A 67,664-nucleotide genomic window follows, 5' to 3' on the forward strand; every position below is an offset into this window, starting at 1 on the left:
ATCTCCTCCCTCTTGCGTCTGTCTCCCTCCCGCCCTCCCTATCCCACCCCTCTAGGTGGACACAAAGCACCGAGCTGATCTCCCTGTGCTATGCGGCTGCTTCCCACTAGCTATCTGTTTTACATTCAGTGGTGTGTATATGTCCATGCCACTCTAAGGTCTAGCTCCACTCCTTGCTGCAACACAGGCTGGCAGGCAGCCTCTGCATTCCTGAACTGGGTCAGACCAGGAGAGAGGATTCCTGGATCCCGGCCCAGTGTTTAGTCCCACCCCTACCCCAAAGTCCTCTGAATATCCCCCGGAGCCCAGCACAGGATGGGAGGGTCAGTGGGGGAAGCCCCAGTGCCCGAGCCGCCTGGTTCCTTCTGGCGTGGGAACTGCCCTCCCCACCTCACCCCAGCCCCCAGTTCCTGGGGCCCCTGCCAGTGCTGACTCATAGGGGACCCACGGCTGTGACTCAGCAGCGGCCCTTCCTGAACCTCTCCCTGAGAGATTTCTCACCCTATGTCCCTACTGTCCCCTTGAGGGTCTCCTCAGGGACCCAGATGTAGGCTTGGTGGGTGTGTAAACCAGAAGGCCCTTCTCAGCTCCATCAATCCCTGAGCCCCAGTCCCCAAGGACCCCCAAGGCTGTGGCTATGGGTGGATATGCCTGGCTGTGGGGGTCTAGGGCAGTGCCCATGTGTGCCCAGATGTGTGCCCCAGGCAAGGCCCAGGCTGTGAGCGTGCCTTCCTCCACACTCCACTGGTGTCTGGGCAGAGGGTGCTCCAGGTCCATATGAGGCCCGGGCTGGGAGCTAGTTTACTCAACCACAGACCAGCTTCTCCAGCCATTTTCCCCCTCTCCGGAAATGGCAGCTCCATTCTTCTAGCTACTCAGGCCAAAGCATTTCTTAACAAATGCAACCCATTTACAAATTCAGTTGCTGTCCTTTCTAAAGGCACCTAGAATCTTACCCTCTCCAGAGCCCCCATGCAGGTCCAGCCCCCATCATCTCTCCCCTGGACCTATGCAGTTGCCACCTCCTTGCTCTCCCTGTCCCAACCTCCCACAGTCTGTTCCACTGCAGCCCAAGGGCACCTGTGCACACCTTAGTCCCTCTTCTGCTCAGAACCCTCCATGGCTCCCATTTCATTCATACCAAAAGCCCAAGTCCTCCCTGCGGCCCTGCACACTCTATCCCGTCCCCTCCCTCCCTCACCACCTCTACTCTGTCCCTTATTCCCTCTACTCCAGCCACATGGGCCTCCTCACTGTTCCTCAAACACACCAGGTATTGTCCGGCCTCAGGACCTTTGCACAGGCTGTTCCCCCTGCCAAGAACTCTCTTCCCCCAGATACCCACCCACGTGGCTGCCTCCCTCACCTCCTTCAGGTCTCTGCTTAAATATCATCTCCTCAGTGAGACCTTCCCTGACCCCCCCCCAATTTAAAATCACACCCCCTTGCTTTATCCTGCTCTATTTTTTCTTTCCCATTGGCCTATCACCTTTGAACACACTATATGTTTTACTGCATATTCTTGTTTCTTGTCTGACTCCTTTAGTCACATGTCAGCTCCCTCAGGGCAGGAAGCTTTGACTTGATCACTGTTGGAGCACTGAGAGCAGAGTCTCAGACTGTTGTGTGGACGTATTGATAATTACCATGTTCCTGGCATGTTGGGAAACAAAAAAGACATAGCACCCTCCTGCCACTGTCGGTTGGGGCAGATAGTCACGTAGCTAGCCGATTGCAGTGAAGAGTTTTCAGTGCTGAAAGCCAGAAGCACAAGGGAGTATAGGGGAGGCATGGGGCCAGCCTGGAGGATGAGGTGCAATCAGGGAAGGCTTCTGGAGGAGGTGAGTTGAGGCAGGGCCTTGAAAGCCAGTGAAGAGTTTGGATATAAGTATAAGGCTGGAAGATTTGGAAGGTTTTAATTTTTAGTTAGGTTTATTGAGGTATCATTTACATAGAGTAAAATTTAGCCCTTACACTATTCTGAGTTTTGCAAATGCATAGAGCTGTATAACCACTGCCTGAATCACAATATAGCAGATATAATAGGAGTATGAGGTCACGTGCACCAGGCCATGCACACAGCAATGGGGACACGGGTAGAAGCAGAGGGCCAGAGGGGAGACCAGTGTGGCTGGCTGTCCATTGGCCTGGATTAGGACAGAGCCCTGGGGGACAGGTGGGAATGGGAAGCTTCAGGAAATGGGGCGGACAGGTCTCAGAGGTGGACCAAGTGTGGAGGTTGAGGAGGAAGGGTGGGCAGGTTGAGTCAGAGGCACCTGTGGGCCCCCCGGGAGGAGATATTCAGAGAGGGAGGTCATCGATACGTGGTGGTGACCAAAGCTACACCTAGGTCGGAGAGCATTTGAGAGGCATTTCACAAAGACTGAGGAGGAGAAGGACGGGAAGAAGGTGGGAGAAGGGCCACCAGGAGAATGTAGTGTCCTGTGGCCAAGGAGGAAGTGGGCAAAGGTGACAGATTCTTTTTTTTCTTTTTTGGTCATGTGGTGTGGCATGCAGGATCTTAGTTCCCCCACCAGGGATCAAACCCATGCCCCCTGCGGTGGAAGCATGGAGTCTTAACCACTGGACAGCCAGGGAGTTCTCAAAAGATGACAGAGTCTATATAGAGGTCGAGGACAGTGATGACTGGGAAAATTGGCCTGACTCAGCAACTTGGTGTCAGTGGTGTGATCAGGCAACCCCTTGAGAAGGAAGGAAGGGAAGGAAACAGAGGCAGTGAGCCCAGCGCGGCACTCTCCAACACAAGTACTGTATACTGTAAGCCACAAACGCAATTACACATGTGAAATTTTAAAAAATTTTAGTAGCCCCTTTGCAAAAAAGTAAAAAGAAACAGGTGAAATGAATATTGATAATATATTCGATTTAACCTGATATACCCAAAATAGCATCGTTTCAACATGTAATCAAGATTTAAAAAACCCTCTCAATCAGATATTTCACATTCTTTAAAAAAGCTTGAGGGACTTCCCTGGTGGCGCAGTGGTTAAGACTCCGTGCTCCCAATGCAGGGGGTCCAGGTTCGATCCCTGGTCAGGGAACTAGACCCCACATGCATGCTGCAACCAATAGTTTGCGTGCGACAACTAAGGAGCCCGCCTGCTGCAACTAAGACTCGGTGCAACCAAATAAATAAATCAATAAACAAATATTTAAAAAAACAAAACTTTATATTTACAACATATCTCAATTTGGAATAGCCACATTTCAGGTGCCCAGTAGACAAGGGACAAGTGGCAATGTCACTGGTAAAGCACAGATCTAGACAGGACCCAGTTTTGCCCTTGCATGACTCACCTCACTCACATCTCCTTAATCCCCACCCTATCGGATCCTGTCTTTATTAGTTGATTTCCCCCACAAAAACTTGTACACAAATGTTCGTAGCAGCATTATTCATGTTAGCCAAAAAGTGAAAAATACCCAAATGTCCATTAACTGATGAATGGATTTAAAAAAAATGTGGCATATCCATACCACATATGATTTGGCAATCAAAAGGAATGAAGTTGTGATACATGCCACAACATGAATTCATCTTGAAAAGTGAATGAAGCCAGTCAGAAGTCACATTATATAAGTCCATTAATATAGAGAGACAGAAAGTAGTTTAGGGGTGCCAGGGGCTGGGGGAGGGGAGGGACTTGGGGAGTGACCACCTATGGGTGCTGGGTTTCTTTTGGGGGACAAAGAAAATGTTCTAAAATCGATTGTGGCAATGGTTACACAACTCTGTGAATATACTAAAAACATTGAATTATTTACTTTAAATAGGTCGATTGTACAGTATGTGAATTTTAGCTCAATAAAGCTGTTATAAAAAATATTTAATCTTAATTACTGAGTGTTTCTGTGCTCCCTTAAACTTTGCCTCCCAATGGAGTGCCTCTCTCTTCTCAACCTAGTCCAGGCCCTGCTATTCTTCCCACACCACGCTTAAGAGGGACAGATAAGGTAGAGAAAAGGCCCCAGGGCAGGTCCAAGGAGGGGAGGCCTGGCCAGGGAGATGTGGCCAGATGTGCCCCCAGCGCCCTTGTTTCCTACCAGAAGTCATGGGCTTCCCTGAGTTGCAGGCTCTCCGAGGTGGGAAGAATGATGCCTCCAAAGCCTGATTCCAAGGGTCCCGGCCTACCGGCGCAACCAGACAGCCTGACTCAGTTTGCCCGCTGTATGCGTGTGACCTTCCGCTGTCCCCCTAGTGACTCAGGCTGCTTGGAAGCCCCCTCCCTGGGGATGCTCGGCTGCCCACGATGACTTTTCACAGACATTGTGAAAGTGGCCTGGCGCCCGGGGTCCTGCGGGCAGCCCACCAGGGCCTTGTCCCCACAGCCTGTCTCCCCCAGAGGGCCTGGGTCTGGGGGAGGGAGGTGGGGAGCTCTTCTCAAAGGGCCTTTGTGGGAGCGGCTGGGACGCTGTGGGGGGGCTGCCGGGGGACCACGCCCTGCGTGACTCACTCTTCATTGCTGGGCAGTGACTCACGCCTAGGCCCCCCTCCTGCCCGCTTGCAGCAGGTGCTGCCAGCGCCAGTTTCGGGATGGGGGCCCCCCGAAGCCAGGTTCATGCCACCTTACAGCGGGCCTGTGATCTGCACTCATTTCCAGGGGTGCCCGCCCTGCCCTGCCCTCCTCGCCCTGCAGGGCTCAGACCACGGAGAAAACTTCCCACAGTCCCTCTTGTTCTTGGTGGGATGGGGCGGGGGGCACAGCCCTGGTACTGAGATGTGCCAGCTATTATCTCACGTATGATTCGTGGAATCCCCAAACCACCGGAGTGGTAGGGCGTTCTTGCTACCTCCTTTAACAGATGAGGAAACTGAGGCTTGGTGAGATTATGAAGTTTGCCCAAAGACCTAAGAAGCAGATCAAACCCAGAGTTGGGGCATATCAAAGTGATGCCCGAGTGTATATGGGTAATGATCCCAGCTGCCTTGTGCACCAGTAATGGGTTACTGCAGCCTGTAATGTTGCGTCCATTTTACTGATGAGCAAACTGAGGCAATGAACGCCTAAGCCACACCCGAGAGTGAGAGGCTGGGACGGGATTCGAACCGATATCTGCAGCCGGGGCTTGTTCCGACGCTTCGCAACCGGCCTTGAGCACCCACTTGGGGGCTGGGGCGCCCCAGCCGCCGGGCCCCTCCAGCCGCCGGGGCCAGCCGGGACCCGGCCGCCCGCCAGGCTGCCGGGCGCCGCGCCCGCCTGCATCACGCCGCTGTGAGTCACCGAGCGCGCCGGCCCCGCCCCCCGCGCCAACAAACAGCGCGTTGCCTGGCAACCGCCGCAGGTTCCCCGCCCGGGCCGCTCTCGAGGACCGGGGTTCGAGCCTCCAGCCCGGTGGAAGCTGTGAGAGGCTCCGCGAGCCGGTGGCTTAACTCAGATTAGGGACTTAGATCAGGCCTGCAGTCCTGGATAGCACGGAGATGAGGGCGAAAGACACAGCAGTGGTTCAACGGCAGGGGGGTGGGGGTGGCGCGGGGTTGGAGTGTGGGGGGAGAACAGAGGGTCCCTAAGCCAGACCTGCCCCTGGTTCTCAGGAGGCCGGTGCCAGGGTCAGGGGATGGCACTGGAGACTCGCTGTGGGGTGAGACGTGCCCTGAGGAGCTGGGCTAGAGCTGTGGTCAAGAAGCCATTGTCCTAGAGGGATCTTGGGGAGCCGACCTGGGGGTGGGGATCAGGAGGGCTGTGGTGGGAGCTTTTGGCTTTTCACCATCCCCCCACCCTCAAAGGCGCTAACACAACGAGCACGTTCTATGTTCCAAGCTCTGTTCTACACACGTGTGTACCTATGGACATTAATGTTCGCAACAGCTCTCTGACATTCCACTGGTATTATTCCCATTTGACACATGGGGAAACCGAGTCACAGAGAAGCAAAATCCTTTGCTAGAAGAGCATCAAGCTTGAAACCAGGCTCCTTTGCTCCTGTCAGTGGGTGCATGTCCCCTCTTGGGGGCCGTCATATCTGTGGGAGTCTCCAGCGTGGTTATGAGTGACAAGTCCACTTGGAGCTTGGGTGGGACATGTAAGGCTGTGATAGGGGCTGGGTGGGCTCCTTGGGGACTGTTGACACAAGGCTGTGTCCTCCAGAGGCTGTGCCAGGCCCCCTCCCAGGCTGCCAGGCTATTTGAGGGCAGGGAGAGAGTTCCCCAAGGGCCAGCATCACTTCACCCTAGGCTCCCCAGGACCCATACTAGCCACCACGGAGCTGCCCATGGGACCCCTAAGGGGGCTGCATGAGGGGTTTCCCAGGGCCCCAGACCCCGTGGGGTAGGGAAAAGAGTAGGTACCAATGCTGGAGCAGGGTGGGCAGGGACACGCCCCAACCCCACCCCTGGCTACCTTTGCGTCATTTAAGAAACGTTCATTTTACTTAAATGATTGATTAAATTACCCACATGTTTGAGTGAGGAGACAGAAGTGTACAGAGTCTCTGGAGAGTGTAAAGTCAGAGGGTCATGGTGGGAGGTGAGGAAGGCTTCCTGGAGGAGGTGATGGCCTAGGACCTGAAGGATGCTCATGAGTTGGCAGGTGGGTATGAAAGGCAGGTTGGAGAGAAGGTGGGGACCTGACAAGCAAGGTCTTGTAGGTGACAAGGGGGACCATGGAGGAACTTTTTGCAGCGGATGGTGGAAGGGAGATGTGACTGGATTTAATTGGCTCTCTCTGGAGAATGGATGGAAGGAGTAAGGCTGGAAGCAAGGAGACCAGGGAGACCTGACTGTTGGAGTGTTTTCAGGCCAGAGATGATTGTGGCTCAGAAATACAGTTGCCAGATTTAGCAAATAAAAATACAGGATACCTAGTTAAATTTGATATTCAGATATAGAGCAAGTAAAAACATTTTTTTTGGTAAAATATATCCCAACTATTGCATGGGACATACTGATACTAAATGATTCATTGTTTATCTGAAAATCAATTTTAACTGGGTGTCCTGTATTTTATCTGGCAAAAGGAACCCTGGGGATGGGGAAACGATAATATAACAACGATGGTGCAAATGCACTTTGAAGTGTGTACTACTATCATCCCCATTCTGCAGATAAGTAAACTGAGGCCCAGAGAATTTTTTTTTTTTTTTTTTGGTAACATGTCTCTACAGTTAGTAAGTAGGTGACCCCCGATTGGAACCTAGGCATGTTGATTACAGTTCACCAGCCGATTAGAGCTGGCATCACCCCTCCTCCCCGGGGGTGGGGTGGGGAATGGGACTTAGGCGACAGGGTTTCCTCGGTTTCTGGTGACCCAGGTAAGGGCCTTCTTAATGCAATAGGCTCCTCAGCCCCCTCTTCCAGCCAGGGATCTGTGCCACCTCCTCTGCGCCTCTCCTCTCAGGGTACTGAGGCAGTGGGAGGGACGGGAGTCGGCCTCAGGGGGGCTCCTCTCCCCGGCTGAGGCTTGTCCTCGGCCTCCTCCAAGCCGGGAGGATCCGCCGTCTGCGCCCGCCGGCAGGGGGAGGGGGAGGGTTATTTTTACCTCCCTCCAGGCAGCCGGGGCGACAGGAAGCGAGCGCGCAGCCCGCCAGATGTGGGGAGCCAGACAGCTGGGAGCAGCCACAGCTGGACTGGCGGCCGGCTGGGGGCGGGGGGAGGCAGGGTGTGCAGAGGGCGGATCCCAGGCTCAGGTCCCCTCTTTGTTCCCGGCCGCCCCAGCCTCCCCTCTGAGGTCCCCCCCTCACGCCCATCCCCCGCTGCTCATCTCAGGGGTGGCCTCGCTGTCCCCCATCTTTGCGCCAGTGTCCCCGGTGCTCATGGGCTCTCGGGACTCGGGCGGAGAGGGGACCCTGCTTCTAGCCCCCTGGTCCCAGCAGAGTGAGGAGTGGAAGGGGGAGACAGCCCCTCGCCGGCCCTGCCTGCCACCGCCATTGTTTACCCGTCGGCTGCCTCCTAGGAAACTTAACCCGCCCGCGGTAATTTTATTTGGGAACTTCGGCCAGTTGCCATAGCAACCCCCAGTGACGTCAGAGGGGCTGGGGCCCGAAATCCCCGGGAAAGGGGGGATGGGTTTAGGGGGGGAGACCCCCAGGAGGGACCCTCCTTAACCCTGCGCCTGCCGGGCCCCAGTCAGAGGGGAGATGGCAGCCAGATGCGACACCTCTTGGGCGCCCCCATTCTGGCCCGGTGCCAAGTTAGGGTGGCCGTCCAGGCCCTGATGTCATCCAGTGCTGGGTGGGTGGTGAGTCAGTTCTCGGGTGGGGGCTGGGCCAGGCCTGGGGGGCTCTTCCTATCTGACTCACCCCTCCCCCAGCACCCTGATGGACCCTGCCCTGGGGATTTCAGGCACCTGGCTGGGGGTCCCCATAGATCCCTGGGGCCTCTCTGCCACTCTGAACTGTAGGTGGGTAGGCAAGGGCTTTTCTGGTTCTCTCAACACCAGTTTGGTGGGGTTGAATGAAAGGGTTAGTGGCAGTGAACTGGGGCCACCACACAATGTCCTTCCCCGGATGCGGGGAGTGGCTGGTGTCCTAATGAGGGGGCAGGTGGTGGGATCCCAGCTCAGTCCATAACACAGCCTGTCACCAGGGTGACGGGAGGCAGGGGCCCTGACTGGCAAGGAGGAGCAGAGTGCCAGCCTGGGGCTGGGCTGGGAGGAGCCACCCTAACCACAGTGACGTGGGACTTCCTCGGCAGGGCCTGTTTGATGTCTCTGTGTGCAGCGTTGCCATGGGGCCAGGCAGGCGGCCCTGCGTATGAGCCGGGGTGACCTACAGAGTGACTGAGTCTGTCAGGGTCCTTTGACCCAGCTCCCCCAAGCCAGGTCTGCATGACTACATAAGCCTGGCGTACCTATGTGAACATGCTTATCCAGCTTTGACCCCGCCTCAGGCCCTGGACCAGGAAGGACATGGTGCAGCTCATCTCTGAATCTCATAACAACTGCAAAAGGCACATTTTCAGGCCCATTTTACAGATAAAGAAACTGAGGCTCAGAGAGGTGTGATTACTTGGCCAAAGACATCCAGCTTGAAGCTGGGGAGCAAAAATTGGAAACTCAGTTTTTTCACTCTGCTCCCCGCCCCCCACCATCGCACTGGTCTCCTCGCTGTTTCTCAAATACTCCAGGAACTTCCTGCCTCAGGGCCTTTGCACTGGCTGTTCCCTCTCTACCTGAAACTCTCTTCCTCCAGATGTCTGCATGGCTTTTCCCTTACCTCCTATAAATCTTTGTTCAAATGTCACCTCCTCCTCAGGGTAGCCTTTCCTGACCTGGCCCCCACCACCTCCCTCCTCATCTCCTTTGCCCCCTTCTATTCTCTCCCTAACACATACCACCCAACACACCATGTATCTTTATACCTGTCTATTTATTGTGTATTTCTCCATAGATGTGGACTCCATGAGGGCAGGGTTTTTTTTCTGGCTTGTTCTCTGCTGTGTTCCCAGTGCCCAGAACAGCACCTGGCACACAGCAGGCACTCAAGAATGTTTGAAGAATGAACAAATGGGCGTGTGTGTATGCCCTGTGCCACTTGACCGCTTGGCCTGGTCTCACCCTGGCCCTGTCCTCTCACCCCTCCCCGTCATTACAAAGGATCAGTTGGCCACTTTGGAGAGCTCCGATCCCTGTTGGCTGCTGTCCCTGGGTAAATTGGCCAGCTCGGGACCAGGGTGTGTGCGTGTGTGGGGGGCAAATGTCAGGAATCCAGATGGAGAGCTGAGGGCACCGGGAGGGCCCTCCAAACTTGGGCTGAGGGTTGCTGAGCTGTGGTGGTCCAAGCCACGTGCAGGGAAATGGCAGAATGGCTTACATGGATGGGCTCAGGGCCTTTGGCACGGGTATCCCTGGAGGCCATCGTGGAGGAGGCATTTCCCCTAAATGTGCACCCGATTGGACGAATAAGGAGAGGAGGATGGTTCTGGATGGGAGACCTTGCCCTGCGGTGTAAAGGTAGTGTTCTGGATGGGCGGCGTGGCGGGGGTGCCCCACTGTAATTTGGTCACTGTATGCTTCTGGAATGATGTGTGTGTGTGTGTGTGTGTGTGTGTGTGTGTGTGTCCACAGGAAGACTCTGGACCCTGGGAACTCCATTCCCCTGTTTGTAGCTGCTCAGGAAGCCATGTGGCGAGTGCCCCACCCCCTCTGGGCCCCACCCTGAGTCAGGGAATTCTGTGCCACCCCAAATCTCCCCCTGGGGCCCCACAGGCGGCTCTGCCCCCTCCTGCCCCAACCTGCCAGATCCTGCAGCCTGGGCCAGCCTGCCCCTTGGGCCCCAGAGAGAAGAAAGACCCAGGAGTCCCCAGGGCTGGGCCCCATGGGATAGTAGCTAGGTGTGGCTTCTGCCCCCCTCTCCGCAATCCCACCAAGATCCAAAGTAGGAGCCTGTTGAGCTGAACTGAGGAAACGAGGGACTCTGGAGGAATTCTGGGGTGCAAGGTGACCTAGAGGCACTCAACCAGCCCCTCCAGTCTTCTGCCTGGGTCTGCTGCTGGGTCGCCCCCTCCCCACCCCAGCTTTAGTCTTATTGCCTGGGAAGTGGGGTGGTGAAGAATCTGACCCCCAGCCCTAATTATATGACTTCGGAAATGTTGGAGCGGGGGTGGGTGGGAGAAAAACTGTCTCCCATAGCAATGCTCACACAGGTCTGGGAAGGGTCCTCTGGCTGCAGAACCTTGCTGTGGCATCATGGTGGTGGTGGTGGTCTGGAGGTCATTGGCCCCAGTCCCATCTTGGAGAGGGCAAAGTGGCATCCAGGCATGCCCAAGGAGGCTGGCTTGGCATCAGAGGGCACCCCGCCCCCCCTTTGCTGAGTTTTGTTCCCGGCCCCCCACCTGGGCACAGGGCCAGGCCCCAAGGCAGGGCCCCGTCCTGGGGAACAATGCCTCCGTGTTCCTCCTCCCAGTGGAGGGGAGGTCGGTAGAGGATGAGGTGGGACAGACACGCATGCAGAGAAGGAGGGAGGGATCCAGGGAGGGCCTCTCTCCCAGGGATACTCCAGGAGCTGGGGAGTTTCCCAGAGGCCCTGGGTGTGTGCCGGGAAGCCTGAGGGGGGAGGGGACCTAGACCAGGGACCACCTGGACTGGGGTCAGAAAGTCTTCAATGGCAGCAGGAGAGGGTTGGGTGGGATAAAAGGAGGGACTTCCCGAGGCTAAAGAATGGACTGTGGAACTGGAAAGAGTGGGGATTCGTGTTTGGCAGAATCCCAGAATACCCAGGCCCATGCCCTCCCAGGGAAGGGAGGGGTCTGCGGTGGCAGTGTGACACCCATGCCCCCTCCATCTCCCCTCCCCTTGTCTACGGCCTCCTGGGTTTCTCTCCCTGCCTAGGGCAGGACCTAGGCCAAGAGGAGTTTCGGAGGTGCGATGTGAATTAGGACCCCTGCTCCCGCCCTATCCCAGCAGGAAGAGCCTTCGCTGAAAAACTGGGGCTAGACCCCGAGTCCAGGACCCAGAGGGAGGAGTTGGGCTGAGTATGGGGCCCAGGAAGAGTTGGGACAAGGGAGGAGAAAGTTGGGGCTGAGTTGGGGACAGGACAGAGTTGGGGGACCGGAGAAAGAAAGTGGGGGCGGACCGGCTCCGGGGGCACATGACGGCGGCGCCCGCCCCGCCCCGCGCCCGCCCCCTGCCCGGCCGCGGGGGAGGAGACGGGGAGGTTTTAAAAGCGATTCGACCCCGCGGCGGGCCGGCCAGTGAGTGGGATGGAGCGCGGTCGGCGACCGCCCCCGGCTCGTTTCGGCCCCGCCGCCCGCCCGCCCGTGTCTCCGCCGGCCGGGCCGGGGCGGCGGCCGGAGCCCCGAGTGCCGGCTCCCCTCCCCCGTGGGTGAGTCGGGGAGGGAACCGGGAGGGAGGCGGCGGCGCCGTGGTGGCGGCGGCAACTTTTCCGCGCCGGACTCTGGGGCTGAGTGGGGGTGCGCCCGGCGGGTCCGCCGGCCCTTGGCGAGGGGGAGGGCGCCGCCCCGCGCCCCGCCGCCGGTGGCTGGGGGAGGACCGCCGGGCCCGTGTATCTGGTGGTGGCGGCGACGGAGTCCCGGGGCGCCCCCTACAGAGCGGGGGAAGGGCGGCCCACCTCTAACCCGTCCCCTGGAGCCCGCCGCGGCCCCCCATCCACTCCCCCCACCAGGAGACTCCTGCGAGTGTGGTGGGGAGGACGGGTCCCAACGCGACCGGCGCAGGTCGAGGTGGGCAGGAGTTGATCGCAGGGTGGGAGGGTATGTGCCTCGCTTGGGGTGCAGGGAATGGCCCCTGGGGGTGCATGTCTGGGCTTTGTGGGTCGGGGTCTCCCAGAGTTCTGTGGATGCGGGTGGGAGACAGTGGTTCAAGTTTTTGACATGTCAGCCAGTGAGTGAGGGGAAGGCCTTCCACAGAGGAGAGGGCTGGGGCCCAGCAGTACAGCCTGGGCTTAGGAGCACTTGGGGGACGCTCTCCTCCCTTCCCACTCCTTTTGGCCCAGTGGAGAAGGGCTCGTTCATAAGAAGGGGGCCAGGTTTGGGAGATTCCTGGAGGGCTGACTCCCCAGCCCTGTGTAGCTTGGGGTCCCCGTGCCCTCGGGAGGCAGGAAGAGGGTGAAAGGACCCAGACTGAACCCTGACCCCTTCATCCTAGCCCCAGACTGACCTCTGACCCCAGCACCGGACTTGACTGCTACCAAAGCCCCCAGCCGTACACTGACTGTCCTATGCAACCCAGCCAGGCCCAGACCCAGTGAGTGGCCTCCTGAATGCCTTGGAGGTGCAGTTGGCCCCCTGTCACCTGTCCCCTCTGCCCCAGCCCCAACCAGCTGCCTGTCCATGGCTGATGGTATATGAGGGTGAGGCTGGGATGTGTGGGACCCTTGGCATGAGGGGTGTCCTCTGGCAGCCCTGCCCATGCCAGCCCTAGCTGGAGGGCAGTACCCAACAGGTGCCCGGGCTTAGAGGCGAGGTGATGTAGGACACACCCTGTCCGCTCGCCCACGCACCCTGCCCGGGCCAGCCGGTGCGCATGTGTTCACATGCCACCGTCCTGGGAAGGCATGGGCCCTAGGGCCTGGTGCCAGCTCTGTCCTAGTGCCCAGGAGGCACCCATTGCCCTCTGTCCTTGCAGGATGTCCTCTGGGAGCTCCCTCAAGACCCCAACGGGCAAGTCTTGTCTGTGGGCCTGGAGGGGGCCCTAAAAGAGCTGCTAGCCTGGCTCGGGGCTGGCACGCGGAGCACATGCGTGACAGGGCGTGTCCAGGGGGGTCGGGCCTGTCTGTGCTGGCCCAGCCTCTGAGTCTCGCAGACCCTTGCTCACTGGAAAGAAACAGCAGAGGCGGATGCTCCAGGGGTCCTCCCCGGGACCCCTGTACCAACCCCTGCCTGTTGTAAGTGGAGGCCAGATGTTCTGTGCAGGCCGCAGCTGCGGGGCAAACCCCTGTCCCATTTGCAGTCACAGGGTCACTGGCCCCCTGGGTGCAGTGGGATGACCTGTTCTCTGGGGGCCCAGGTGATGCTTTGATACACCGTAAGGCATTTTTCAGAGTTTGCCCTTCACTTTGGGAGGCTGGGTGGGGGAGTCTGTTCGAAGTGAAGGACACCGCAAGGAACCCTGGGCGGTCTGAAGAAAACTCCTTCTGGCCCCTCTCTGGGCTGGCTGGCTGGCCCTTTCCCACTTTGGATACACTTTATGCCAGGATCAGGCCTGGCTTTTCCTTAGACTTCCCGCGTGACCTTGGGCCTGGTTCTGAATCCTCTGGGCCTCAGTTTCTCCATCTGTATATGGGAAGCATTGGGAAAAACGAGCGGAGAGAAGTGTGTGCTTCCCTTCCCTGTCCTGGGCCCTCACTTTCAGATCCCTTGGAGGGCACTCCGGCCACCTTCCCTCCTGCCACTGGGTATCCTGCGTGAACACGGAGGTGTGCCTGGGGGAAGGCCGGTCCCCCGGGAAGGACGTACTCGGAAGCCAGTGGGTGTGGGTGTGTGAGAATCCTTGGGCAGAGAAGGACACCGCCATGCTGGGCACAGCTGAGTCATGCTGCAGCGGCGCCTTGCCCCAGGGTGCTGGAGCTGGCGCCACCCTGGGTGTGGTCACTGAGCTGTGGCCCTGGGCAGAGCAGGCCTGGGTGGTCTGGGATGGGGTCCTGGATGGTGAGGGGCCAGGGAACTGACTTCTGAGATGCTAAGCCCCTTGGCCTCTCTCTGGTCTTGGTCAGGCGTCATCGTCCAGGACCATGGTCACCCACACCCTGAGAATACCTTGGGGAGCCAAGGAATCCTGACCTTTGGGCCTGGGAATTGTCGGGGTGCTATAGGAGGGGGACAGGGCCTGGAAGCCAGCAACTGCCTTCAAGGCCAGTGGCCCCCAAAAGGCAGGCCAGGAGGCCAGGACAAGGATAAGGCAGAGATGGACATGGCAGTAGGGTGTACCCCTCAGTAAAGGGCCCAAAAGTGTGGATATTAGGGGTCCCCTGGAAATTCTGTGACTGGTCTGAGGGGGATTAAAGTTGAAGGCAGGGGTTGGAGCGTGGCGTGGCTGGGCACCATGGGGGCTGGGATGTGACTTGCATGGTTCCCCTATTTATAACAAGTGATTCAGTCCTCACTTACTCACCCCTTCCTGAGCCTGCCCCCCTCCCCCGAGCCCTGGGTGGGCAGCAGGGCCCACCCACTTACCAGTGCCCTGCCTTCCTCCAGCCGGGCGCCAACCTCTGAGGTCTGCCCATTGGGCCGGTTGTTATGGTGGCCACGTTGGGCTGGGGGTGAGGGGTGGGGGGCGGGTGGTCAGGCGGCACTTGGCTGGGCAGCCCAGGTTAGCGGCTGGCTCGGGGCCTGGCCTAGGGAGCCTCTGCGGAGAGTCTGGGCCCATTAGGCAAAGCGTTAGTGACAGGCTGGGAGGGCGGGCAGCAGCAGCGGGCAGGGCGGGGCCTGCAGCCCTTGGTATTTTCCGATCCCAGCTGCTCTGAGAGGGTGGAAAGTATTTGGGGACCAGGCTTGGGGGCGGTGGTGGTGGCGCCCCCGGCGGAAGCTGCCCCTGATTCATTCTTGGAGCATGGGGTTGGGGGGGGCAGGCATTACAGAGTATGTCTCACGAGTCCACGCCCTGTCTGCAGAGCGTACTCAGACATCCATCCATCCATCCATCCATCCATCGGTGTGGCCTGGGGCCTGCTGTGCTCCCTGGGCCCAGGGCCCTTCCTCCCCACAATGCCTCCAGCTGCCAGGAGCTTGGCCCTCCTTGGACACCATCTCCCCAGAGCCTGAGAGACACGCCTATGGTAACGGGGCCCTGCTTCTGGGCACCTGCATGACGGTGCCCCCTCCACTCGAGAACCAGGCCTTTTGCGCCTGCGGGGATGGGGAGTGGCCTTGGCCCCGGCCCGGGGCTCTGTGCAGGGGAAACCCCACAGGAAACGGGCCTGGCCAAATGGCCGCCCTTCCCGTTCTCGTCCCTGGGACACGAATGTGCTGTCTCACTTCCGGAGGCGGCCCAGGGAGGCCGGCCGCCCTGCGGGGCCTTGTCTGCTCCTGGTTGGTGCCCCTAAACCTTGAGGGAACAGGGCTGGGCTAGGGCCTGACCGTAAAGCGGGTGGCCAGCGTGTATGTATGTGTGTATGGAGGGGTGGAGGCGCAGAGCACGACACCTCACTCCACCTGTCTCCCGGTGGTGGCCACCACCTACCAGATCTGGACGCTGGGGTCCTACCCATGTGCAGCGTCTTCAGTGCCATCATCCTTCCTGTTTGTGCCTGGTGAATGGTGTCAGAGTAGCCCCATCCTAATTATACACAGCACTCGTGGGATCCTTACCATGACATTATCCTTGCTTTGCCGACGGGGAGACGGAGGCCCAGAGAGACTGAGTGACTTGAGAGTCACCCAGCTGGGAAGCTGCAGAGCCAGGGTTCACATGCAGCTGGACTGGCTCCAGAGCTGGATCTCGTAGCCGCAGGGCTCTCGTCATACGGGAGGTCTCTGTTTACTGAACACAGGGCTGGCTTCATGGGCATGTGACCTGTGCCATTCACAGGGTCACCTGCCACTGAGAAGGACCTGGAGCTTGGGTTCATGCTCTGCTGTCGTCTTGAAATTCTTAATTTGTGGACAAGGGGCCCCAAGTTTTCATTTTGCACTGAGTCCCACAAATTCTATAGGTGGTCTTGGTGGCAGGTACTTGCTAGGCAGCACTCTTGGCAAAATCTCACCATGCTATGTGGTAGAGACTCTTGGCTCCATTTTACAGATGGGGAGACTGAGGCTTGGAGGGCATTTGGGAAACTGCCGAGCTGGGATTTGCACCTCGAGCCCGGGTCCGGTGCTCTGGGGGCGTGCGTGCCTCGGGGGAGACCTGGGCGCCCGCTGCCGGCATCCGCTCACTCTGGTGGGGCGCGGGCTGAGGCCTGACCACCAAGGAGACAGGGCTACGCGGGGTGGCCCTGGTGGTTTCCTCCTGCCCTTCAGGCTTCTAGGAAGTGGCGCCAGCTGGGGTGAGATCACTTCCTCACCCTCCTGCCCGCCACCCCCTCAGCTTCCTCTCCCCATGGCCTCAGTTAGCCTGCCCAGGGCTCAGTGGTGGGGGTGGTGAAGAAAGGGAGAGGGGACCTGGTTCTGGGAGCTCCTGCAGCCTCCTTGGCTGAAAGTGACCCTCTGGGTATCGCTACCTCTCTGGGCCTGGGAGGCATGGCTGGGGCTGGGGGTATCTAGCCTGGTGGTCTAGCTCTCTCTTTAGCTGCTGCTGCACGTGGGGAAAAAGGGCTTCCCTGCAAGACCTCAAAGGATGGCAGCAAGTGGGGAGCTGGAGGGCAGATGTCCTCAAATCTCATTACCTCCTTTTGTCTCTCCTAGGTGCCAGCTGCTGGCCCTGCCTGGTGCCCCCCCACCCCTGTGCCATGGCCGGCTGGGGTTCCTGGGGATGGGATTTGCTGCCTGTCACAAATCACATTGCCAGGGATTTCCAACCGACCCTGAGCCCTGCCTCTGGGGCCACCGCTGTCACTGCTTCCGCTGAGGACACTGACCCAGGGATGGGGATGGGGTGGCAGAGAGGCCTCCACCGCCTGCGTCTGGCCTGGGGAGCAGGGCTTAGCTGCTTGTGAGCAGGTCCACAGCAAGTCGTGTTCACAGTGGCTAAGTTCCGCCCCCCGGGGCCCCGCCTCCTCTGGCCCTGCCACCTCTCCCCTCCGCCTGCCTGTCCAACCTACGGGCCTCCCTGGGCTCTGCCTCCCGTGCCTACTGAGCTGAAACACAGTTGATTTGTGCAGACTGGCTCAGTTCAGCAGGAACAGGAGTCAAGCCCCCTTGGAGTCTTCGGCCCCTGCCTTCCTTGGGTGGGCCAGTCGCTGCCTGGGAGAAGAGATGAGGACCCTGCCCTGGCCCTGTGTCTGGAGGAGGAACCTGGGGATGAGTGGAGCCTGGGATGGGATGGGTGAACCCAGCTGTCTGCTGCAGGCCCCCTCCTCCAATTCTGCACTTGGGGACCCCCACACAGTCCCATCTCAGGCTGGGCTGTGTTCCCAGGCCGGATGGGTAGGCAGGCGGGTGGCCAGCCTTTCCATGAAAAAAGGAAGCCAGCTGTGTCCCCGCCTGGCCGACCCTTGGCCCCTCCTCTCCCAAGCCTGGTTGGGGGATGGCTGGCTCGCATCTTCCCAGCAGTCAGTTACCCAAGAGGAAGCTGCCTTGGGCCCCCAGACCGTTAAATGCCAACTCCGGGCTTCCGGAACCAGGCTGGCCTGACCTGAACCTGCCTGGCCCCTTCTCCCTGGGCCCTGCGGCTTCCTAACTTGGGGGGGAGGAGCCATGGCACCCTCCTGGCACGTGGGGCAGGGAATGAGGTCCCTGTGGGCCCAAAGGACACAAGCAGGCCCGCTCAGTCCTTGGGTGGTCCCAGGGCATGGACGCATTGAGACTTCGTCCATCATCAGATGGAATGGGGCTCTTTTGGGGGTGAGACTGGGGAGGCAGAGTGAAGCCCCCCCGAGTTGGCTCAGTGTACCCCTGTCCCACTGGGGCAGGGGCAGACAGCAGCTTGGGGAAGTCTATGCTGTGTGTCGAGCCTGTTGTCCAATTAAATAAAAGCTGCCCCCTGCCTCATTCCTGAAGGTCGGGTGGTTTGTGATTTATTCTGGCCTCCAACCCTGAAGTTTCTGGCTGTTTGGGGAGGGTTGATTGGTCTGAATTTACTGTTTGGCATCCTGGGCTCCTGACTTCACAGGATCCCCATCCCTGCCCCGCCTGCTCTGAGGAAGGTGATAATTTAGTCACGTGGGCGGAAAGGGTGCCCTTGTCATGGAACGGTGACCTTGAGGAGTGTCCTAGGGATGGGTGTTGACCCCGCGTGAAACCCTGGGCTGGAGGGACTGACTTTCAGGGTGGAGGGACTGACTTTCAGGGTTGGTGTGGTGACAGGGAGGACTGTCCTTAGAGGGACTTAGACGGGATCATGATGAGGCATGCCCCACATCCAGGGCCGGGCGTGGGAGAGAATGGGACCCAATCTAAGCTCGTGGCTGGGGGTGACCCTGAGGGAAACACTGGACATTGGGGGATAACTGGGACCTGAAGGTTTTGATCTAGTGACATCTGGGGATAACTTAGACATAAGGGACAACTTGGGCTGGGGGTAAGATTTGGGGTGTCTGGTATCTGAGAAGGCTGGCGGGGAACTTGGGCTTGAGGTGTGTATGTGGGCCCAAGGGGGACATCTGGCTGTGACTGGGACCTGAGTCGCGCCCTAGGTCTGTGGGGAACATCTGTAGATGACTTTGAGAGGTGAGGGGCACGGTAAGGGGCACCCCAGGTCTGAGGATGTTTGGAGGCATTTGGGACCACAAGGGCCAAAGCTGATGTGGAGTGCTCAGAACTGCCACTCCTACCCTCCCAGGCCTCCAGGCGGCACTAAGGAGAGTGCGGGTCAGCGGGGGGTCTCCCTGCACATACCTGCGGGAATGCGTGAGGCGGGGCAGGAGGTGGGACCGCCTCCAACTGGTTCCCTCCAGCGCAGGGAGGAGCCACGAGCCAATCGCCAGGCCCAGCGCCACCGAAGGCCCGCCCACTGCTGCGCGCGGACACTCGGCGCCCTCTAGCGGCCAGCTCCGCCCAGCCTCGCTCTGAGCCCCGCCCCTCTGGGAAGCCTCTGTCCTCGCCTGCCCCGGCCCTGACAGTGACCCAGACAGTCTGTCCCTCTGTCCGTCACTCTCTAAAGGCAGGAAGCTAGTAAAGGAAGGCAACCAAGGGCCTTCTTGCCGTCCACCAGATCCCTCACTCTATTTGGGGACTGGGAGCCTCATCCTTGGTAAAGAAGCCCAGACACGCCCCCCCCATTGACCTCGCCCATCAAGGCCTTGTCTAAGCCGAGTTCCCACCTTTGGGGGGGCGGGTCTTCCTCACCCAGCTGCACCCAGCACCTGACACGCACCACCGCCCCGTGCTCAGAAACTTGCAATTAACTCCAATAGCTAGTGCTGGAGCCAGGGCACCCCCTAGTGGCCATTCCCACCGCTGCATGGGTCATGCAGCCCGGGGTGAGCAATCAGTGGCCCTACCCCAGCAAGGTACTAAATCTAGCTCTGTCGCTTTCTAAAACCGAGTGCCCTTTCTTAAACTTTGGAGCCTCAGTTTTCTCCTCTGTAAAATAGGAATGCTAATCCTACCGACTCGTAGGGCTGTTATGACAGGTGTTATAACAGGTGACAGGTGTAAAGCACAGGTGTCAGCCCCCGGCTTGCTCATAGCTCTCTCTCCCTGTCTGCTATCATCCATACTGTTACCACTGGAGGAAACCAGCAGTGGCTCCCATTGTACCCCTCACTTGAAGCTGTACCCAGAGAAGAGGCTGGAGATTTTCTGTGGGGGGGAAAAGGAGGCCCTGGCAGGGGGCCACAATGGGGGTGGGGGCGCAGAACATGCCTTAGTCTCAAAATAAAATTAAAAAGAACAAGCTGTGTTCAACTTTAAAAAAAAAAAGGAAATACAATATATGGTTCAATAAATAGAAAAAAAGTTACAAAATGTGGTAATCTTTGTCCTTAATTACAAGAGAAAAGATAGAGGAGGGTGATTGGGGGGCGGGACACTCTCCTTCTCCCTGGGCCAAGGTGGGGGAAAGGGAGGCCAAAGAGAGACAGCAGCTGGGACTTGGGGATGCAAATAGAAAGACAGGCTAGATGGAGAGAAATATGGGAAGGGGGAGTAAGAGGAAGGGCAGAGCAGGGAGGCAGAGGATCAGAAAGGGAGAGACAGACAGAGGGCCCCAAAATGCTAAGATGTTGGCCTCTTTCCTTTCTAGATCAGGGGGCAGGGGGGGTTCCTGGCTTGCCTGCGCTTGTATCCCCCCCCACACACACCAGGTTTGGAGGACAGTGTGAGCCTGGCTCGGTTCCTGAGTTGTATGTCCAGTGACTAGCAGGTAGGGGGAGGGACAGTAATGAGCCCCCAGCCCACCCTGGGACCCTGGCACCCAAGGGAATGGGAGTCCTGGCGGGATGGGTGGTGAGGTATGTGGCCGAGGCCTGAAGCCTCTTCAAATCCTTCAGTGGGGGTGAGCCATTGGTCCCAGCTCTGTAGCCTGGAGGGGGCACAGGCCTGCAGGTGAGACCCCTGAGGCAGTGAGGGGAGGGTACAAAAGGAGTTTAGATGCCCTAACGCAAGCCCTCCGGGCACCCAGAGTTGGTTGCAGGGAGGGTCTGCTACATTGACTTTGAGAGCCAGTTGCTGGAAAGTCCTGTCTCCCAGCTCCTCCACCCCAGCCCAAGGGAGACCTGTGGGTTTGGGGAGGGAGAACTTGCCTATTGCTTTTGGGGTGCTCAAGGTGAGGTCATACCGGCTGCACAAGCACACACCCCCTTCCAGGCCTCTGGGTGGTGGTATGGCTTCTGATCCTTGCGTCTTGCACACTCGCTAGGCACGCATGTGCCCTAGGCACGCATGTGGCAGGATGCGACCCCCTGCTTCCCACCTCTTTCTGGGCTTGGAGGGGATGGCAGGCAAGACCACCCAGCTCCAGCTGGGCTCCTTCCCTGACTTAATACTGAAATGCCACATAGGCCTCCAGCGTTGAGGCCCGTGATGGAGGGCGGGTGCCACAGAATCAGGGGCGAAGGCGGATGTCCCCACCGCCTGCCTGCTGCCCCTCAGCCGAAACGCTCCCGCACCAGGAGCATGAGCTTCTTCTTGCCCTTGTAGGTCTGTTTGAGGTTCTCCAGGAACTGGGCGAACTGCAGGTGCCCATCAGGCGCCAGCAGGAAGGTCTCGCGGGCCTTGCCCAGGAACTCGATGAAGTCGCCGTAGTGCCGCGGGCTGATGTGCGTCAAGCGGGAGTGGCTGGTGGTGATGTAGGCGGCCACCGCCGCATCCAGCAGCTGGCACAGCGGTGCCCGGTCGGCGCCCAGCGGCTTGGCAGCCCGGCGAGCCCCGAGGGGCCCCAGGCCGGGCGCTGAGAGGGTCCAGCGGCGCAGGATATCGGAGAGCATGGGGGCGCAGTGGATGCTGCGGATGATGAGGGGAACGATGGCAGAGAGCTCGTGCCGGCCCAGCGAGTGGCTGAGCGAGCAGGCCCAGAGCACGTCATTGACGGCCGGGTGGCTGTCCTGGTTGAAGGCGATGCTGAGCTGCGCCAGGGCCAGCGTCGCCAGCTTGTAGGCCCGCAGCGGCAGGCCACGGTGCTCCATGTAGCGGGCCACGGTGAAGAGGTGGGCGTGGCCCAGGCCTCCGGCTGCGGCATCCAGCACGATCTGGTAGGCCGCCTCGAAGGCCGCGTGGTTCTTCTCGCACAGGGTGAGGGCGGGCAGGGCGCAGTTCTGCGGGTCCTTCATGGCGCACTGCAAGGCCAGGGTGCGGGCGCATGCCCAGAGCTCCTCCCGCCGGGGCGCATCCAGCTGCAGCCGCAACAGCGTGGCATGGGTGGTGCCCGTCACTGCCACGATGGTGGCTGCCTCCACCGGTGTGAATAAGGAGTACCAGTTTTGCATGATGTTCATCAGGGCTTGCAGGCCTGTGGGAGATGACAGGGTGACACTGGTCAGGAATGGGACAGGGGTTTACCGTGTGTGCATGGGTTTACCCTGACCTACTATCCCCACCAGCCAAGGCTAAAGCTGCACCCCCTCTACCGCTACTCTTGGCTTGACAGAAACTTCACTTTACTTTTCCAAGGGAGGAGAGGGCAGCTGGGCTGGGTGGGATCTGGTGGGGTGGGGGCTAAGCACTGGATGGATTGTCCCTTCTCCAAGCCACTTTAGCCTAGCCAGCCTCCAGGTCTTTGTCCAGCTCGGTCCCCCCTCCCAACATTCCCTCTTGGCCTAGCCCTGAGCACAGGCTGGAGTCGGGGAAATGGCTCTGCTTCTCCCTCATGCCTGCCCAGTTCCACAGGGAGGTGGGTGGCGGGTCCCCTTGGGGACTCTCACCGACTTCCGTGGCACAGCTGACCAGCCAGCGCACCATCTCCCTCCGACGCCAGGTCATGGTGTTCAGGGTCATCTGCATCACCTGCAGCATGGGATGGGGAGGGGTAGAGAAGGGGGTCACCCAAACCAGGGCTGGCGTGTGGAAGGGGGGCGGGGGATCCTTAAGGGCCCCGGGAAACTTGGAAGTTAAGGGCTGAATCAATGAGCCATACAATCTGGGCAAGGGGCTTCACCTCTCTGGACCTCAGCTTCCCCATCTGTAAAATGGAGATACAAATAGTATCTACCTCATCGAGCTGTGAGAATTCAGTGGAAGTCTGTTGGTAAACTCTTTGCACGGTGCCTACTTCTTCCAAGTGCTCAGCTGATGCCAGCCATTACTGTTAGTGTTGGTGTCATTCTGAGGCCCCGTGGACCCTACCTGGGATGACAAACCAACCTGTCCCTTCTCTCTGGAAAGTTCCATGCTTCCTGTCAACAGATTTCCCCCTGCAGCCCCAAACAAAGCACCTGCCCTACAGGCCCCACCTTCTTCAGGTCCCACCCCCAATAAGCACCTTCCTTGCTGGCCTCTCTTCTGAGGCCCCATCCCCAGGCCCTGTCTGGAAGCTTCTAAATAGTGGGTCACCTGCCTAAAGCACCACCCTTATCTCAACTACCACATATCCCCCACAATGGCTCCACCCCCCTCAGGGGGTTGTTCAGAGGCCAATTCTGCCTCCTGCCAGCCCTTTGCTGGCCAGTTCTACCTGGGAAGGTATCACCCGAATCTGTACCTTATTCTGTTATTTTACTTTGGCCACCGTCTGAGGCCCCGCCCCCATGAGCCCCATACCTGTCTATCCCTTCAGGCTGCAACCATGACTCTGCCTTGCCCTTACAGCACTGTCCCTTGTCCGGCCCCTGAGGATGGCCTGGACACTCACCTGCAGGCCCCGCCTCCATGACTTTTAAGCACAGACCCCACCCTCCGGGGGTGGCTCTTCACTCACAGGACTCTCCCCAAGCCCTTCCCCTCAGTGGTGACCCCTCCTTCTAGGCTGCAGTCCCCTACAGGCCCTTTCCCAAGAAAGCTCCTTGCAGGCAGGTTCTGCCCCTTCAGTTTCAGCTCCGCCCACCTGTGGTTCTTATGGCCCACCAGCCCCAGGCCCCACTCCCAAGGCCAGCACCCTTAGGTTCTGCTCTCTCTTGTGGCCAGTCCACTCACCTGCATGCTCCGTGACCCCTTTCCTTGTCCTCAGCCACATCCCCAGAAGTAGATTCTCACCTTCAGGCTCTGCTACCGAGTCACTCATTCATAGGCCCCACCCTCACTGGTGACTCCATTCCCTCACTCTCAGGACTCTTACTCACCGACCCTGCTCCCCTGTAGACCTGCCCAAGAGGTGCTGCTCACATCCAGGCCCTGCCCCCAGGGGCGATGCTTACCCTCAGGCCCCGCCCCTACAGGCAGACCTCACACTCAGGTCCCACCCCCAAGTGGCCCTCACCTGGCCAGCCCTCAGGCAGCAGCCCCCTGCCCCCATCCTCCCTGCGGCCAGTCACCTGCAGGCCAAGCTCCAGCGCAATGCCCAGCAGTGTGGTGTCTGGTGGTGCACTGGCCGGCGTGGCAGTCTTGCAGGCGTCCTGCGCCAGCTTGAAGAGCAAGGCTGGAGAGTGGATGTTCTGCTGGATGGAGCCCAGTACTGCGTGCAGCCACTTGGGGTCTCCTGGGGTGGGGGGAGGGACAGAGGATATTGTGGGCATACCCAGCACCAGCCCCTGCTGCTGCCTGACCTGCTCACACTGGTTCCTCTACAAACGTGCAAATGTGTGAATGTGGACAGTGAGGCACCTGGCAACGGTTCTATGAAGACCTAGACCACTCTTGGCACTCCCCTTTTTCTCTCCTCTGCCCCTCCCTTTCCAGTGGGAGGAAGCCACCCAGGGGCCCACTGGACCCCTAAATGTCAAGGGCACCAATTCTGGACCCAGATGCCTGGGTTCAAATCCCTGCCACTCACAAGCTGTGTGACCTTGAGCAAGTCGCTTCACCTCTCTGTGCCTTGGCTGCCCCATCTGTACAAAGGGTAATACTAATGCAATGGTACGTGTCTCACAGGGCTGCAGTGAGCCTATACTTGTAAAGGCCTTAACATGGCAAGAGTTACACAAACGTGAGCTTTTATTACTATTATTATCATTGGCCCAGATCCTACAATCCTGTTACTCTGCTCCAGCCACATCAGCCTCCTCTCTGTTCCTCAAACATAACCAGGCACAGTCCAGCATCAGGGTCTTTGCACTGGCTGTTCCCTCTGCCTGGAATGCTCTTCCCAGATGCTATGGACTGAACTGTGTCCTCCCCAAAATTCATATATTGAAGCTCTAACCCTCCAGCGTGATAGTACCTTTGGGAGGCAATTTTGTTTAGATGAGGCCATGTGGCTAGGACCCCCAGGATGGGATTAGTGTCCTTATAAGTAGAGGAGAAGACCAGAGCTCTCCCTTTCTCTGCCATGTGAGGACGCAGTGAGAAGGCAGCTGTCTGTAAGCCAGGAAGAGAGCCCTCACCAGGAACTGACCATGCTGGCACCCTGATCTTGAACTTCCAGTCTCTAGAACTGTGAGAAAATAAATTCCTGTTGTTTAAACTACCAAGTCTATGGTATTTTGTTACGGCAGCTGAGCTAAGACACCAGATACTGGCATGACTCCACCTTCACCTTCATGTCTTGGCTTAAGTGTCAACCTGCTTTATTCCCTTCCTTACCACTTATTACCTCTCACTACATAACTATCTTCTTTACCTTATTTATTGTCTGTCTGCCCTCACTAGAATTAACACTACAGAGCACAGGATTTGGGACGGTTTTGTTCTCTGCTGCAAGCTCAGCACCTGGGACAGTGCCTGGTACATATAGAAAGTGCTCAAGGAGGGACTTCCCTGGCAGTCCACGGTTAAGACTCCACGCTTCCACTGCAGGGGGTGCGGGTTTGATCCCTGGTTGGGGAACTAAGATCCCGCATGTTGTGTGGGGTGGCCAAAAAAAGAATGCACTTAAGGAAAACTGTGGGTGGGATATGGTAAAAGGATAAAAAGTAGGCAGGAAGGAATGAGGGAAAGGAGGGAGGGGAGTAAGGTAAAGGAGGACAGGGGGACGGGGGTGGGGGGCAGTCGCTGTCCTCACCCTTGGCGGCAGTCAGCATGGCGGAGGCCAGTTCACACTGGCGGGTCTCTAGGTGGCCGAGGATGAACCAGCGGGGGAAGCGGTTGCTCACGATGGAATCCAGTGGGTTGCCATGAGGTTCTCCAGCTGGAAACGCTGTCTCCAGTATGGGCAGCCTGGGGTGAGAAGAGAAGCAGCCCTGCCCTGAGACAAGGCTGGAGTCTCCATCCTCTCTAGGAAAGAAAGGCCTCCTGCCTCAGCCAGAGCCTACCCTCCTAGGCCAGCAAATCTCTGGGCATCCAAAAAGATGGAGGATGTATGTTCAAGATGTTCACTGCATATATAAAACAGATAAATGAGGACCTGCCATATAGCACAGGGAACTCTACTCAGTACTCTGTAATGACCTATATGGGAAAAGAATCTAAAAAAGAGTGGATATATGTATAACTGATTCACTTTGCTGTACACCTGAAACTAACACAACATTGTAAATCAACTATATTCCAAAAAAAAAAAAAAAAAAAAGATGTTCATTGCAGTGCTGTTTATACCCATCACTGTGGGGTCGATTAAATAAATGATGCTCTGTTCACGCACCAAGGGCTGATAAAGAGGTAAGGGGATTATTTGTGTCCTGATGTGGTCCCACTCCCCTTGCTCACTCTGCTCCAGTCACTGTTCCCCTTGACATCCCTCACATACCACCAGGCACAGCCCTACCTCAGGGCTTTTGCACTAACTGTTCCCCCTGCCTGGAATACTCTCCCCTAGACATCCTTGTGACTCCCCCTCACCTCTTTCAGGTCTTTGCTCAAATATTTTTCAGTAAGCTCTTCCCTGACATGCCCAACACATGGGAGAGTGCAGCTTCCTACTCCCAACTCCTTCCACCCCTTTCTTGCATGTCACTATCTGACATACAACATAGTTTACCTATAAATTTATTTACTGTCTCTCCCTAACTACAAGGTCAGCTCCATGAGGGCAGGAATTTTTGACTATTTGGTTCACTGACACTGCCTCTCCAGCACTAGGACAATGCCTGACACACAACAGGTAAACAACAAATTGTTTGTTGAATGACTCAACGTCCCCCCTAAGATATTTTGCTCAGCAGCTCACTGTTTACATGCATTCTGTGCTAAGAAAGCTTTTCAAAGCTGTTAAATGTAATCAATAGCATAGAATAGGAGTCAAGACTGTCCTGATTCCAAATATCTAAATGAGTTTGCTACATAATTCGGGACACACCTTAAGCCTGTTTATGTGTAAAATGGGGGTAAACATACTTATTTCACCATGTGAGTCACAGATTTAGATCGGGGGGTCAGCACCTTTTTCTGCACAGGGCTGGACAGCCAATATTTTCAGCTTTGTGGGCCATTTGGTCTCTGTCACAATTGTCACTGTTGTGTAAAAGCAGCCACAGACAATAAGGAAATGAGTGAATGGTGCTCTGTGCCTATAAAACTTTATTTCTGGATGCTGAAATTTGAGTTTCACATACTTTTCATGTGTCACAGAATATTGTTTTGATTTTTTTCCAACCATCTAAAAATACAAAAACCATTCTTATCTCATGGGCTGTACAAAAACAGGCAGCGGGCCAAATTTGGCCCGTGGGCTGTAATTTGCTGGCACTGCCTTAGAAAAAAGTCCAGCACGTGAAAGAGTGTTCTCTAAATCATGGCTCTTAACAGATTATTCTTTCCAAATATTCTGGGAAAATGCACTCCAAATTGTTAATAGGTGCCTCTGGAGAATAGGATCAGAGGATGGGGGACAGATTTCACTTTATTTGTTGGACATGGTTCACTATAGACAGGGCCTTTTAAAATTCTGCTTCTATGATTTGCTGTTGCACATGGGAAATAACCCGGTTATTCATTGCAACATCTTTTTGGAAACAGTGTAAATGTCTATCAGCTCCAGATTGGTTTATTCCTGGTGTATCCCTACAGTGGTTCACATGCTATGTGACAGGATATAGCTTTTTTTTTTTTTTTTTTTTTTTTGCTGTACGCGGGCCTCTCACTGTTGTGGCCTCTCCCGTTGCGGAGCACAGGCTCCGGACGCACAGGCTCAGCGGCCATGGCTCACGGGCCCAGCCGCTCCGCGGCATGTGGGATCCTCCCAGACCGGGGCACGAACCCGTGTCCCCTGCATCGGCAGGCGGACTCTCAACCACTGCGCCACCAGGGAAGCCCCAGGATATAGCTTTTAAGATGCAAATGTTCAGTGAAAACAAGGTGCAAAGAATAGGTGCAGGATGTGTCATGGCATAAAGGAGAACCAACTTTTAATTTTCAGATTATGGGTTCGCAGAAATATGGACTCTTGCAGTATAGATAAGAAAGTGGTACCACTGCTTGCCTCCAGAGAGCTTTGGGTAAGTTGGGACAAACCTGCCTAGAAAAGGACTCTGAATTCTGTGTCATGTGGATGTTTCTCAAATTCAAAATAATATGACATTTCTAATGTGTAATCAAGAGCACCGGGCAGTCTGGAATGGCCGGATGAGAGAGGCTGAATGAACCAAGCTGTGAGTTCAGGCAGAAGGATGGGGCTCCCAGTAGCCTCCCATCCCCCAATCCTGCCCGGCCCAGTGGGAGTCCCCAGCTGCCTCTCCTCACCTCATGGCTCGCAGCGCGAGGCGGTAGGCCAGGTCGGGGTCGTGGGGCAGCAGTGCAGTAAACAGGTAGCGGGCACAGGTGTGCATGGGCACGCTCTCCCGGAAAAGCACTTCTCCAAAGCCGCTGAAAGGACCCCCTGCAGGGGCAGCCTGAGCTCAGCCTCTGGGTGTGGGCTTGCATGGCCCCTCCCCAGGTCTCCCCACACCCCAGGCTCTGAGTGTGGGATGGGCGGACTCAGGATAGAGTGGCTGGGGCTAGAGAGGTCCCGGGGGGTGGGAGCACAGGGCTAAGACTGAGACAAGCACTGGAAAATCCACAGAAAAGAGACGCTGGGCACCCCTGGATAGGGGTCAGGACTCAGATGCAGGGTGGGGCCAGAGGGTGGAGGTGGGGCTGCACCTGCTCCAGTGGTGTCGCCAAGCCAGCTTCCCTTTGCAGTAGGGGAGGGGCCTCACAAGGTAGGACCGTGGGCAGAGCCAATCAAAGTCTAGCTGGGCATCAGCGACTAGGCTCATTGGCTCCAAAGTGGGAAGGGGGTGGGGCCTCATCACTCGAAGCCATTATTGGCTGCCAGCACTGCTGGGGGCGGGGCCAAGGTCTGGTGCTCATCTTTTAGGAACTGCCAAGGTATGCAAAGGCAGTAAGGACAAGGAGGTGGAGTTAGGGGCGGGGTCTCCCGATCCAGCAACAACCAGGCCACTACAGTAGAGAGGCAGGACCCTATCTTTCAGGAACGGCCAGGCTAGCAGTGGGGCCTCACCTTCCAGCAGCTGTCCCGCCTGCTTGCGTAGCACCTGCACCAGCCGTTCGTCCAGCTCCACCTCCTCCAACAGGGCCAGCAGCTGCTCCTCGTTGCGTACCACCTTGTCCTGGGCATACAGCCCCTCGGGCAGGGCCCGCTGCTGTCCCAGGCCCAGCAGTGCCACCTCTAGCGCCATTGCCAAGTAGGACTCCCCAGGGCTCCCGGGCACCGGGACGTGCTGGTAGGCCACCTTCCGCCTCTCAGGGCCTGAGTCTGTGGGAGAAGGACACCAGGGCGGCTAGAGGGGAACCCCTTTTCCTGGGACTCCAGTGGTCCTTGACCTTAAATATGGACACTGTGTGTGGGGTTGGGGGGAGGTTTAGGGAGAGCCCAGCTGCTTCCGCACCCACCAGGGGGTGGCGCCCACCTTCCAACAGCAGATAGGCCTACGGTGGCCTCACTTTCAGGAGAAGCTAAGCCTCTTGGCACCTGGCACTGGCCGAAGGGTGTGGCCAAGTGTAAGGGCGTGGCCTCACTTTCTAGGGGTACTGGGCAAGAGGGCATGGCCAAGAGGTGGTGATTTCCCCACCTCCTCAAGGGGTCCCCAGTGTGGGTACCTGGGTAAATGGCAAGGGTCTCCTCCTCTAGGTGACAGGCCTCCAAGAGTGCCCTGCAGAGGCAGCCAATGGGGTCCAGGGGGTGGCCCACCCATCCTTCCATGTTGGTGATGCAGGTGGAGCCTTTCTGCAGTAGCTCTGCAGGTAGGAAGAGAGGGTTCAATGCCCAGCCCCCCTCCACCAAGCCCCCGGGGGGGGGCTTCCTCTCCCTGAACCCCAAGCCCAACCTCCCAGTGCCCACTCACCATCTGCCCACCCAGCACCCTTTTCTCTGCCCCTTGAGCTCTGCAGCAGCTCTCACCTCCACGGCCCTGGCCTCCTGTCCCACACCCAGACCCAGGCCTGGCTAAACTGGGTGCTTTCTAAAACATCCAACCAGTGTCATTCCCCTCCTTATAACCCTTGATCCTTCCCACCTCTCTCAGGCCCAGCCTGCTTTCAGGGCTCCCAAGGACGGATATGAAAGTTTCCCTGAGGTGGTCACCCACCCCACCTGGAAGCCCATCCTCCAATCTCCTCCCACAAGCCGTGCTCTCCCTTGCCTCTGGGCTCCTGCCCATGCTGTTCCTTCTAACTGGAACACTGTTGCTCCCTCCCCTTCTCCTGGGAAACTCCTAAACATCCTTAAGATCTCAGCTTAGCTCTCACCTCCTCTGGGGGGCTAACCCTACACCTTGAGAATAGGTCAGGGGTCTGCTCAGATCCCAATGCCCCCATTTCTCCCCCATTACACCCTGTATTCAATTTCCTGGTAACTGACCCATCAACTCAACTCCATCACCCAGAGAACACAACTGGTAGCCTCTCTCCTGTCCCCCCATATCTAGTCCACAGATGTGTCCTTTTTTGGGCCAACACAGTGTAAGTTTCTGTTTTTCCTAATACAATTTTCAAATTGTTGCCCATATTGAAAAAAATCAGTAAATTCCACATTAGATAATCTGGACTTCTGGCTTCTCTTGAAAAATCAGAAGATCTGGCCACACAGGGTCCACGTTCCTGAAAGGCACGTGGCTAGATCTATAGAAACTACATTTCCCAGGCTTTTTCGTGTGAGGTGTGGAAGGTGGGAGAGAATGAGGCCATTACTCTCTTGCAGTGGCTGTGAGCAGGTGTGTAGCTGTCTACAGGGCACAGACATGAGGTTTGCCAGCAGGTTCTGGGTTGTCCTCTTGGGAACTGCCCTGCCCCCATGTGAGGGCTACAGCCTGCTGAACCTCCTGTGCTTCTGAAGTTCAAGTGTGTGAAGCCAAGCAGGGGCTTCCCTGACATTCAATCCTGCGGCCCTTCCAGTGGTTTTGTGAATCCTCAATCCCCTGCATTAAATTCTTTTCTGCTCAAGACACCTAGAGTGGTCTCTTTTCCTGTTGTACCCACAGACTCTCCAGGTTGCCACAGCCCCCAGCTGTTGGCATTTGTGTCTGCAGCCCCAGGACATGATGATAATATTGGTGCCCACCTTTTTTCTGCTGCTTGTAGGTCTCAAGCTGATGTCGCCGCTGCAGCCGGAGTGTGTTGACTATAGCGCCTGCCAGTCGCAGGGCCTGGCGGGGGTATCCGTGGGCCCTCAGGGTGTCCACACGGGCACAGGCAGTGGGGAAGGGCTCGCCCAGCCAGAGTGGGCGGCCCTGGGGGTCAAAGGTTGGCTTGTCACCACTCCCATTGCTTGTGAGGCTGGGGCCGTAGGAGTCGCTGGCCAGGATCCTCTGCAGGTGGGCGTCACTCCAGTGCAGCGACCCAGCCTGCAGGGCGCGGCCAAACACGGTGTGGCGGGAACCTGCAGCCTCCACCTCCTCCTCCTCCTCCTCCTCCTCTGGGCCTGTGGGAGAGGCGCCCAAATGCAGCCCCATGAGGGGGGCCCTAGCAGTCAGGCGCTGGTCAGCTCTGCCCCACTGAGTGCCAGCTTGGTGCTAGGCTCTGGGTGCAGCGATGAGTGTGTGTTATCTCCCCAAATCCTTCCAGCAGCCTTTTAAAGGGGTGTGTGTGTGTGTGTGTGTGTGTGTGTGTGTGTGTGTGAGTGCAGATATTCCTTCATATGAATGGACAACTGATCTTGAACAACTGTGACTGTCTGTCCATCTTTCTCCCTCCACACTCCATTTATTCCTCTCCTTCTCTATCTTTCCCTCTCCCTCTCTCCCTCCATCTCTGCCTCTCTTTACTTGTCTCTCTCTTCTCAATACCTGTTTCCTTTTCTATCTGTTTCCCCTACCCCCTGCCCAATTCCTGCCTCCATGGCCAGAAGGAGACTGAGTCAGGAGACCAGCCCAGAACTATAGGCATCTTAAGTATTTCACATCACTGTCCCTCGGGCTGCCTGCTGCCCCTGCCCTGGGTACTCCCTCCTGGCTGGGAGGCAGGCAAGGGCTGGTCCCCCCTGCCTTGCCTCCATTTTCCCCCAGAGTGCCATGATGGGGTGGCTGGGCCACAGGCAGTAGTGATGGTTTGTTGGGGGGAGTGGCGGGGACCCCTCTCCTACCTGGGCTGAGGGCTACGGTGGGCTGCAGGCTGGGCCCATCAAAAGAGTAGTTGCCTTCTTCCAGCGGGCACACGTCCAGCTTGTCCCACTTGCTAAGCAGCTGGAGCCAGCTCGTCCGCTCCTCTGGTTTGCAGTGGGGGCTCAGGACGATGCACACCCACAGGGCCCCTGGGGAGAGAGGGCAGCAAATGTGGGCACGGGGGAGGCTCAACCTTCGTGCAACAGGCGCAGCACGCACTTATGGAGTGCCCGCTGTGTGCTGGGCACTGGTCTCTGCTCAACCCTCACCTCTGGCCTCTGAGGGTGCAATTCATCATCTCTTCACTTTACAGTCCAGAGAGGTAAAATCACTTGCTCAAAGTCACACAGCTGGGAAGCCAGAAGTTAGGACTCAAACCCAGACTACTGGACTCCTTTTGCAAAAAAATTTTTTTTCTATAGCATTTATCACCATCTGTCACAGGGGTCAGCAAACTACCACCCGTGGAGAAAATCAAACCCGCTGCATGTTTTTGAATGGCCCGTAAGCTAAGATTTATTTTTACACTTTTAAATGGTGGAGGGGGTGGGGAATAAATAAAAAGAACATTTTGTGAAAATGATATGAAATTCAAATAAATAAATAGTGTCTGTAAATACAGTTTTATTGGAATGCTACCACACCCACTTTGTTATGTGTGTCTGTGGCTGCTTTTCTGCTACAACAGATAAAATCGAGTAACAGTGACAAAATCCAAATGGCCTGAAAAGCCAAAACTATTAACTATCTGGCCCTATGGAAAACGTGTTGACCCCTGGTCTAATGGGCTTTTGGGATTTTCTTGTCCGTCTGCCCTACTACGTGTCAGCTCTCTGAGGACTGGTATTTAATCTCTCTTATTTCTTGCTGTAGTCCCAGCGCTCAGTACAGTGCCTCGTACATTGGCGGTGCTAATGAATGAGGAAGGATTCACGGGCAAGACCCTAATCTCAGGTGGGAAAGCCTGGGTGCCTGCCGCACTCCGGGGTCTGGGACTTACCCAGCTCATCCCACAGCTGGCGGCACTTGTCCGTCATGCCGGCGCCCTGTTGCCGCCACAGGGCCAGGCGCGGATCCTGCAGGAATTGCTCGGTCATGAGGATCAGCATGCGTGCGCCATTGGAGTCCCGCATTCGCAGCATCTCCCGCACCTGCGCCGCACCAAACGGTGAGGAGGGGCGGGGCTCCGGCACCCGGCCGTCTAGTCCCGCCCCCCTGTACCCGCCCAGCCAGCACCTTGCAGAACATGGAGCGCAGCTGCTGGCTGGCGCCATAATAGCCGCCGTTGGAAAGCAGCTGCTTCACCTGCTCCTGGATCTGCTCCTCGTCCAGGTGCCAGCAGTTGGCGTCCTCGATGCCCGCACCCGCCGTGGGGTCTGGGGCACCTGTGGGTAGGGAGGGAAAGCTGAGGCTGGGGCTGGGGGGAGGGGGTGTCTGTCATCCAGTCCTTCAAATCACCCAACCCATCCCAGAATTCCATCCATCCCACCTGAAAACCCATCCATCCATCCATCCATCCATCCACCCATCATCTTACCCCAAACATCACCTACCCATCCATTTAAACCACTCAACCATCTGTCCACACCCCCATGCCATGCCATACATCTTTCCATCCACACATCATAACCCTTAGCACACCTACCTACCCCATTAGTCCATTATCCACCCTGCCCATAACTCCCACCTACTCACATCTATATACCCATCCCACCAGTCCATCCATCCACCTACCCACCCCTATTTGTCTTTCCAACTCATCTGTACTAACCATTCAAAATACCCACTGACCTATTCATCCACTGACCTACACAACTCTGCTATCCATCCATCCAATTGACCCAAACTGTCCATCTGTTCTTGCCCCACCAACCACCCTTCATATGTATCTCCCCAAACACCCACCAGCCCATTGGTCCATCCATACATCCTACACAAAACACCCACCTACTCGATCCATCCACCATGTTAGTCCGCACATAAGAACATTCATGCACGCATCAACTCACCCTCAATCCATGCACCCCTTGGTCCTTCCAGTCTTCCACCAACCCCATCTGTCCACTACCTCAAACTCTCCAATCAAAGCCCATCCCATCCAACCCTACCACCAATTACCACCAACTCCCTATTCACCTACCATCCTAGTAAATCACCCATCCACTCATTCCATCCATTTTTCCACACCAACAGTTCACCCCAACACCCGATCATGAACACCTTCTATATCCACCCATCGCCACCCTCAAATACCCGTTCATGCCTCCACCCACTATGCATCCGTTTACTCACCCACCATCCTACTCCATCCTTCCGTCATTATAGTTAAACAACACTTGTAGCTCCAAACCACCCCAGAACTCATAACACCTCCTGGTCTATCTCCTACCCTATCCCACCTCTGACACCCACTAATGTCCACACATACTCCTTATGACCTCCACACACCCATACTCAGGCCTGCTCCTGTGATCTTGAGACACCCCCATCCTGGGGCTGGATCTTCCCACTGGCTGATTTCTTGACCATTCATCTGCCCAGGGCCAGATCAAATCCAGGATCTGCCACTTACTGAGGTGTGTGATCCTTTTTTTTTTTTTTTTTATAACACCTTTATTGGAGTATAAGTGCTGAGGTGTGTGATCTTGACCTCATTAAGTAGTGCTCCCCTACCCCTGCTCATGGATCAAGGGTATCTTTGGTTTCTTTTTTGGCCACACCACGTGGCTTAGGGGATCTTAGTTCCCCAACCAGGGATTGAACCTGGGCCGCAGCAGTGAAAGCACTGAGTGCTAACCACTGGACCACAAGGGAATTCCACGGTCAGGGGTACGTTTGGATGCTGTGACAAATGCCTGAGGCACAGAAAGCGAGATGGCTGTGAGCTGGGGCCTCGCTGCCCCATCAGACCTTGCGGCGCCCTTACCATGCACCAGGTTGATCTCGGAGCCCAGGAGGAGGATCTCGTCCGCCAAGCGCTGAGCAGTGGGCAGCACCTCAGTGTGGTGGGCACTGATGAGGTACTGCACGAACTTCTGCAGCTGATCCCGGTTCATCTGGGAGAGTGTCTCGGAGATGGGTAGCCGCAGCTCCACCTGGCGGGCATGCCGAATGCGATACAGCGACAGGGCCACCACATGAGCACAGTAGAAGAGGTCTCGGTTGTCGCAGCCGCAGCTCACGGATGTGATCTTGCAGCGGTCAAAGCTGATGGAGACATGGTAAAGGCGCTCGGGCTCTCCAGGGCCCCCTGGCTCCCGGATATTTCCGCTCAGGTGGAACCCTAAGACCAAAACCAAATTGTCACTGCTGTGTCACCCCAGAGATGGGTAGTCTTTTCCACGGTGCACAGCAAGACCAGGTGCAAATCCCAGCTGAGTAACCTAGCACAAGTCACTTAACCTTGCTGTGCCTCAGTGTCCACATCTGTGAAATGGGAACAAAGAGTAACATCCTCCTCATGCGTTTGTAATGAGGATGAAATGAGTTAATATTGGCAAGTGCTTAGAACACTGTTGGTAGAATAGTAGGTGCTAAATAAATGTTTGTTCTTCTAATTCTGAATAATATTATTACAGCAATGCTGTTGAAGATGATTTTCTTAGCCCTTGGGTAATCATGGATACAGCCCAGGCTCCAGGCGCCCTGTCACTTCCTGCAAAGATACCAAAGATAATTGGGGGGCGAGGGATTGATGTGGGCGGCTAGGGGCCAGGTCACCCCATCACCCCCCAACCCCTCCCTGGCCCCTGGGGAGCCCAGATGCCAGGCTCATCCGACTGGTTGGGCAGCTCAGGCCCCAGCTGGCCCTGGCTGCGTCATGCAGGGAGACAGCGGCTTCCTCATACCGGCTGGAGGTGGCCGAGCCTATGGCCAGCTGGGTCATGTCCAGGCAAGGGGGCCCCCAGGCTGACAGGGTTCAGAGAGGGTCATCTTGGCTGAGCCCCTGCCTCCAGCTGGGAGACATGACCTGCCCCCGTGGGAGGTATGGCATTCCAGGGCTTACCTGCCTTCTGACTCAACCTCTACTGGTTCCCTTCTGAGCCCTGCTGCCTGAGGTCTAGAATCATCTTTCATCGCTAACTCTAAACTTCCACCCCTTCCCCTCACCTGGATCCTGCTGCCTGGGGTTTAAGACCACTCCTCACAGATGATCCCCAGCTTCCACCCTAGACCCCAAGGAGGCCTCGTTGCCTTAGGTCTGAGACCGTTCCTAAACCTCTGAACCCGACCTCCACCTGAGTCTTTCTGCCTGACGTCCAAGACCGTCGCTCATCACTGGCTCTAAAACTTTGCCACTCTCACCGAGGACGCTGCAGCCTGAGGTCTAGGATCATTCTTACCTCTGGCTCTAAACCGTGGGCCCAGAGCATCCCTGGGTCCCTCTGTCTGAGGTCTGGAACCTCCTCTCACTTCTGGTTTACAATCACTCCTCAAAACCACTGCCTCGGCCCTGCCTTCTTCCCTGCTCTCCCCCCTATCCTACCACCTCTACCTCTATGCCCCAACTAAGCTGACTGAGGTCGAGGCAGATCTCTGATCTTGAGCTCATAATATCTTGTACAACCCTCCCTGGGCATCAAAGCCTGACATTTGGAACCTCCCCCAGCCCTCCACGTCTGCTTTGGACCCCCTGGCCTCCCTGGCAGGGGTAGGGGGCAGGCACTCACCCACTTGCAGCACACGATCTACGGCCCCGCTCTGTAGCAGGTGCAGTCCACGGGTGAAGGGCACCCGGGCATCGTGCTCGCCCTCCGGGGGCTGGTAGCCCAGAGATGAGTACATGCATATCTCCCGCTCACTGCGTGGAAACGACCAGAACACGATGCGCTTCTGGACCGGCTCTGGCACCCGGGAGAACCGCTCCTCAACCTGTGGGAAGGCCCGGTGTGTTAGAAACCCTGGCGCTTGAATCCTGGCTTTGCTGCTTACAAGTAGTATGACCTTGGGCAAGTCACTTTGCCTCTCTGAGCTTCGGTTTTTCTCAAGTGTAAGAAGATGTTAAGAGCACCCGCCTTCTGGGTGTCATGAGTATTACATATGCACTAATATATGTACAGCGCTTACAATAACATCTGGCCTATTGTTAGTGTTCTGGAACTTTCTGCTGCTTCCCTCCTGGATGTCTGGTCTCAGGGTCCTAATGTAAGGTAGTCTCACCTCTCAGGCTTTGAGGGGTGACGAGGAAGGAAGACAAAAGTGATAAGAAGACCAGTGATCAGGCCTACATGTTCTTAGCCTACATTGTGCTAAATGCTTTATGTGTGCGATTTCCCTTAATTCTCATAGCAACAACCCAGTATTTTTGCAGCCTGGGGAATCTGAGGCTCAGAGGCAGAGTGAATTCACTTGTTCAGGATCCCACAGCTGGTGAGCTCCAGCTCCCAGGACAGGCTCTCTGTTCCAGCTGCTAAGGGCTCTCAGGAAGGGAGGGGTGTCCTGCCCACCCCTGGGGGCTCTGGGCAATGAACTGATCTGGTTGAGCCTGCGTTCCAATCCAGGCTTGCTACTCACTGGCTGAGTGTCCTTGGGCAAGTTTCTCAACCTCTCTGTGCCCCAGTTTCCTCAAAGGAGAACAACTCCCAAAAGGCTGCAGAGGATTCCATGAGTTTCTGCGGGGCAAGAGCTTTCCTAGGGCCAGACCTGCCCAGGGCAGGTACATGGGAGCCCTGGAGAAGGCTTTAGGATTACTCTGTGGGGGTCTCACACACAATGAAGGGGCAGGGACCTTTCAGAGCCCCCAGTCCTAGGTTTCAAAGGGAAGTGGGAGGACCAGTGACTGGCCCAGGCCTCGGGGACAGTTGGCAGATGACTAAGGAGGGATTTTCCAGGCCATGAATCAGAGCCCGCCCCATCCACACTTGGCCCAGACCCATCAGTCGCAGCAGACTCACTCTGGAGAGGCCAGGGAGCAAAGAAAGCCCCCCAGAGCCAAACAGAGGACAGAGCCTGTGGGGGCTAAGGAAGGCTTGCTTAGGTCCTGGCCACAACCCAGCTCCCTGGGGACCCACACTGAGGCTGGGAAAGGGGACTTTGCCCAGCCCTGGGGCATCCTGGCAGGGTCCCTCAGAAGTTATAGGGGCAGGATTCCAGGTGCACCTGTCCAGGTACCGAAACCCAGGCCCCACACCTGCTGCCAAACTCTGGAAGGACTGAGATGGCTGGGGGGCAAGGGGAGAGTGAACATGGGGTAATGGGGAGGAGGGACTCCGACGATGGAGTAATCTCTGCAGCCAGCCAGGAGGGGCTGGGCAGCCCCAGGTGGGAGGTAGTCCCAGAATTACTGAGGGGTGTGTGAGTGTTAGTGCCTGAGGGAAGGATATGCAGGAGAAGAAGGGGGTCCCCATGGGACAGGTAGCTTCTGGAGGCTGGAGGCAGGGATTGGAGACAGAAAGGGGTGTCTTGGGGCTGGGATCTATATAAGTGGGGGAGTCCTCTACTGGGGGTGTAGGACAGAGATCTGGAGTCTCTAGGTGCTGAGATCTGCTCTGTTCCCAAGTGGGGGCGGGTTGTAGGAGCTGGAGAGAGGAGTGAGGATTGAATGGGGTGCCCTAATTGGGGGATGAGGATAAGGTGGGAAAAGAGAGGTACCCAGGGTTGTGAGAGGACCATGGGGCAGGAGGAGAAAAAGTGTCCCGAGTTGGGATCTGGGGCACTGAGGGAACCCCTGGGTCTTGTGGGCTGAAGGGCAGAGCTGCTGGGGAAGGGATGGGGGTGGGTCATAGGGTTTGAAGGAGTGAAATGGGAGGATGAAGGGATGTCTCGGGCAGGGTTAAGGATCTTGGAGGAGATCCCTGGGGGTGTCTCCGATGGAGGCACGTCCGGAGGCTGGAATCTGGACAGGGGGAGAAGGTGTGTCGGGGACGGGGCTGGGAGTGGGTCCCTCCCCACCGCACTCCTCGGTCACCTGCTCGAAGGCCCAGCTCTCGGCTACTCGCTTGGCGCTGAGGTCCAGCAGCGCTTCGGGTCGGCCCCGGCCGCGCACTGCCCCGGCCCCGGCGTCCCGCTCCTCCGGTCCCGCGGGGCAGTCCCGGCTCCGCTTGGCCGCGGGGGGGTCCATCCGGCCGGGCCGGGGCCGGGGCGGGGCCTGTGTGTAGGTGGGGGGGTCAGTCCGACGCCTACTCCGCTTCACCGGCTCCCGCGATCCCTGCCCGGCTTCCTGTCCTTCGTTCGCGCTCGGCCGCCCCGGGACTCGCTCCGCACCCACCCCCGGGCCGGCGGGGTGATGCGGCCCCTTTAAGACCCTTCACAACAATGAAGCTGCCTCGGCCTCCGCTTTATCCTCCGCCGTCGTCCCGCCCCCACCGCCCGTCCCCATTGGCCCCCCTTCGGCCTCCGAGGCCCTCCTCCGCCATTGGCTGCACCGCCAGATCCGTCTCCAAGTCGCCGCTGTTCATTCGTTGTGTGCACTGCCTGTCTTTCCGGGACTACTCAGTCAGGGCGCTCAGCGAGCAGCGCTGTCAATCACGGGACGCCGGAGACCAATCACAGTGGGAGGAAACCCCCGGTGCCGGCCTTAAGCGGAGTTTCGGGGCGGGTCCTGGGTTCATTCACAACATTCCTCCCCCGCCCCACTAGGGCTGGACAGCGCTCCCCGGGCAGCTGGGGCTGCGCCCACACAAGGCTTTGTTTACTGAGGGTCGCTTCCGGGCGCCGCGAGGGGACAATCAACACGGCTCGGCCCGGGAGCGAGACAGAGCGGCGGGATCCCCGGGCAGCCCCTCAGCCCCTCCTCCCTCTGGGCTGTGTGACGAGAAATTCAGCCTCTTTGGGCGGCGGGTCAAGTTTTGATGCTTTGCGGGATGAAGGGATCACAGGTCCCTTGGTAGAGTTTATGGGGGCTGCGGACACCCTCGCTAGAAATAGAGCCCAATCCAAGCCCATTCTTGAGCCCCAAACTAAGAATCTCCAATCCATTCTATGCCCTATATATTACGTTAAGTCCTATGAAATTACTGATTTTCAACAATTTTTGATACACTAAATGGCAATTTCATAAGGTTCAACGTAACAGATGTCAAATCCGACCACCTCTGATTATTTTTTCTGGTTCAGCTTGTCTAGGTTACATCTCTTGATGTGACCTTGAAGCAGGCGGTGGTCCTCATCTCCGGTCCCCGACGCCACCACCCCTGCCATCTCCATGTTGCTAGAGAACCCTGCATTTCCCCCTCGCCACACTTCTCTCCGTTATCATTACGTTTCTTTATCTATTTCAGCAGTTGTTTAATTTCTGTCTCTCCCTGCTCCATGGTGAGCTCCAAGGGGCAGTCTAATTGTCTAACTGAGGCACTGCTTTACCGCCAGCATCTGAACACCTCTGGACATACAGCAGTCACTCAATCTATATATAACTTGTTGAATGAACCAGCTCATTGGTTTGCTCCCATTCCACTGAAATGATCTACAGAGCAGGAAAACCGAAGCTGGCCCCTAAGTGGCCTGATTGCTGCCCCCTGCCTCTCCCCACATGGAAACTCTGCCTTTTTCCTTCCAGGAATTTCCAGTTTCACAGCTGCATTTTCTGGCCAGTCCCCAACCCACCCTTCAGAAAACTCCCCCCGACCTGCACTGTCCAGTATGGTCACCACTGGCCACAAGTGGCCTTTGAGTCCTTGAAATGGGACCAAGCTGAACTGGGCTGTGCTGTCAATGTAAAACACATTGGATTTTGGAGACTTAATAGGAAAAAAAAAAGGCAAAATATGTCACTAAGAATTTTTTATATTGATTACATGTTGAAATAATACTATTTTAGATGTTTGTGTTAAGTAAAATACATTATTAAAATTAATTCCACCTGTTTCATTGTGTATCTATTTTATTTTATTCTATGCGGTATCAGGGCGTTTAAAGTTACATATGCAATTTGGATTGTAATTTCTATGGGACAGCAGTGGTCTTGAGAAACCACAGCTGACCACAATGACAACAACGAAACAACAACAATAATAATGTACTGATTGCTTATGTGGTGCTCTAGCTGTTCAGACACATTATCAAATGTAAGCCTTCCAACAGTGCTGCAAAATGGGGATGTCATCTCCATTTCTCATATGAGGAAACTGAGGCTTAGAGAGGTGGAGTTCTTGCCTGACGAGGAAGCCTTAGACTTATTAGAGCATGCGTTTCTTGCAAGGATTTGAGGCAAAGATAGACTTATGGGGAAGGAGAAATGGGTGGGGAGAAAAGCAGGGAGAACCTCAGTGAAACAAGTCTTTCAGGTGCTCCTCTAGCAAACAGGACCCAGGGTCCAGCTTTTCCAAGCAGCCCTCTTCAGCATTTAGTATGTGGCTGGCCCTTGTCCCTGAGGATGCTTCAGTGGATGTCCTGAGATGCTGAATCAGAAAAGGCACTCCAGGCCAGTGGAACAGGATGTATAGGAGGAATAGAGAATGGGACATCACAGGGTGAGGATGTTTTATTTTATTCTCTCACAAGAGATACTAATATTTTCATCATCCCCATCTCATGGATGAGAAAACTGAGGCACAGAAAGGTCAGGTGACTTAACCTAGGTCCACAGCAGGAAAGGGTAGGGCCAGCATGCAAGCCCTGGCAGGTGGGCTGGTCTTGTCACATTGGCTGGGGATCAAATGCACAGTTTGGGAAACACCAACATTCCATTCCATTCCTCTCATTTTACAGATGAGGGCAATGAGGCCCAGAGAGGGTCAGAAAGTTGCCCAAGGCCACACAGCAATCCCTGGAGAATGTGAGAAGTCAGAAGGGCCCTTGGGAAAATGGGGGTTGCCTCCAGGATGAAGTCTCCAAGACTGTTTCGCGCCTACCCTCTTCCTAGCAACACTTTTAGGAAAGGCGACGTTGCAAAGGGTGTTCTAGTTACCCGCAAGTCCTCCCTCCTCAGTGTAGCCAGCGAGTTTGGGCCTCAGGAAAATGGAACCACATTTATCCCGCCTGCTGCTGTGAGCTCACTGTCTAGGCATCCACAGCTCCTGACCCCAAACCCACATGTGTACTGACATCAAGACCCATGAGAAACAGGGTGACTCTGAAGGCTCGGATGAGGGGGGCCATGGACCCCCCACCCCCCAGCTCTGTGCCACCCCATCCTAACATTCTGAGGGTCCCTCCCTCTGCCAACCCCCCTGCAGCACCCCAATGCCCCTGTTGACTCAGGCCGGAAACCAGCCAGGGCAGTTTTACTTCCTGGTCCCAATGCAGCCCCTCTGGGCTGCCCAGCTGGCAAGATTTGCTTCTTACATTTCTTCTCTTCCCTTTTGGAACACAAGTTCATGGGCAGAGAGTCAGGGCCCTGCCAGGAAAAATGGGCATTCCAGGCAGAGGGGGAAGGTGGAGGCAGGAGAGGAAAAGGCTTGAACAGGAATAATTGTCTGAAAAGCAACATTTAATGACTGCCCTGGCCCTGGGGAGTGGGGAGGGGCAGGGGAAAAGGCAGGGAGTAGACAGGCTGGAACTGGGCTTCCCTCCCCGTCCAGGACACAAAGGCAGCTGTCACAGTCTTCAGGCTCCCCACATTTCCACACTCTGGGAGGGGTGTTAGGGTCTCCATTTAACAGATGAAGAAACTGAGGCTCAGAAAGGGACTTGCTGAAGAGAGCAAGAGGTGTAGGGATTTCCCAAAGTCTGGGGCTCTTGGCTGCGACACTAATGGGGGATTTGTGGGCTGGAACCACATGCTAGGAAGGACCTAGCATGGGAGGGAAAAGTCACCCAGGTCAGCGATGGGGTGGAGGGCGGGGGTGGTGGGAAAGTGAGGCTGTTTGGGGAGGCCGAGGGAGTGGGGTGAAGAGGGAACAGGTGGGTTGACATTCCAGATCCGAAACCTGTCACACCCGAATGCCTTTTCTCACCCCTGGGGTCCCCCTCAAAGGGGCTGGCGTCAGAGGGACAAAGGGAGCCAGTTTACAGGAGTCCTTGGCCAGCCCGGGCGCCGCCAGCGGCAGTGGGCTTGGCCCGGGTTGGAGGCGCCTCCTGGTGGCTGAGGGAAGCACCAGATGGCACCCAGAGCCCAGCCGGTCCCACCCCTCACCCTTTCGAGATTCCAGAAAGGTTAAAAGATAATTTTCAAACGCGGGTGCAATCAAGGCTCTCACCGACAAATAAAGACGAACACGTGTTAAGATTTTTTTTTTTATTGAACCCCTGTGGGAACCAGGCAGATGTTATACGAGGTTCAAAAGAGAGTCCGGAAAACGGACACTTTTACAACAGATCAGACTATTTGAGTAAATAAATGTGCGAATGGAGGCAAATTGGTTTTTCCACAAGGGAGGAGAGCTGTCAATGGAACCTCAGCTGCATGAGCCAGAATGAGCAGATAAGAGTGGTTCTGTATTGCTATCAGCTGCTTATAATTCATGGATGGAGCTGTGAAATAGTTCAAAGACGCTGTTATGAACCAGCTAACCCGGAAGGGAAGGGCGTGTTGTATAGAGATGGTGCTTTGAATGGTCAGAACTGATTTACTGAGACGCAAAATGTTCCTTGCAGAAAGAAACAATTCCTTCCTTCCTTCACTCAACAAACACCTGTTCGTGGAGCAACTATTGTGTGCTGTTCCAGGTGCTGGAGACACAACAAAGATGCAAAGTAGAAAACGGATGAGAGTGGCACAGAGTGACCCCTTCCAGGAGCAGGGGACAGAGAACGATTCTCTGAGGTGACACCTGGGAGGGGGAAGGAACAGGAGGTGCAAAAGGCCAGGGGGTGGGACTGGGTGGAGGCGGGGGTCTGGAGGGGGCGGCCTGGGGCTTCCTTGTTTTCTGTTCTCCCCACTAGAATGTCAGTTCTCAGCTCGACCTAGCCCAGAGGTTGGCATGCAGTAGGCGCACAATAAATACCCAACGTGCAAAGCGACTCCATATCAAAGGGCAGAAGTCACTCGCTGTCTGCTTAGGGGAGAGACTGCTGTGAGGTGGGCAGATGGCAGGAGGGTCCAGGTCCCGTAGGTGGGGCTCAAGGAACGGTATACTCTGGGCATCACAGAGCCAAGCGGCAGCCCTGCCCTCCAGTCCCGGGTCTGGGCCCCATCCCCTGCCCCTCTCCTCCCCCTAACAGAAACCCTGAGCCCCGGGCCCCAGACAACTCCAAACTGTGAAGTCTCGCCATCAAGTTAGGGCTCTGCTGCCACAATTCCTGTGTTTTTGAGATGTAAATCAGGACTTTTTTTTTTTTTTTTTTTGCATGTGAAATTACCCTTCCTGCCTCTTCCGGGGATTAAAACTCACATGGAAAATTCACCATTTAGAAGGGTGTAATTCAGTGGCATTTAGCACATTCACATTTGCAACCAACTTTATCTAGTTTCAAAACCTCATCACCTCCCAAAGATGACCCCATACCCATTTGCTGTCACTCCCCATTGCCCCTTCCCCCAGTCCCTGGCACCCCATAGAGAACCACCGTCGCTATGGATTTGCCTCTTCCGGACATTTCACATGAATGGAATCACACATTATGTGGCCTTTTGTGTCTGGCTTCTTTCAGAATGTTTTCCAAGTTCACCCATGGTGAACTGTGTCCTTCTGTTTTATGGCTGAATAATATTCCATCCTGTGGATAAACTACACTTTGCTTATCCAGTCATCTGTTGGCAGCATTTGGGTTGCTACCACCTTTGAGTGACCGTGACTGGTGCTGCTGTGAACGTATGTGTATGAGATGCTGAGTCTGTGTTCGATCCTTGGGGTGTGTGCCTGGTGGGCAACGGCTGGGTCACGTGGTAACTCCAGCCTGAACTTACTGAGGAGCCACCAAACTGTTTTCCACAGTGGTTGTCCCTTGCTTTTTAAAAAACGTTGGGAGTTCAGTCACCCACCTCGGGGGAACAGCCACCGCACTCCCACCTCCCTCCAAAGACAGCGACTCAGCACCACCCAGACTGTTGCCTGCCTGGTCCCTGAGCTGGAACCTGCTCCCCACCCCCCATCAGAGGGAGGGAGGAAGGACCTCAGACCAGAGCTCCTGGCCGACCCCACAGGCACAGCTGATGTTTTAGGGGAGGATGGAACAGAACAGAAACTTTGTCTGTTAAGAGAGGCAGCAGATGGGCAGCTGAGAGCACGTACTGGGGCTCCGCCAGTGCCGGGTTCAAGTCCCTGTTCTGGAATGTTAACGTGACCTGACCTGGGCATCATGAGGACTGAGGTGATGTGTAGAAAGCAACAGAGCAGCGCCTGGGCCACAGGCAGTGCTTCATACTTGCTGTTATGACTTATGACTTTTTTTAAAGATCGAGGTGGCACTGAGAAGTTTATAAGCACATTCTGGTTTAATCGGCATTTTGACTCTACAAGGTGGTGTCAGTACCTGTCCTGCAGGTGGGAAAGTGACTCCCTAGGCTGCCTGGCCGGTCCCCGGCAGAGGGGGTGACACAGGCATGTCCGTGGAGGGTATGTAGGTGAGTCACCCAAGGCAGGAGGAAAGAACTCTCTCCCCTGGTTCCCAGGCTGGAGGTGCAGAAGCCCATTCGTCCTTCCCTGGCATGTGGCTAGTCTCCTGTGGAAACTGCTGGGGATGACCTGGTCGGGGCACCGGGCCCCAGGCCCCAGCACGTCCCGCTCACAGAAGCATGTGACCGTGGGAGGAATGACAAAGTCAGGTTTATTGCTCCGGGTTAAACCAGTGGAGACAGGATGTGGGGAGGGGGGAGGGGGACACAGGAAGTTGGTGAAGGCATCCTCCTGGCCTTGGCCTGCGCTTGGCCTGGCCATGGCACCCTGGGAAGCCAGCCAGTGCACTTCTGACCTGATCACGTGCTCACGGGCCAGGCCCCCAGTAAAGTTTGAGGCGCAACCCAAGGCTCTGGGGAGCACGGCCTCTCCTCCCTGCACAGGTCTGAGCACAGACAGGGTTGCGGTGATGGCCTCTGCTGGGGTGCATCCTTAGGAAGGCGTCTTGGTGGAGGAGGGGGCTGCTGCCTTCTTTTTGGTGGGGGCCTTCAACAGTGCCAGCTTCTTGGGCAGACTGGTGCTGGCTTTCATCAGCACATCATGTTCGATCTTCTTCCGGATCCCGACCTCCAGGTTCTGAGGGAGCAACCGTGGCACAATCAGACTGGGACCTGAGGCGGGAGGGAGGGCCTGGTCTGCTGCCCTTTCTCCTGTGAGCTCACAAGGGGCTGGATCAGCAACTCCCCCCGAAACACCACCTGAGAGTCTGGTGGCTGGGGGTTAAGTCCTGCTTCTGCCCCATACTCTGGGAGCACTGCACACCGAAAAACCCCTTCTCATCTCTTGATCTCAGCTTCTGAACCTCCGCCAAATTCCATTTTACAGCTGGGGAAACTGAGGCACATGCAGTGAGGAGGCACTTGCCCAGGATTCCCAAATCATGGGAGTGATGGGAGATTGGAAGCCAGCATGCCCAGAGTCTCCAGCCTCAGCCTCCAGGCGGGCAGCCTCCCCTTGTCTCTGCTTTGCTAATGGTGAACTGGGGCTCTCAGAAATAGGGGTGCAGGCAAGTAAAGGCACAGGAATCAGAACCCAAGTGTTTGGGTCCGAAACTGGTAGTTTAATCATATTACCTAAACTGCTCCCTTGCCCTATGAGTTCCAATGACCATGACAACCATGACCGTCACCACACGCCTGGGCACAAGGGAAACAACAGTAAAGACACAGAAAAACCTCTGCCCTCATGAAGCTGACATTCAGAGCGTGTGGACAACACAGCTGTCAGTGACAAACTCTGGTAAACAGTTTTTTTTTTTTTTTTGCCACGCCCAGTGGCATGTGGGATCTTCGTTCCCCAACCAGGGATCAAACTGGACCCGGCGCCCCCTGCAGTGGAAGTGCAGAGTCTTAACCACTGGACTGCCAATGAAGTCCCTCTGGTAAACTGTTGAAGGGTGACAGATGACAAGTGCTGCTATGGAGAAAAGAATACAAGGGATGATGAGTAAGGGATGGGGTGGGGTTGCCATCATGGATAGCTGCTCAGAAGCAACGCTTGCAGCCAGACTTGACTTGGAGGAAGGAAGCCGTGTAGATTTCTGGGAGAAGAATTCAGGCAGAGCAAACAGCTAGTGCAAAAGTTCTGAGGTGGGGCAAGGAGCAGTTAAGGGGCCAGAGAGGCTGGAGGGAGAGAGGGAGGAGGTGAGGGCAGGGAAAAGACAGGAGTAGAGTGTGCCGGGTCCTGTGGGCTGTGGGGAGAACCTGGGATCTTCTTGAGTGAGGTGGGAACCACCGAGAGTCCTGAGCAGAGGAGGGAAGTGCCCTGACTCAGGTGCTCACAGGTGCCCTCTGGCTGTTATGGGGAATGGCAGGGCCAGGAGATCTGGGAGGATGTGACTGCCCTGGTCCAGGTGGGAGATGATGGGACGGGACCAGGTTGGGGGGTCAGAGAGGTGGGAAGTGGGTGGATTCTAGATTAATCCTGAAGGCAAAAAGGACGAGATCCAACCTGGATGTGAGAGAAAGGGGGAATCCCGAGTATCTGGAAGGAGAGACTGTGGCAGAATCATGGAGTCAGGGAGCACAGTGGGGGGACATACTGAGCTTGAGATGCCCATAAGACACTTTCCCCCTCCGGCTGAGACATGGAGGTAAGCAGGTTGCTGGGTACCCAGGTCGAAGAAGACTGAGGCTCTGGCGATCCAGTGGTTAAGATACCGTCTTCCACTGCAGGGGGCACGGGGTTCAATCCTTGGTCGGGGAACTACTGAAAGCTGTGTAGTGCAGCCAAAACAAAAACCAAAAAACTGAGGCTCTGGACAATTTTCTCAAGATCATAGGGTGAGTTAGTGTGTGTTGCACAACTGGAATTCAGGTCTGACTCCACCAGATCTCTTTGTAACTTCTCTTTGCAACCTTAACAAAAATCTCTTTGCAACTTCTTTATAAGATCACCCCTATTCACCTGCACACCAAAAAGCTACACTTAAAAACAACCACAAAAACGTTTATTTCAGCCCTGTGCTGTTCTCAGGGCTTTACAGGTGTCCTATGGCATTGAATCCTTTCAACTCTAGGAGAAAAGTGCTATCACTACAACCATTTCTTCTTTAAGAAGCTCAGGGTGGGACTTCCCTGCTGGCACAGTGGTAAGAATCCGCCTGTCAATGCAGGGGACACGGGTTCGAGCCCTGGTCTGGGAAGATCCCACATGCCGCGGAGCAACTAAGCCCGTGTGCCACAACTACTGAGCCCGCGCTGTAGAGCCTGCGAGCCACAACTACTGAGCCCCCGTGCTGCAACTACTGAAGCCCGCACGCCTAGAGCCCGTGCTCCACAACAAGAGAAGCCACTACGATGAGAAGCCCGCACACCGCAACAAAGAATAGCCCTCGCTCGCCGCAACAAAGACCATGCGCGGCAACAAAGACCCAACACAGCCAAAAATAAATAAATAAATAAATAATTTTTTTAAAAAAGAAAATATATTAAAAAAAAAAAGAAGCTCAGGGTGAAGATATACTAGCTGTCGATGGAACTGCGCTTTGCTCCCAGCACGTCTTCTTGCAAAGCTGGGGTTTTCAACCCCTTTCCCAGGCTGCCTTCCCTCTCGAGGTCTATTAACGAGGACAATTTCAGCGAAAGCAGCTAGTGTGTGCTGAACACATTTTGCGCGCCACTCGTGGCTTTAGGAGGCTCACTGATTGGGAGGTAATGTTTCCGTACCCACTGCACAAGGGAGGAAACTGAAGCTCACAGCACTGGGAGTTCTCCATCCCGGGCCTCTCACACGCTCGAACTCACCTTCTTGAGCTTTTGCTGTTGCACGATGCGAGCCTTCTTGGGTGCGATAACGAGACCTGGGGAGAGATGCGCTCTCGTGAGGCCGGAGAACCTCGGGTCCACCTCGCCCCCCAGTCCCCGGCCCGCTCCTCACCGCCCTTCCTCGGGCCCCGGTTCCGCTCCGAGGCTGTCGCCGCTGTCTTGCTCTTCGCCGGCTTCCGCGCCTGGAACTTGCGCTGCCCCTGCGCCATGATCAGTCATGCACCGGAAGAGGCGGGGCTGTGGGAGGTCGCAGACGAAAAATGCAGGGCACGATGGGATACAGTGGGGCCGGAGGGCGCAATGGCTCACGGGATACAATGTGGCAAAGAGTTAAAGTGACCACTACCCACGACGGTCGATGATAGCCAGCCTTTCGCAAAAATTTCGAAGTAAAGGTTATAATGATAAGCTAACACTTACTGGGTGCTTATCTGCTTTGTAAAACTTATGCTGTTTTATGCTCTTTATACATAAACTTCAAGTCTAGGACTTACGGTCAGGCAAGTGAGGCACTCTGGTGCAAAATTTAAGGGGTGCCCCGGGCTTCCCTGGTGGCGCAGTGGTTGAGAATCTGCCTGACAACGCAGGGACACGGGTTCGGGCCCTGGTCTGGAAAGATCCCACATGCCGCGGAGCAACTAAGCCCGTGAGCCACAACTACTGAGCCTGCGCGTCTGGAGCTTGTGCTCCGCAACAAGAGAGGCCGCGACAGTTGAGAGGCCCGTGCACCGCGATGAAGAGTGGCCCCCGCTCTCCGCAACTAGAGAAAGCCGTCGCACAGAAACGAAGACCCAACACAGCCCAAAATAAAATAAATAAATAAGGGGTGCCCCGAACTTCAGTTATCAAGATAAAAATATATTCAACATTCAAAAATAATATTTTAATACAAAGAAAATCAAATCGTCCAACTACAGCCTGTGGACTGGCTGCTTGATGTTGTAAATAGTTTTGTTGGAACGAGGGCTGCTATCAGGAGTGAAGGGAGTAGGGTCAGGATATGCAAGGTCAGGGTTTCATTCTATTTAATATCTTTATATTTTGTTCACCATGGATTGTTTTTGCATTAGTTTTGATTTTTCAAAAATAATGCATGAAGCTATTCTTCATCTTGACTACTGAGGTTCTCAGGGCCTCCTCTAAAATTTTGCACCTGAGGTGTCACCCTAATTCCAGCCCTGAGAGCAGCCAAAAAGGTAGGTACTAGTATTGTCTCCATTTTGTAAATGAGGAAAACAAAGCGTGGAGAGGTAAAGTGATTTGGCCAAGATCACACAACAGAAAAAGCAGTGGAGGACTTCCATGGTGGCGCAGTGGTTAAGAATCTGCCTGCCAGTGCAGGGGACATGGGTTTGAGCCCTGGTCTGGGAAGATCCCACATGCTGCAGAGCAACTAAGCCTGTGCGCCACAACTACTGAGCCTGCGCACTAGAGCCCACGAGCCACAACTACTGAGCCCGCGTGCCACAACTACTGAAGCCTGAGAGCCTAGAGCCCATGCTCCGCAACAAGAGAAGCCACTGCAGCAAGAAGCCTGCGCACTGCAATGAAGAGTAGCCCCCGCTCGCCACAACTAGAGAAAGCTTGTACGCAGCAACGAAGACCCAACACAGCCCAAAATACATAAATAAATTTAAAAAAAAAAAAAGGAAGAAAAAGAAAAGGCGGTGGAACTGTGATATGAACTCAGGCAGCTTGACTTCAGCTGCTGGGATCTTAAGAGCCATGCAAAGGCCCTGTCTGCTTTCTCTGTTCTGGGAAGAATTGTGGTTGGGGGAAAAAGGTCAGCTTTTGGGCAGGCCATTCAATAAGTTTATTATAAAAATAATGGGGGCAGGATATGGACAGCTAGGTTGGTTACTTCTGGGGTCCATCTAGGGTGACCGTGGCACCTAGGGCTGCCTGGAGCTCCTCAGGGGCAAAGACACCCAGCTCTGTGATGATGCCGCCAGTGATGAGGTCGTGGGGGGTGACATCAAAGGCAGGATTCCAAACCCCAATTCCTTCAGGGGAGAGGGGGGAGGCAAGAAAGGCAGGTATTAGGCTCAGTGAAAGTTCTCAAGCTATTGTCACCTGTCTCACTCACAGTGGTTTTTGGGATTGGGCAATCCTTGAGAATCTAGAGATCCTCACCCCAAAAGTGCATGAAGGCATGGCTTTTGATACCAGTAATGAATTTAGACCCCCTACATTCCTGGATTGTCACTGTCTAAGAAGAAGCCTTCAAAGTCTTATATACATCCACCCACTTGTGCCTGCTCCAAGAATCTCTTTAGGAGACTCCAAGAATCCACCCCAGGGCCTTTGCAGGGGCTATGCCCTCTGCCTGGATGCTTTCCCTCAGATACGCACATGACTTGATGTTTCACTGGCCTCAGGTTTTTTCTCAAGTATCACCTTCTCAGTGAGAACTTCTCTGATAATCCTGTCTAATCCACCCCCTGCACATACACTTCCCATATCCTTCTGTGCCTCATTTATTTCTCCTCAGCCTTTACCCCCTTCTAACATACACTGGAATTTTGTTATTTATCTCGTTTGTTGTCTGTCTCCCCACTGGACTGTCAGCTCTGTGAGGGCAGGGACTTTTATGTCTTTTTTCACTACTGTTTCCCCGGCCCTATCATGTCACCTGGCACTGGCCAGGTGCTCAAAAATATTTGCTGAATGAATAACAATCTTACACAAGAGGCTGCAAACTCTGTTTTCTCTGGCTCGCAGTTTTTTAAGACCACTGAATTAGCTGCCAGCTTTCAAAGCGTGGGAGCTTTCAAACATAACAAACGTAAGGCTTCTCTTGGAAAAATCAGAAGAAAGACCTGTTCTCCTGGGGTCTGCATTCCTGTGATCCTTGGCCAGAACAGAGTATTGGGGTCCCCAGACTGCACCTGGCCCGTGTTACCCAGCTTTCCTGGGGGGAGGGGCACGGTGGGTTGTCAACTCTGCTTTCCATGGTCCTATGGGTTTTGATCAGTGTTAAATAATTAAGCCTCCAGGAAAGCAGGGGCACGAAACAAATAACGAGAAAATATTTTTTTTTCAGAATTAATTTATCTATTTTTATTATTTATCTATCTACCTATCTATATTCTTTTCCATTATGGTTTATCACAGGATATTGAATACAGTTCCCTGTGCTATACAGTAGCTCCTTGTTGGTTATCCATTTTAAATATAGCAGTGTGTACACGTCAGTCCCAAGTTCCCTATCCCTAACTGGTCCTTTTTATAAAAGGTTTTCGATCATACTTGTTATTATTTAACGAGCACTAAGGTCCAGGCACTGTTCTCCACTTCACATGGGTTAATTACACTGAACTGCCTGGGGTATATGAGGTAGGTCATGAAAACAGCTCATGGGGCTCTTAGGGATGAATTTTAGGCAACCAGGCTACACAGCCAGGAAGTGTGGGGAAGCTGAGGAATATCTGTCTCTTCATAAGCACTCGGCCAGGTGGTACTCTTATTTCTTATTCAGGTGAGAAAACAGAGCTGGAGAAGAGCAAGACAATTCGCTCAAGGCTTCCCAACTCATTAGTTGTATTTTCTGACCTTGAATCTGACCTCTAAGACGTGTCTGCTCTAAAATATGGCTTGAAGGAGCAGCTTATGCCCCAGAAGGCTGATGACACCCCAAATACCACCTGCTGCCTGTGAAGGGGTCAGGGTGCCTCAACAGAGGTGCCCAGGCCTATGGTGCCCCCCTCTGAGCAGATGGCTTACCGGGTGCCGCAATCCTGACCCCACTGACATGGGTCAGCTCCTGGCCAGGACGTTCCTCAATGATGATCTCCCGGCCCGTCTTCAGGTGGAGGTCACACGAGGAGCTGGGGGCAGCCACATAGAAGGGGATGCCATGGTGCTTGGCGGCGATGGCTAGCTGGTAGGTGCCCACCTTGTTGGCCGTGTCGCCATTGGCAACCACGCGGTCGGCTCCCACGACGACAGCTGGGGAATGAGATGCCGGGAGTCACCACCGGGTCCTGGATGCCTGGAGCCCTGCCCACGGGCACCCCCCACCTGCTGACCTGACACTCCATAGTGGGCCATGGCGGCTGCTGCCATGCTGTCGGCGATGAGGGTGGCGGGGATCTGCTCGTAGACGAACTCAAAGGCCGTCAGCCGGGCTCCCTGGTTGTAGGGCCGGGTCTCCGTGCAGAAGGCATACTCCAGACGGCCCAGGCTGTGCAGCGAGCGGATCACACCTGTGGGGCCCAGCCCACCAGGAGGATGAGATGCAAAGGGACAGATGGGCAGGGCAGCCCACTGGTTAGCAGCATGGTTCTCCAAACCATGCAGTCCCACTCCCAGACCCTTGCAGTGGCTGTTCTCTCTGCCTGGTACAAATGTGTTTAGAGAATGCCTTCTCCATGAGGTCTTCCGGGATTCCTCAATCTCACATAGCAACCCTCACACCGCCAACCCCTACTCTTTCTCTTTAGCACTTACCACCTTCAAATGCATCATACGTATTTGTTCTGTTCCTGTGTCTGTTCCTCTTATTTTCCTGCTCCTGATGGCAGAGATTTGATCTACTTTCTCCACTGCTGGGTCCCTAACTCCTAGAACTGTGCTTGGCACACAGTAGGTGCTTAATAAATGTTGAGTGACTGAAGGAATGGATGCATGTATGAATGATGGGGTACACAGTAGATAAGCATTTATTAAGCATAGATATTTGTTGAGTGAATGAATGAATGAATGTCTTGCCATCAGAGCCTCAGTCCCCAGGCACAAGGGTGGCACCTAGGCAGGTAGGGAAACCTCCTGGAGAATTTAGGATCAAGTGGAATCTGCTGCCTTGAACCCCAGGACCCAGTCCCCCTGGTCCTGGTCACAGCTACCCTAATCTTTCTTTAGGGGCCTACGCCCTACCCCTCAGTCCTCTTGGGAGTCCACATCCCACCCACTTTCTTTTTTTTTAAATTTTAATTTAACTTTATTTTTATTTAAAAAATATTTAAGTTTTTTTTTTGGCTGCACCGCACGGCTTGTGGGATCTCACTTCCCCATCCAGATACTGAACCTGGGCCACAGCAGTGAAAGTGTCGAGACCTAACCACTGGACTGCCAGGGAACTCCCCCCACCCATTTTCTAGGCACATGGCACAGGCCAGGCCTTTCGAGTGACTGATCCTAGATGGACAGATGACTCCATCAGAGCCCCCGAGATACAAAGAGGCTTTTCTAACACTGTCGGAATAGAGACCCTAGGCTCTTTTCCTTGTGATCTGAACCCTGGCCGACCAGTGGAGCATGAGGATGAGGCCACCATGGAGGAGGGCAGATCTTAGGGATACAGATAGATGGACCCTGATGCTATTATTTGAGCCTCTGGATCCAGTCATACCTGAAGCCAACCCCCTGAGTGTTTCTGTACAAAAACTAATAAATTCACATTTTGGGGGGTATATAAAGTGGTTTGGGTTTCTTTCTCTTGCATCTAAAAAGGGCCCTCCCCTATCTCTGTGGATGCCCGCTCACCTAGGGCTGTGCCATAGCCAGCAGTGGCCAGTGCACCAGTGTTGCAGTGGGTCAGCACTATCACCTTGCCGCCCTGGGGTGCTGCCCGCTCTAGGAGGTGGTGGGCTCCCAGGTCCCCGATGCTCCGATTGTCCCGGAGGTCTTTTGCCAGCATGTCCTCGGTCCAGCGGATCACTCTGGGGCCGACAAGGGACTCTGAGCACAGGTCACAAGGCTTCAGGGCCCACACCAGCCCCTCGTCCCTGCCCAACACTGCTCTCCTGGAGCTCTCCTGCTGAAAGCCTCTCACAGCTGTGGGGCTGGACCCTTCTGCCACAGCCACCTAACTGTAACTCCAATTGCTCTGGAGACACATTTACTAAGCACCTCCTGTGCGTCAGGGGCTGGGGGACACAGCAGTGAACAAGACAAAAATCTCTGCTCCTATGGAGCTGACACTGAGGTGGGGGAAGCAGGTGATGAACAGACAATAAAGTGAAGGAAAAGGCAGCGGAGTCAGGAGACAGAGGACAGGAATGAGCTGTATTGAATGGGGGGTGGGGAAGGCACAAACCTGAAATTTGAAGGAGAGGAGATTAAGTAGATGGATACCTGGCTTGCAGAAATGGTGTGTGCAAAGGCCCTGAGGCAGAAGGGACCCTGGTGGGGGTTAAGGAACATGGAAAGTATCTGTGCAGCAGATGGGGAGGGAGAGAGTGGGAAGAGGGGAGGGAGAGAGTGGGAAGAGAGCAGGGAGAGGACCAGGGCTAGAAACAAAATTCTTCAAAAGCAAAAACTAGGTAAATGAGGTGGCACTTAAAAGGGCCTCCAAGGGCTGCAGACGTTCAGGGAGGTCAAAGTCAGGGCATTGAGTTCAAGGATCTCGGGGCCAGGCTGCCCGGTGGTGAGTCCCAGCCCTGCCTGTGTGGCACTGGACTAAGAGCACATTGCCTCAGTTTCCCCATCTGTAACATGGGTCGTTGTGCAAAAAAAAAAAAAGAATGAATAGCCGCCGGTTAGAGCAGCGCTTGGCACAAGGCCCCTCTACCTCTCTCGGACCGCCTCCTCCGTGGCGCCATCCCTCTCCGCTTCCTGGGCTGCGAGGTCGGCCAGGTCTCGGGCGGCGCGGGCCATGTTGACGGCGGTGGGCCGGGCGGTGACAAGGAAGTTCAGAGCGTCGCGCACGAAGGCCACGAGCGCGGCAAGTCCGGGTCCCCCGGCGCCCGCCTGCAGCTCCACGGCGAGGCTGAGGCAGCCCACGAGCGCAATGGCTGGGGCGCCGCGCACCTGGTGGGGAAATGGGGGCGTCAGGGACTGCAGGCACGGGAAGCCCCCCACCCCGGTCCCACCGAGCGGCCCCACCTTCATAGCGCGGATGGCCTCCCAGGCCTGGCGCACCGAGCCCACCGCTTCATAGCGGCTCTCCTGGGGCAGCAGCAGCTGGTCGAGGATCTGTAGTGAGCCCCGCGAGTAGCGGATCGCCTCCAAAGTCATGCTATTGCAGTCGCGATCACCGCCGCTCCCGGGGCTCAGCTGGCCGCGCGCACCGGAGGCGGCGCCGGAAAGGGCGCAGGGGGCGAGGCCAGGGCCCCAGGGGTGGGACCTCTCTCGGAAGGCGGAGCGTGCGCACATCAACTTCGCTGGCTCCTAGGACCCGCCATCCAGGCGCCGGGTCCTACTCCACCTTCCCCGCCAAACCTGGACAGTTAGCCGCACCCTCGGAACCAAAAAGGTGCCACTATTTATAGGGCAACTATTGCATGCCAAGTCCTGTGTTTGGCGTCTGGCTATAGCAAGACTCTTAAGTGCCAGGTGGGTACCCTCAGGGGCCTGACATCTCCAGCCAGTGCGAGTGCTGCCTGTGCCCTCACGTAGAGCAAGGCACCAGAAGGGGGTTCTGAGATCGAACAGACTCTTAACTGCTGCCTCGAGACCTTCCCATCCCCGCGGGGAGTAAAGGCCTGTGGGCTGGGGGCCACCACCACTTCCGGACAGGCCACATTACAAGTTCAGCAGAATTCAGCCAGAACCTCAGCCCCGAGAGTTCCGTACGTCTGGTTTGTTCACCACTGTGTCTCCAGTGGCTAGGATAGCGTCTGGTGTACTGCAAGTGCTCCGTTAATGTTTGTGAAATGATCCTTCTCCAGGATTTAGGGGGAGGTGGTGGGCCATGAGTCACCTGGTGGATGCTCAGCTGTTTTTTGCTCACTTTACTAGTTTCCTTCAAAGGAAGCAACACGCTGGGGACTCTTTCATGACCCTTCCAGGGTGTCCCCATGGGTGGGGGATAATGAACAGCCCACACCTGTGTGCTCCATCCCCTCCTGCATCTGGCCTGGATCCTGAGCACCCCTGCTGTCCAGTCCCATTTTCATCCTTCATACTCAGCCTGTGCCACCTCCTCCAGGAAGTTGGCCCCGATTACAGGCCAGCCTGGGCTACTACCTTTCAACCCTCACCAAGCTGGGTGGGGACCCAGGCTGTGGTCACAGCATCAGCATTGGCTGATGAGATGCTGGGCAAGCTTAGTTGGGTTGGAGGGCGGAGAGGGGTGCAGGCATAGCTCCTGGGCCCATCTAGTAACCTGAGGCAGAGGCAAAGAAGCAGGGTTTTAATGCTGGGAGGTCGGGGGTCCCACAAGGCACAGACACCCTCTCCAGGACCAAATAAATAACAACTCCATTACTGTGAGGAGGTGAGGTCTGGGGAGGGTGGTCACTGAGCTCTCCAAGGGCTGGTGGGTTAAGGGGCTGCAGCCTGTGAGGGGCCTCCTGAGTGAATCTGGCCCCCAGAATCACTCACTCTCTGAACCGGAGTAGTCAGCCACGAGGGAGGAGCTAAGGCTGCAGGGCTGGCGTGTGTCCTGGGGACTGGCTGCCTCCTGGGAGGAGCCCGGCAGGGGCTGGGGCCTGTCCTGACAGCTCTCCTCCTGCCCTGGTGGCCTACTGTTCTTGCAGGTCTTGGCTATCTCCTGAGAACAGTCTCTGGGGGATGTGGGCCTGTCCTGGGCGGTGCCCTCTGGCACCCGTGGCTCCCCAGACTTGGGGGTCTCAGCCGTGTGCTGAGGGCTCTCTGGGACCTCCCGGGACCGCCGCCGCACAATGCCCAGGTGCCCCACGGTGATGGGGGAGCCAGTGGGAGCAGATCTGCGGCTCTGGGACAGCTTCTTCAGGACACCGCTGGCTTTGCTGCTGCTGGCGCCAGGTCCCGGGGTGGAGGGGAACCAGGAGCGGCTGATGATCTCTGTCCGCTTGAGTTTCTGCTTGTCCTCATATGCTGGGATGAGGAGAGGGAGGGGGGGAGAAGGAGGTCCAGAGCCGCCCTCTGCCCGAGCAGCCCCCCATCTCCCCCAACCCTAACCCCTCTCCCGCTGGGCCCCCACGCACAGTCTAGGGTGTGGAACTTGAGCAGGGCGGCCAGCCTGCGGTCATCCTCCGTCTCTGGTACCAGCGGGATGTCCAGGCTTGCCTTGGCCTGCAGGGCCTGGTCCCTCTCTTCCTCCTCCTGCATGGCTTTTTTCTTTTCCTGTGTTGGGGAGAAGGGGTTGGGGAGGGATGGTGGGTGTCAAAGCCGTGCCTCTTTGCCCTCTGAGCTGGAGGGGAGAATCCCTCCCGTGTTCAGGGTCTCAGTTTCCTTCTCTTCAAGCTTATGCGAGGAAAAGGCCTCACACAGTGCTCGGGACATATAATTTGTTCAACAGCAGGAGACACAATCATTAGTATGTGTACCACTGGGTTCTTCACTCATTCATTCTTTCCACAGATATTTACAGAACGTCTTTCTGGTGCTAGGCCTTGTTTTAGACACTAGGGACACAGCAGTGAGCAGACAAAATCTTTTGCCCTGGTGGAGCTGACATTCTAGTGGGCGAGCAAGACCAAGTGGTGAGGAGAGAAAGAATGCTGGGAAGAGGGGAGGAAATAGGCGGGGGTTCAACTTTAAATGTGGTGTGCATGGTAGAGGGGAGGGTTAGGGACAGTCTCCTGAGAAAATCATGTATGAGAAAAGGTGTCTGAGTGAGGGAGCCATGTGGGTATCCGGTGGAAAAGTGTTCCAAGGTGGAGGGAACAGCCTGTGCAAAGGCCCTGAGGCAGAAGTGTGCTTGCCAGTGAGGCGGCCAATGTGGCTAGAGCAGAATGAGCAAGGGAAAGGTGGAGATGGGGGTAAGGAGGGGAAGGGGCAGATCATTTGGGCCTGGTGGGCCATGGGGAGGACACTGGCCATTGGGAGCCACGGAGGGTTCTGAGCATAGCAGGGATGTAATCCCACTTAGGCGCTCACTGGCGCCCCCTGGTGGCTGTGAGGGGAACAGGCTTGGGACACAGGGCATGAGCCCCTGGGGACCAGGGTGGAGGGACTGTGCTGGTTCAGGCAGGGGATGATGGAGGCTGAGGAAGTGGTCAGAGCCTGCCAGAATTTGCTGACAGATGGGGAGAGGGGAGTGGTGGTTATAACAAGAGGAACCAAGGCTGACTCTGGGCTTTATGGGCTGAGTGTCCAGAAGGACAGAGATGCTTCCATTACCGAGAAGGGGAGGCTGCAGGCAGGGCAGGTTCGGGACTGATGGGGTTTCTTGGGATGTTACATTTGAGGGTCCTTAGACCCCATTCGGGGATGCCCACAAGGTAGGGGACTGGGCAGCTCTGGGCACAGGCCTGGCCAGAGAGATACACTTTCAGTAATAAATAATTAGTAAGAAAACCCACAATTTTACTCCTAATAATAACAACCACAGGATGATCAGAAAAGGTGATGTGAAAAAATGGGAGTGGCAAGATGATGAATCTGGAGCTTGTGCCTTGTGGGGTCGCCCGGGATGCTCCTGCCCAGGCTCCGTTTGCAGGCTCCAGGGGTGTAAGCTGGCCCACAAAGCGAGGGAAGAGGCAAAAGTTCTCGTGTTCCCAAAGGACGTTCCACTGCCCTGTCGGATGCCCGCGAGGGTAAAAAGCCCATTTCTATTATACTCCTCTGACCCCAGACCCCCACTCCCTCTGACTTAGCTCCACTGAGTATTTTTGGCACAATTGTAGTAGCCATTGTGTCACTGACAGCAACGCCCTAGGGTGTCCTCCAGCTACGACCCTGTCCCCCTGGGGTCGGGAGTCTGCGTTTGCACCTGTGCCCTCAGTGGCTCTACAAGCAGGTACAGGTGTCTGGCCCAGGCATTTACATGTTGAGATAGGCATTATACATTTTGTAGGTAATTTCCCTTTTTATCTCTAGGGATTTGACTCTAGGGATGATTTTGGAAATTACGTGGGGGCGGGTTGTCAAACTATGGATTTTGTTTCAGGACAGCTGAGTGGGACCATGAAATATGTTAGGAGCTGATCAGTGCCCTGCTGGGCCTCCGCCTGCCCCCGCCACGGGGTGGGGTGTCGGGACTCACTTGTGCCCCAGCTTGAGGATTTCTTCTCTTTGAGAGTCTGCTGTGAGGGCCAGAGTCCCCAGGGGAAGGGGCCGCATGCTTAATAACAGCTGCGGGGCTAGATGCCTCCCATGGGTGCTGTGATGTAGGGATGCGGTGGCGAATGGGGAAACCGCGGGTGAAATGACCTGCCTATAGTTAGGATGTGGTAGCGAGTGGGCCGAACCTGGGTCTCAGCCTGCTTTTTGTTCTCCCCGCTGCACCGCTGGTGACGCCGGACCACCCCCGCCTGCCTGTGGTCCTGATCCCGGGCCGGAGCCCTGCTCACCCGGAACCTTTTGCGCAGCATGCTGTTGAGGGCGAAGTCGTCCTTCCAGGCGCTCTGGGCCTCCTGGATGTGGCTCAGGGTGGGCAGGGCCTTCTTGAGCGTGCTCCGGTCAGCCTCACCGTGCTCCAGTCGGAACATGGCATCCGTCTCCAGCTTCTGCTTCTTCTCGTGCTCTGCGAGGGTGAGAGCGGGGCTGGGCCTTCAGGGCCCTGGCTCGGGGCTGGGCTCAGGGCTGGCAGCGGGCTCGGGGCCCACCCTCGGCGCTCACCTGTCGTCAGCACCTGCTCGTTGTCCGCCATGTCCCAGCGCTCCTCCTTGCGCTGGGCGCCGCTCACGATCACGTAGTCGCAGTTGGCGGGGTCTGTCTGCATCTCGATGTAGTTGACGCAGAGGTGGCATTTCATCCGGAACCTGGCAGGGTGGGGGGTGGTGGGCTACAGTCAGGACACTGTGGCCTGCTTCCTTCCATCCGTGCGTGTCATCCACTGGTGTTCACGGAGCACCTGCTACATGCTGGGCTCCATGTCCGGGGGACGGCCGTGGGTGAGACACATATGGCCACTTGTTCATCCATCCATTCATTTGTTCGTTCGTTCATTCATTCAACAAACCCTCCTGAGGGGACGGAGCTGAGCGTGCGGGGCCTTGTGGGCCACGGGGAGGACTCAGGCTTTTACTCTGAAGAAGGTGGGAACCATGAAGGGTTCTAGGCAGGATGTGCCCTGACTGACAGACCATGATGGTTTCCAAGAGACCCCCAGGGAATAATCATCAGGCAGAGGGTAGAAGCTTCCCTCCCACTCAGACTCCTTTGTAGCCCCCTCACCCTGCGGCCCACCAGGCTGCCTCTACCTGTAGATCGGGGTCGTGTAGTAATTGCCAACCTTCTTCTTTTCTGCATTGTAACGAACACCTAGGAGGAGAGGGAGAGAACGAGGCTAGAGCTCAGGCCACCCTCAGCGTCTTTTCCTGGGGTGGGGAGCAGATGCGGGTGGTATTTTACTCCCCTGCAGGGGAGACACCTCTGGAGGACACTGAAATTCAAGCAGGTAAGAGCCATGTCTAGGCTGCGGGATGGGTGCTCAGGCCACAGAGGAGGGTGGGCTGGATGGAGCCAGAGGGCCGGGTTCAAACCCTGGCTCCACCCCACCAGCTGTGTGACCTTAGGCCAGCTGCCCTGGCCGTCTGGCCTCAGGTTCCCCATCGATTGGATAGGGATGGCTATGACGCCTACCGCACAGGCCTGGTGTGAGAACTGCAGAAGCTAGTAATACACATGGATCGCTTAACACTGGGCCAGGTGCTCAGCAAGCATTCAAGGAAGGGTTGGCTTTTGGGAATTCCCTCCCTGTCGGTCCAGTGGTTAGGACTCTGTGCTTTCACTGCCAGGGCCCAGGTTCAATCCCTGGTCGGGGAACTAAAATCCCACAAACCGTGCGGTGTGGCCAAAAAAAAAAAAAAAAAAAAAAGGTTGGCTTTTATTATTTTTCTAGAGAATATCCAGGTTTTTTGTTCCTTTTTCACTGATTAGATGGTATATTCTTGACTCTTATCTTGCTTACTGAGTGAAAAAAGCTTAAACTAGAAAAACAGAGCTGGGGCGTGGGGGGTTGGTGGTGTGGCCTGGCCAGCTTTTCCTTTTCTGGGGGGCTGCTTCTGTTCACGGCCCTGAGGTTGACCCATGTGTGGTGTCAGGCTGTGCCCTGCTCTTTGTCGCCTGAGCGCCTGGTGGCCTTTGGGGCAGATGCCCCTTGCTGGGTCTGATCAGGGGGATGCGTTGGGGGGAGTCATTCCACTTCAGCAGTGGGGTGGCCTGGCCCCTCTTTCTTGCACTGGACCCTCCTGCCGAGAGCTGCCGGCTCCTGTTTACAGAGCGAGCTGCTGCCCTGGGCCAGGCGCCGTGGGAAGGGCTGAGGATCCCTGTACTATAGCGGAGGAAACGGAAGCCAGGAGGGTCGAGTCACCTGCCGCAGGCCTCAGGGCTGCTGAGCAGGGCCGCGGACCCATGTCTGTCCATCCAACTGTGCACCTGTGGGCACGATCAGGGGTCTGAATGCTCAAGGTAACAGTAAGGGTAGTGGCAGCAGCAGGTTGAGTTTACGAGCCCTCGCACGTGCCACATGCTGTGCACTAAGCACTTTACTTTTTATTTATTTTTGGCTGCACTGTGCGGCTTGTGGGATCTTAGTTCCCCAACCAGGGATCGAACCCATGCCCCCTGTGGTGGAAAGCGCAGAGGCCTAACCACTGGACTGCCAGGGAATTCCTTGCACTAAGCATTTTATATGCCACACAGGCGGGCACTCATACCACCTGAATTTCACAGATGGGTAAATCAAGGCACACGGAGGCTCAGTCGCCCACCAAGGGTCACCAGCTAGGAAGTGGCAGAGATGGGATTTGAACCCAGAGCCTCCTAACCGCTCTGCCATGAGGCATCCACAGCCCACCAGGCACTTGAGCCCACTGTCCCCTACTCGACTCCTGATCGGGACCCCGGTGGAGACGGTCTCTCATGGCGCCCAGCAGTTAAGGGGCTCGCTGGCCGCGGGGCTGAATGGTGGGGGTCAGGGGAGCGGGCGGAAGCTCACCCATGCCGATGTGGTTCTTGCAGCCGTCACACCAGATGTTATAGGGCATCTCAAATCTACACAAACAGAGAACAGCTCATTTGTCCCTGTCCACGTGGGCTCTCCCAGGATCTCCAGGTCAGCGACTCTGGCTGCAGTCACATTGCAAAGGGCATGCAAGCGGGAGGGTAAAGAACGGTGGTCATTCCTGCAACCAGGCCAGGCCCATCACGTGGCTCTCTGGCCAGCTGACCCAGTCTGGGTGAGCGTCTCCGCTGGGTGCTGCCCTGTCTTCCATATCCCACCACGTCAGCTACACAAGTTTCCAAGCAGAGGAGGAAGCAGGCTTCAGGGAGCACCGGTGTTCGATTCCAGTTTAGCTAAGTTGTTGTAGTGACACTGGATTTTTTTTTTTAAATACATTTATTTATTTATTTTTGGCTGCGTTGGGTCTTCGTTGCTGCGGATGAGCTTTCTCTAGTTGCGGCGAGCGGGGGCTACTCTTCATTGTGGTGCGCGGGCTTCTCATTGCGGTGGCTTCTCTCGTTGCCAAGCACAGGCTCTAGAGCACAGGCTCAGTAGTTATGGCTCGCGGGCTTAGCTGCTCTGTGGCATGTGGGATCTTCCCGGACCAGGGCTTGAACCCGTGTCCCCTGCATTGGCAGGTGGATTCTTAAGCACTGCGCCACCAGGGAAGTCCCTGGGTTTCTTTTATCCAGTTCTATTTGCAACGTGCAATTCTGGTACATTTCCATTAACAGCAGTAATGGAGCTTCTCTTTTAAAACAGAACCATTAAGTAATGAATAATGAGGTGAATTTAAGACACTGTACAGATGAGATGAGGGCTTGGCAAACAGACTGGATGAAGGCAGGGTGGGTGGTTGGCTCTGGAGTGTGGAGGCATGGCGGGAGTTGGAGGTGACCTTCAGCTCTGTGACTCTTGGGGCCACTGCTGAGATTTGCATCTTGACTACTTTTCCATAGATGTTCCTGCCTCTGACGGTTTTGTCACTGGATGCTCTGCTCAGGCCCAGGGTGGACCCCAGAGGCTGAGGGCAGAGTTCATGAGGCAGAGAAGGAGGCAGAGAGGGGCTCCTTCTGGGGTGACACAAGCTGGCTTCTGCTTCCTGCCACGGCTGACCCACAGGGTGCTGGCCAGAAATAAGAGGAGAACCCCGGAATAGCCATCATCCTGGCTTGACCGCAGTAATGGCTATGATTCTTTATCCTCCCCATGTCCGTGCCCTTTGCAAGATGACTCTGCAGCCATTCCTGTCAAGAGGTGGAGTGTGCTGTCCCACCCCTTCCCTGTATCATGACTTGCTTTGGGGAATCAATGAGACAGAAGTGACAGGGTACCAGCTCAGGGTCTCTGTCTCAAGAAGCCTTGCATACCTCTGCCGGCTCTCTTTTGGAACCCGGCTGCTGCTGTGTGAACAAGCCCAGGCTAGCTGGCTGGAGGAAGAGACACACTTGGAACACAGCCCAGTCATACCAACCAAGCCCAGGCAACCCCCAAACATGTGAGACAGCCCACCCCAGGTCAGCCAAGCCCAGCCAAGGCCAGCAGAGGCATCCAGCTGAGCTGAATACTCGTGAGCAAAACAAGTGCTTAACACATGCTTATCGTTTTGTTACGCAGCAATGGCTGACTGATACAGCAACTTTCTGCTTTATGGAATTAAGACCCTGCAGCACTGGGCAAAATCAGGGGGTGCTGAATGCTCCTTGAGGTTGACACCAGGTGGCACAAAGGGCAGGGGTCCTCAGGTGATGCCAGGGCCTTACCTGATGATGAGGATGCCCTGGGACAGCTTCCGAGCCCGCTCCCGAAGGGGATGGCTGTTATGGTATCTGTTGAGTGAGCCATGCTGTGTGGAAAGGAAGAGGGAGCAGGTTAGCACTGCTGAGCTGGGGGAGCTCAGGCCCTCTCCCACAGGCCGAAGCCTCATTCTTATGTCCTGCTGGGAGTGTTAACAGCAAAACAGGAGGCACTTAGGCTTTGGTGAAGCAAGTGGGCTTGGTATCAGGAAAACAGGAGTCTGCATCTTACCTCTCCCATTTAGGAGCTAAAAGAGCTGTGTGACCCTGGGCAGTGACCTCACCTTTTGCCTTCCTGAGCCCTATGAGTCAACTGGGGACGAGGATCATAATTACCTCCAGGTGTTGTGGGATCAGGTGAGATGACAAGACCAGCAAACCTCTGCTGGGTACTTTATGTGTGTCATCTCACTTTAATCCCTCAACGTTTCTGGGAGGTCAGGTTGTTTTGTTTCCCCTTTGGACCTATGGGGAGACTCTGGTGTAGGAAGACCGAGTCATGTGCAGGGGACCACATAGCTGGGACATGCTGATTCATTTACTAGCCCCTTACTGAGCGCCCACAGTGTGGGGACACAGACGCAAATGAAACAGATGAACATCCCTGCCCTTGAGGCGCGGACGTTCTAGAGGGGGAGATGGGGGGCTTCCCTGGTGGTCCAGTGGTTAGGAATCCACCTGCCAATGCGGGGGACACGGGTTCAGGCCCTGGTCTGGGAAGATCCCACATGCCACAGAGCAACTATGCCCGTGTGCCACAACTACTGAGCCTGTACTCTAGAGCCTGCGAGCCACAACTACTGAGGCCTGCGTGCCTAGAGTCCATGCTCCGCAACAAGAGAAGCCACCGCAATGAGAGGCCCGTACGCTGCAACGAAGAGTACCTCCTGCTCACCGCAACTAGGGAAAGCCCGTGTGCAGCAACGGAGACCCAATGCAGCCAAAAATAAATAAATAAAATAAATAAATAGAAGGGGAGATGGATAATACGCAAATAAATGGGTGATGCACCAAGGAGTTAAGAAGGCTACGGAGAGAAATAAAGCACTAGGTCATGCGACAGAGAATGAGACGGTGGTCAGGGAGGCCCTCTGTGAGGAGAGACCTAAAGGAAGGAAAGGAGTCTTGGGGTCAGAGGGAGGGAGAGGTTCCAGGCAGAGGGAACAATGAGGAGGCCAGACAAGCTGGAGCTGGGAGGGTGAGGGGATCTGACCCAGAGGCCGTGTGTGGGCCCTCATCCTGGACTCCACTGGAAACACACCACACCTGACACTGGGCATGCTGGTGTTTACATGGGTCATTGACGAGGGTCACACTGACCACCTGGGAGGGAAGGCTGCCCCAAGACTCAGGTGACAAGTGCAAGGCAGGGAGACCTTGGGGGCTGCCCAGGCTTCTGCAGCTGTGGGTCTGACTCCAGGAGGGGATGAAGAGCGTGGGGCCCCTACCCGGCGGGGTCGCTATGCTATCGTGGACACGGAGAAGGAAGCCTGCCCCTTACCTTTGTAGGGTTGAAATCCGGAGGGTAGTACTTGTTTACACCTTTCCTTTCACCCTGGAAAGCAGAAGAGAGACGTGAGTCAGAGAGGGTCCTACAGGAGACCTACTTGTGCAGCCTTGAGGGGTGAGACCTGGACAAGGAAGACAGGGATATCCTGGAGGATGGCCCAGGGCTCCGTGTCCCATCGAGGACTGGTGACTTGGGGGAAGAAGCCCCATTGCTGGGAATTCCCTGGCGGTCCACTGGTTAGGACTCAGCACTTGCACTGCTGTGGCCTGGGTTCAATCCCTGGTCAGGGAACTAAGATCCGGCAAGCTGAGCGGCTCAGCCAAAGAAAAACAAACAAGCAAACAAAACAAAACCCATTGTCGTCGCTGTGGAAAATTCCACAAGGGTTAGACTCTCCTAGAGCAATGGCTTTCACAGTTATTTTGGGACCGTGACTTAAGGTAAGACATATTTAACCCCAACTACACAAGCACAGGTTTCAGGAAAGAATGCTCACCCAGCTGTGAATCTCTCTTTTAAATGCTGGCAGCCACCTGCTGAATTGACTTATTGACTTAACGATACACTGAAGCAGTGGGTCTCAAACTTGGCTGTATGTTACAACTACCCAAGGAGTTTCTAAAATACTGATGCCTGGGACCCACGCCCAGAGGTTCTCCTGACAGAGGACCTGCTCTGGAGCATGGTGCTTGGACACAGGGCTTTTCCAAAGCAACCCTGGAAAACACGTGTGTATACACATCCTTGTACATACAGGTCCATTCACAACAGCCAAATGGTGGAAACAACCCAAGTGTCCATCAGTGGATGAAAGGATAAACAAAACATGGTCCATCCATATAATGGGATATTATTCAGCCACAAAAAGGAAGGAAGCTCTGATATACGCTGTAATGTGGGTAAACCCTGAAAAATCATGCTAAGTGAAAGAAGCTAGATACAAAGGGACACATGGTACATGATTCCATTGATATGAAATGTCCAGAACGGACTAATCTACAGAGGCAGAAAGCAGACTGGTGGTTGCCAGGGGCTGGGGTGGGGGAATGGGAGTGACTGCTGTTGGGTATAGGGTTTCCTTTTGGGGTGACGGAAGTGTTTTGGAACTAGATAGAGGTGGTCATTGCAAAATATTGTGAATGTACTAAATGCCACTGAATCATATGTTTTAAAATGTTAGTTTTATGTTATGTGAATTTCACCTCATTAAGAAAAAAAAACAGGAAAAAAAAAAGAAAAAAGCTCCCTGGGTGATTTTAGTACACAGCAAAGTTTGAAAACCACTGCACCGGAAGACCATGATCCAGAGTTTGAAAAACCTGAGAGCCTGGGGTCAGGGGTGAGGAAGGAGATTTTCAAGGGACCCCGTCCCTTCACCTAAAGATCAGAAGAGAAACCCAATAAGCTCAGCCTGTCTACTTACCATCTTGGAAGCTGCCTACTGGTCCTCACCCGCCACTCAGCCAATCTGAAAAGACGATGAGACGCTGCTTTGTCGACTCACTGCCCAGTGCCACCCTCCTGGACAGCCTGGCAGACAGTCGCGGCTTCTCTGTGAAGATGCGGTGGGCTGTGCGTGGTGGTGGTGGCGGCTCAGGTGATCCTCCCCGCAGGTGTAGGAGGCATCCAAGGAGCGGCGTTTGTCTGTCTGGAAAGGGAGTGTTCTGTCCACTCTCCATCCAACATATACTTCCCAGCTGACAATTCTCATCCCTCCACGGCCCCCATCATCGCTCGCCTGGACGAGTACAGTCACCTCCTCCCTAGGCTCCTGGCTCTGCCCTTAACTCTCACAGTCTGTTCTCCTTGTAAGGGCTAGAAGGATCTGTTAAACTATAAATCTGAACTATCGCTTTCCTGCTTAAACCCCTCCAGCGATTCCCATCGCTTTGAGAATCAAGTCAAACCCCTCCCCATGGCCTATGGGGCCCCTGCCTGCCTCTCCGA

The 67,664-nt window shown here is 55.7% G+C and overlaps 4 protein-coding genes and 1 long non-coding RNA gene across 11 annotated transcripts in view; 1 reads left to right on the top strand and 4 right to left on the bottom strand.

Annotated features, from left to right (window-relative positions):
- Positions 1-11,710: 11,710 nt before the first annotated feature.
- On the top strand, positions 11,711-18,009 carry LOC309805640. The gene is made up of 2 exons (XR_014294277.1): positions 11,711-11,778; positions 16,757-18,009. It is a non-coding gene; the product is annotated as an uncharacterized lncRNA (long non-coding RNA).
- Positions 18,010-18,162: 153 nt separating this feature from the next.
- Positions 18,163-39,227, bottom strand: ZSWIM4 (zinc finger SWIM-type containing 4). 3 transcript variants are annotated; one of them, XM_082623719.1, is made up of 14 exons: positions 38,861-39,227; positions 36,624-36,825; positions 34,880-35,236; positions 33,259-33,338; positions 32,954-33,104; positions 31,935-32,102; positions 30,915-31,274; positions 29,456-29,593; positions 28,857-29,111; positions 28,097-28,232; positions 25,482-25,636; positions 23,857-24,020; positions 22,312-22,393; positions 18,163-21,899 (listed from the first exon to the last, which is right to left on the bottom strand). In XM_082623719.1, exons 1-14 carry the CDS (start codon positions 39,011-39,013, stop codon positions 21,040-21,042), a joined length of 3,261 nt encoding a protein of 1,086 aa, XP_082479845.1. In that variant the 5' UTR covers positions 39,014-39,227; the 3' UTR covers positions 18,163-21,039. The 3 variants fall into 3 exon arrangements, with proteins under 3 accessions (XP_082479845.1, XP_082479844.1, XP_082479846.1); XM_082623718.1 differs by having other exon boundaries at positions 33,190-33,338; XM_082623720.1 differs by lacking the exons at positions 22,312-22,393; positions 23,857-24,020 and having other exon boundaries at positions 33,190-33,338.
- A 6,295-nt stretch (positions 39,228-45,522) lies between these two features.
- LOC309804499 (leydig cell tumor 10 kDa protein homolog) lies at positions 45,523-48,968 on the bottom strand. Of its 4 annotated transcripts, none has more exons than XR_014294129.1 (5): positions 48,768-48,968; positions 48,635-48,690; positions 47,502-47,604; positions 46,463-46,525; positions 45,843-45,965 (listed from the first exon to the last, which is right to left on the bottom strand). XR_014294129.1 is itself a non-coding variant. In XM_082621848.1 (5 exons), exons 1-4 carry the CDS (start codon positions 48,862-48,864, stop codon positions 46,481-46,483), a joined length of 372 nt encoding a protein of 123 aa, XP_082477974.1. In that variant the 5' UTR covers positions 48,865-48,968; the 3' UTR covers positions 45,843-45,965; positions 46,463-46,480. The 4 variants fall into 4 exon arrangements, 2 of the variants coding, with proteins under 2 accessions (XP_082477975.1, XP_082477974.1); XR_014294130.1 differs by having other exon boundaries at positions 46,463-46,805; XM_082621848.1 differs by having other exon boundaries at positions 47,431-47,604.
- A 1,425-nt stretch (positions 48,969-50,393) lies between these two features.
- MRI1 (methylthioribose-1-phosphate isomerase 1) lies at positions 50,394-56,603 on the bottom strand. Its single transcript, XM_082621842.1, has 6 exons — positions 55,481-56,603; positions 55,167-55,405; positions 54,140-54,315; positions 52,684-52,860; positions 52,379-52,603; positions 50,394-50,658 (listed from the first exon to the last, which is right to left on the bottom strand). Exons 1-6 carry the CDS (start codon positions 55,748-55,750, stop codon positions 50,513-50,515), a joined length of 1,233 nt encoding a protein of 410 aa, XP_082477968.1. The 5' UTR covers positions 55,751-56,603; the 3' UTR covers positions 50,394-50,512.
- Positions 56,604-56,715: 112 nt separating this feature from the next.
- The window catches only part of YJU2B (YJU2 splicing factor homolog B), a 13,260-nt gene continuing 2,311 nt past the window's right edge, over positions 56,716-67,664 (bottom strand). For both annotated transcript variants that reach the window (XM_082621843.1, XM_082621844.1), the window contains exons 3-11: positions 67,141-67,365; positions 65,709-65,762; positions 64,175-64,257; positions 62,406-62,461; positions 60,667-60,727; positions 60,083-60,225; positions 59,815-59,987; positions 57,505-57,643; positions 56,716-57,394 (exon numbers count right to left, since the gene is read on the bottom strand). In XM_082621843.1, coding sequence (XP_082477969.1) covers positions 56,913-57,394; positions 57,505-57,643; positions 59,815-59,987; positions 60,083-60,225; positions 60,667-60,727; positions 62,406-62,461; positions 64,175-64,257; positions 65,709-65,762; positions 67,141-67,143 — 1,194 coding nt within the window. In that variant the 5' untranslated portion in view covers positions 67,144-67,365 and the 3' untranslated portion in view covers positions 56,716-56,912. The remainder of the gene's footprint in view (positions 57,395-57,504; positions 57,644-59,814; positions 59,988-60,082; positions 60,226-60,666; positions 60,728-62,405; positions 62,462-64,174; positions 64,258-65,708; positions 65,763-67,140; positions 67,366-67,664) is intronic.

The sequence above is a fragment of the Mesoplodon mirus genome (genome assembly GCF_964341445.2).
Source record: "Mesoplodon mirus genome assembly, chromosome: 5".
NCBI lineage: Eukaryota > Metazoa > Chordata > Mammalia > Artiodactyla > Ziphiidae > Mesoplodon > Mesoplodon mirus.

Bases quoted from the DNA above. Each gene is read 5' to 3' on its own strand.
- ZSWIM4 (XM_082623718.1), bottom strand. From the start codon at position 39,013: ATGGACCCCCCCGCGGCCAAGCGGAGCCGGGACTGCCCCGCGGGACCG. The intron at 28,233-28,856 runs GTGAGGCCCCAC...CTGCCCCTGCAG, and splicing joins GGCGGGACAGCTGCTGGAAG to GGGGTCCTTTCAGCGGCTTT. The intron at 21,900-22,311 runs GTGAGAGTCCCC...CATCTCCCACAG, and splicing joins CAGCTGTGCCACGGAAGTCG to GCCTGCAAGCCCTGATGAAC.
- LOC309804499 (XM_082621848.1), bottom strand. From the start codon at position 48,864: ATGGCGCAGGGGCAGCGCAAGTTCCAGGCGCGGAAGCCGGCGAAGAGC. The intron at 48,691-48,767 runs GTGAGGAGCGGG...ATCTCTCCCCAG, and splicing joins CCGGGGCCCGAGGAAGGGCG to GTCTCGTTATCGCACCCAAG. The intron at 46,526-47,430 runs GTATGTCCCCCC...CCTTGTGCCCAG, and splicing joins TTATGGGCATCTCAAGCTCA to GCGTGTGGTGACGGTCATGG.
- MRI1 (XM_082621842.1), bottom strand. From the start codon at position 55,750: ATGTGCGCACGCTCCGCCTTCCGAGAGAGGTCCCACCCCTGGGGCCCT. The intron at 52,861-54,139 runs GTGAGCGGGCAT...TGGGCCCCACAG, and splicing joins TGGCTATGGCACAGCCCTAG to GTGTGATCCGCTCGCTGCAC. The intron at 52,604-52,683 runs GTCAGCAGGTGG...CTCATTCCCCAG, and splicing joins GGCCCACTATGGAGTGTCAG to CTGTCGTCGTGGGAGCCGAC.